The 71456-nt window shown below is 42.4% G+C and overlaps 4 protein-coding genes and 1 long non-coding RNA gene across 13 annotated transcripts; 3 read left to right on the forward strand and 2 right to left on the reverse strand.

Annotated features, from left to right (window-relative positions):
- On the forward strand, positions 13534–31842 carry GABRR1 (gamma-aminobutyric acid type A receptor rho1 subunit). The gene is made up of 8 exons (XM_021393137.1): positions 13534–13698; positions 15036–15103; positions 17347–17570; positions 19923–20005; positions 21188–21328; positions 21812–21964; positions 27843–28039; positions 28723–31842. Exons 1-8 carry the CDS (start codon positions 13680–13682, stop codon positions 29008–29010), a joined length of 1173 nt encoding a protein of 390 aa, XP_021248812.1. The 5' UTR covers positions 13534–13679; the 3' UTR covers positions 29011–31842.
- PM20D2 (peptidase M20 domain containing 2) lies at positions 33228–50240 on the reverse strand. 9 transcript variants are annotated; one of them, XR_002436773.1, is made up of 9 exons: positions 48862–50240; positions 48639–48787; positions 44946–45088; positions 41900–42054; positions 40157–40292; positions 39469–39507; positions 38615–38680; positions 35858–38496; positions 34981–35021 (listed from the first exon to the last, which is right to left on the reverse strand). XR_002436773.1 is itself a non-coding variant. In XM_021391376.1 (7 exons), exons 1-7 carry the CDS (start codon positions 49285–49287, stop codon positions 34819–34821), a joined length of 1320 nt encoding a protein of 439 aa, XP_021247051.1. In that variant the 5' UTR covers positions 49288–49630; the 3' UTR covers positions 33228–34818. The 9 variants fall into 9 exon arrangements, 1 of the variants encoding a protein (XP_021247051.1); XR_002436774.1 differs by lacking the exon at positions 38615–38680; XR_002436772.1 differs by having other exon boundaries at positions 35858–38680.
- On the forward strand, positions 59639–62367 carry LOC110396602. The gene is made up of 2 exons (XR_002437097.1): positions 59639–60218; positions 62112–62367. It is a non-coding gene; the product is annotated as an uncharacterized LOC110396602 (long non-coding RNA).
- Positions 67521–69849, reverse strand: PNRC1 (proline rich nuclear receptor coactivator 1). Its single transcript, XM_021391988.1, has 2 exons — positions 69224–69849; positions 67521–68665 (listed from the first exon to the last, which is right to left on the reverse strand). The coding sequence occupies exons 1-2, from the start codon at positions 69650–69652 to the stop codon at positions 68225–68227; spliced, it is 870 nt and encodes a 289-aa protein (XP_021247663.1). The 5' UTR covers positions 69653–69849; the 3' UTR covers positions 67521–68224.
- On the forward strand, positions 69730–71400 carry BORCS6 (BLOC-1 related complex subunit 6). The gene is given in 3 exon segments (XM_021391987.1): positions 69730–69828; positions 69830–70231; positions 70233–71400. Coding segments are annotated over 3 exon segments (1122 nt in total). The 5' UTR covers positions 69730–69759; the 3' UTR covers positions 70884–71400.

The following is a 71456-nucleotide window of genomic DNA, read 5'->3' on the forward strand; positions in this document are numbered from 1 at the left end:
TATATTCAGATCAAGCTTCTTAAATTTCTTAGCGTAGGATGTTTCCCACACATTGGCTCTGTCCCTTCACTCCTTTTGCAGGGCTGACAGCAGGACTGGGTGCAGTGTTTGTACGTAGACCTCCCGGCACTGTGTTCATGGTCTCAGTTGCAGCCCCGCAGTGGAGATCACGTACACTTGACATGACTGGGCACCCAGTTGTAGCAGGACACAAGCCCTTGCCTAGAGGTACAGCCAGTCCTGTTTGCTGTCACATGGAAGGATCCTGTATGTTAAAATGCTGATCAAATGTGACTGTTCTGAAGTAGGCATTGTTCCTTTGCATTTCAAAGTCAATGCCTTTTCCCATCGCAGAGTTAGAGCCTGGGAGAAAATCAGAGTGCAGAAGAATCCTGTATAACATCAGAAGAACTTTGTAGTGAAGATAGATCCTGAACATTTAGATGATTTACATTTGGTCAATGACCCTGCTTCCCCTTCCTCCAAGACCCAGCCCTGAAGCTGATACAGCAATTTATTTCATTGCTCCTTTTCCAGCACTGTTATTTCTTGCTACGCAAGGCTTGAGGCACCAAGATGGAAATCTACCACAGCTTTTGCCTTCTGAAGAGGCTCACTGCAGTCTGATGGAGCAAATCAATCTAAAGCGGAAAAGGCAGGCTCCACATGACCACAGAATGCTCAGACTGGCTTAGTTTGCACCCATGGCCTTTCCAGCCACAAGTCGTTCGGAGATATGAGGCTTTCTACTTGCCCACCTGCCAGGCTCAGCACCAGCCACTGGCGCTGGGAGGCAGAGTGGGCACCCACTGTAGAGACCTGCCACCTTGAGTGTGCTGCCAGTTTCCTGCTGTCCTTGAGAGACATGTCTAGTTCTGCTCCAGATTCTCATGTGCTGATGGAGGAAATACTCACTTTTGGCTTGTCTCTTTGGATGGTTATGTTCTGCAAGTGTTAACTTCTTCCAAGGAGACTCTCTTGCTCTGAACTCTGATTTTAAATAAAAACTCACAATTTTAACAACAGTTGTTATCCCCAGGTCTTGTCCTTTCATCTGCCCAAATCCACCTGATCCCACAGCCTCTGCTCTCCTGCTGATAGGGTGAATGGGATGGATTTGGGCTGCAGTGTCAGATACCACCTTTGTCAATTTTATCACTGCAGGACCCCAAAGCAGCCACTCCAGCATGAGGTAGGACAGCCTTGAAGAAGGATGAGCAGAGAGTCACGGCCCTTTTGGGATCATGGTTGCAAGAGAGGAATTCTTCAGAAAGTTCAAAATGATGATTCTTGGGGACACAAGACAGAGTATGACAACTGAATAAATAAGCATATGTTGAAGTATGTATACACAGTGAAAGAAACAATCTAGAGAGCTTTATTGTATGAAACATTCCACAGAGCCTCTCAACATTTTAATTCATTGTCAGAACATCTGTATGCAAGTCAAAGACTAAACTAGTGACTTTTATTTATGTATAGGGTAAATCACCTCAAAGGAATTTCTCTTTAAAGAGTAGCAATATAAAAATAAATCCTTTCGCATCTTGCAGACCTGCTCACAGTTTGCAGTCAACCATGTGCAAATCCTGTAGAGTTTGCAACGCTAAATTCACTCTTGCAAGATTTGCAGTGCCAAAACTCCTACAGATCCAAGCTGTGACCCTGAGTGCCGGCACAGGGGCTGTTTACCATGTTCCCAACTGCTCAGGCTCTTGGAGAGCCACCAGGTTGTGTGGGGTCACCGGAACAATCATCTAAAGGTCACAAAATCATTATGCCAACAAAATGGCCAAAGCCTGCATAGCTAATTAGACTTGCAGAATCTGCCTGAGAGGATGAGCAAAAGGAAAAGAACTGGCCTGGAGCTGAGCCCAGGTTGCTCTGCCAGAGCTAACAGTTGGGGGAAAAAAAAGAAATCTCTTTTAACATTAAAATCTCCCTGGACAGCATTATAGCCACCTTTTAGACAAGAAACCTTCAGCAGAAGAGATTTCACTGTATAAGATTTACAGCTTGTGTTTGTTGAATCTTAGCTGAGAGATGTGCTTCATGTTTTCAGTCTTGCCCCTACTTTACCTTGTCTATGCTATAATCATTCTGCCTCGATGCAGTCTCCAAATAGTAACTTATGTGATGGGAGCCACCCTGCATCATTATGGCCGTGGTTCCTTCCCAGTCCTTTCTCAAAGCATCCTTCTGAACATTTGCTAAGTTACATTGCCTTGGGTTTTTTTGGACAGGGATTCTGTGTTACCAGCTCCTGCCTTTATGGCCTCCAGAGGTTTTATTTGGCCTTATAAATTCATCCATGAGCCCTAACAGAATTTCTTTACTTCCCAGCAGTCCTTTAGCTGTTCTCTTGTCCTAGAGCGTTGCTGTTGCATCTTATCTTCAGGATTCATTCTGAAAGCATTTATTTGTATGAACAAATCTTACTAATGCAAGCTGTCTTTAGATCAGATCTTTGGAGTGCGCAATAAGCCTGTGAAATGCCCATGAAAGTAATGTCTATGTGAGCACATTACCAGGAGCAATCCAGATGCAGTGGGGTGCTGAGCGCCCGCAGCTCCCAAAGCACTGTGTGTTCAGGTCAGCAGTCCGTGCTGTGCCTGGCACCAAAGGCACTTCAGTGCCTTGAGAGCAACAAGAGACCCAGCATGGGCTTCAGGCCAGTGCAATGGAAATCTCTCCATCTCCCCTGCTGGAAACCTGCCTTTTTCTTTCCTCTTTTCAGCTTCAATTCCTTAACTCTCCATGCATGCTTCCTCCTCTTCTCCAGCTTGCTCTTTCGGGTTTTTTTATCCCTGACTTCCTCAGCCTCCTCTTCACCTACTTCATCTATTTACCCCAAGGCATATCAACTTTCCCTGTAACACAGCTCTGCCAAGTTTTCTTCTGCTGCTTTTATCCAGTATTATTCTGTAACTTCCTTTTCTCCTTTGCAGTTGTTGCCTGTTTTTCCTCTTCTTCCACTTGCCAGAAATCGCTTTCCTCTGTCCAACAGCACTCATTTTCTTTATTATATGTTTTCTTTTTCTTTGGTTTTTTTTCTTTGCTATTTCTCTAATTCTTCCTTTCCGTCCTTGTTGCTCTTTCAAGTAACTTCAATTCCGCAGGGCATTTTTTCTTGGAAGCCTTGTGTGTTTTTCTCAAAACCTGGTTGAAAGAGTCCTCTCTCTGCTGATCATTGCAAACGATGCTTCTCTGAAAAATGGTATTTTCTACTTTCATCTTTGTCAATCACCTCCTTTCATCCTTTCTAGAGCTTATTTGTGTCTACACTCCACATAGCTCTCTGTCTATTCAGGTGATTTGTGTTTGTTAGAAAATTTTCTCTACTGATATTTCTGTCGCTACATTCATAGACATGTAATGTGCCACCTTACTAAGCCAATGATGACAAAATCTCCAGTCACTGTTACCATCATGTAATGTGCTCAGGATCAGCAGCTTCGTACTGTCTTCTAGCCCACATTACCCCAGTGCGTTTTATAAGCTGGTGTGAGGAGACATAGTGGGCTCTAAAAACATATTTGCATCCAAGCATAAGACAAAAGAAAACCACCAAATGAACCCAGAGATACTGCAAGGCAGTTTCCTCCCCCTACATATAAATTGTTTGATTTTCTGATTCAAGGGTTAGATTCACACCTGAAATGATCCTTCTGGTCCTTTTTCTATAAATACCCAGCCACCTTTCAAGCTCACTTGTATTTTTAGCACCTTCAGCTTTCAGTGAGAGTGAATTTCGCAGTGACATGCTGTGTTTCTGTGCTTCCTTTCAAATTTCCTCTTGTTACGTGTTGTATAAAGCTTTGAGCAACAAATTCCTGTTCACCTTCACCATGTCACCCCTGATGTTATAAAGTTTGCTTGTCTGTTGCATCCCTCCCCATTTGAAGAGCCCTGTTCAGGCTGCCTGAAAGCCCTCCCCACTAATTTATTCAATTTATTCAATTTTATTCAATTTATTGAATAACACAGATCTGACTGTAGATTCCCAGGAGACTGTAACGACAACCTTTCTTCATAGTAAAACCTCTCCATCATTCCTTTTGTTTTTTCTTTTGTAGTCATTCACATGCCAGTCTCTGGAAAAAGAGCTCCAAGTGGAATCTGAGAAGTTACAGATTTCTCAGTGGACAGATTAGTTACAAATATAATAAAAATCAGCAGTAATAGACAGGTAAACATAGTATATGCTGAAGAAGGGTGAGGGACAGTTTACTTTTCTTGAAGGATGTTATGCCCTATAAATATATTAGAGTTCTCAAAAAGTTAATGAACTTGTAGATAAAGGTGATCGAGATGACACTGTACACCTGAATTTCCAGAAGCCCATTGACAGGTCCTTTCCAGAGGCTGGCTCCACTTGGAGATCTTTTTCCAAAGAAGAGTTAAGTTGTCACATTTTCTCCTATGATATCAAGGATAATTTTAACACTGGTTCAGCATATTCTTACCTTTCTTCTGGATGAAAGTCCATGATCTTTTTACTGTCCTGTCCATGAGATCTGTGCAAATATAAATATTTCTTAACATTGACACAACAGTGGAATTATTACAATTTTGTATGTTGGGGAGGTGCAAACAAATCCCTTAACTGTTGATGTTTTATTGTCCTAACAAAGACAAAATCTTCTCATTGTTGTAAATAAGGAATTAAGGCATGTGTAGTAGTGCTAATTAGTTAGTTGTTCCCTGATCTGCATTTGTACAATTATTTTTCTGTATTTCACAATTCTTTATATTCTCTTTTACTGACATTCATCTTACAAATACCAGATAATTCCTGGAATGTGCTGGGGCTGCTCTGAATTCTGGTCGTAAATCCCAAAGTGTCTGTATTCCTTTCAAGCATGCTGTCGTGCACAAGACTTATAGTTCTGTCATCTGCATTATTATTGAAAGTATTGACTAGTACTTCCCCGGATGAAATATATGAGATGTCATTTAAAATGTCTCTGCAGCTTGACAACGAAGTAACAGCAGTTGCCCTAACCACGGCCTTCCAGCCATGCTCAGTCACACTTTCATCTAAACCTTATACTCTAGTTTAGTAACGAAATTTTAAAAACCTCACTCAAATCTACTTTTCCTCTTGCTTACACTAAGGCATCCAGTTATACTGTCAGAGAGACATTAGAGCAGTTTGACGTCAATTATTGTAAAGATTCACATTGAATGATCTTTATAGTCTCGTTATCCCCGCAGGGACATACAAACAGATCATGAGTTTGTCCCAGTTTCTTTCCAAATGTCAAAACTTCAACATCCTTATTTTCCTCCCTGATTAAAGTCATGTTTGGTGTTTGCCTTCCTCCCTCTCTCAGAGGAATCTGTGTGGAGTCCTTGGTGGTATTTGGTAATGACTCGGAGACTGTACTGTCTGGTGCTCATGGTACTCCTGGGGATGTGCTATCAGCCTCAGTTGATTTAAATACCTCTATCTTACCTACAAGTTCTTTAACATGTCATTCCCTGATCTAAACTGTGCTGCCAGTTGCTCACAAGTCAGCATTTCTTCAAAAACCCAACAAATGCACACTCACTGGGTGCAGTTTTTGCCGCATAGCGGAAATGTTATTTTTGTCACTTCAGACACAGTGCCAAGACCTCAGGTGACGTGACACTTTTCTGAATAATCAGTAAGTTTCTTTACTATTTTTTACTTTTGCCAACATTCATGACCAGCCTAAGAACAAAGGAAGCACAGAAATTAAAGGGTGTTTATGCATCTTCTGCCTTAGGATATTTTAAATTCTACAGTTTATCTATTCCAGAAATACTGGATTAAAATGTCACTCTCACTGAATTTTCTGTATCACTCAAGGTGGCTCTGAGTCCCACTGTTTCTCAGACTTCATGATGTGAATACAAAAACAGCTCTCCCTATTTCTTTTCAAAGATATAACCACCTACAATAGCAAGAGGTGATATTTCTACACCATCTTTATACCTACTAACCAGGACACATGACCCAACATAATTACAAGCAAACAAGAGCTTGCCAAATGCCAAGATAAAATACATTTTGTGATTAATTTCCCTCAGTTTTTAGTCGCTTGTCTACAGCTCACAACTGGAAACTCTCCCAGTTTAAGTACAAATTAGTGTGCTTCCATTCACATTATCCCTGGAAATCGATATTTTATTCAGCATATCCCATCTCTTGCAGTGTATGCCACTGGATTTTTATTCCGTCCATATTTTATTCACCTACCTCCTGTTGCAAGTTTGCCTTTTCCTCCCCAAAGGTACTGGTTGTGTTTTCTCCTGGTTTAGCTGCATCGCTTTTCTTCCTTTCCCAGAGCACTTCTTTGGGCTCTGAACTGCCTCCCGGTCTTCCCCCAGGCCTGCTGTACCACCTGCCTACCAGCAGCTCCTGCTTGCTGTAAAGGTCTTAGGAATTCATTTGCAAGTCAAACGCATATTACGGAAGAACTTTGTGTGATAGTCCTTCCTCCTAAACTACTTTCATTCCTTTGGGACACAGCAGCACCCAGGAGATTGATTAACCCTGAGAGGACCATGCTGGGCTGTGCAACTCCAGGGCCAGGCAGTACCTCCACCCAGCACCAGTCCATGGTGAGGGGACACTTCTACTCACACAGGAGTAAATGCCACAGTAAACCAAATGCCAGAGCCACTTGACAGCTCCTATGATTATTCAAGGCACATGGAGGTTTCCAAGGTTTCTCTTGATTTTGTAACAGAAGTGGAAATTACTCCCACACCTTGGGCTAGCGGCTAGGTCACTGGTAGCCTTTCCCTCTGCATCTCCATAATACATTTTGTCAATTTACCTTCACTTTTTCCTTGCTTTTTCCTGAAGAAAAACTGTGTTTTGATTTAATTCCTCAAGGAAGAAATATTCTCAGATCCTAATAAGATTATCCAAAAAGTGTAAAATTGATCATTATCTACTAGAGGAAGATCTCTACTACTTCCTCCTGTAGAGAAAATACGATATGATTTAAAGGCAGGAAATTTTAATAAAATAATTATAATAATATAATAATAATTTTGCAATGTTTTAATTATACTTATTTTCAAGTAGTAACTTTGTTTTCCCTTGTGTATATGAAAAACTATACAGCTCTTTTGATGTTTTCTTCTCTAGAAGTCCTAAGGTTTATTCACCTACTGGGGGTACCTGCTGGGACAGTAATGACTTTGGAGGGGCTGCATCACCCATGTGCAACCAAGGGCCTGAGAGCTGCTCATGCAATGCAAAAAGCCAGTGGGAACTGTGAATGAAACCAGTCTGATCCAGTGAGGAGTACTGTTTTTCCATAAAGTGTCTGTGAGCTTCAAGAGAGCCATGAAATACTTTTTGGAACTATAGCTGTTAGTAGTTAATATTGGCAGTGAAACTCAAAAAAAAAAAAGTAGATTTAGGTTAGATGTTAGGAAGAAATTTTTTGCTCATAGGGTGGTGAGGTGCTGGAACAGTCTGCCCAGAGAAGTTGTGGGTGCCCCATCACTGGAGGCTCCCAAGGCCAGGTTAGAAGGGGTCCTGGGCAGCCTGATCCAAAAGCTGGCAACCCTGCCCATGGTAGGGGAATTGGAACTAGGTGATCTTTAAGGTCTCCTCCAACCTAAGACATCCTATGATTTTATGATTATTCAGTATATCTTAACTCCACAGCTATTGATTAGTTTTAAAGACAGCTTGTCATCCAAATGAAAGCAGGAGCATTATAGTCATGCTGTGTAGCCATGTTGGCAGAGTTGCACTGAGCAATCTGTGAGCAATGCCTGGACCAAAACTCCCAACTGCAGCTATGTGGTGCAAAAGCTCAGGGACAACAAATGCTCTGGGGAGGGCATAGCACCTTTCAACTAATTCACAGCCCAAGCAGGCAGGCTAATGGGGTTCCATAATGTAGCTGCTGCTGATCACTAAGGTGGCAGAGCATTTCCAAAAAGCAGAACAGAAAAGCTATGCATTGAGAAGAAAGAGGTAGGGCTTCAAATCACGGTAACTGGGGAATGGATGGCAATAGATACAAATGTTTTTCTGCCACAGAAGGAGGCAGAAAAGTGAAGCAAGCTTGTTAACCTCAGGGCTGTGACAGGGAAAATGGAATGAGGTCGGTGTTAAGAAGTGAAGGAACTGAACCAAACCACAAATGAATACAGTGTCCTGCAGTGTCTGGGGCACGGTGAGCTTTTTATGCTGGTTTGTAGTATAGAAATAAAGCTTAGAATAGGGTCAGTGGAAAATCACGTAGAAGACTTCTACACTCATGTAGAAGAGGAACTACATGAGTTTGCCAGGTGCAGAGAATAGGGAGGATTTGACCACGAATTCTTGATGGCCACTCCTTGAAGGCTTCCTCAGCAGCCAGGATAGGGTCAGAGCCAATGTGAAGCATTAGATCAACTCAACAACAGGGAATGAAGAAAAAGGAGGAAGATGACTTTCTTTATCCGTTTGAATGCCAGCATTACAACCAACTAGCCAAGGGTTTACTAGGGCACTTTAAACTCATGTAAGCTGGTCAGCTTGTCACCAGCTTATGTCCAAAACAAGTGAAATTACTTCCTTGTGGCCAGCAAACAAGAAGCGTGCAGCAGTAAGACACATCAGCAGCAGCCCAAGGGCAAATCAAGAAGGCAGAAGTCTCCAGAAAGTGCATTTTGCATTTTCAAGTGCATTTTGCTCCATTATATCTGGGTTCAAGCACCAAAGAAGCTGCTTCTTGCAATAGCAATGATGCTGTATGGCCCAAAACTCCCCAAAAGAAGAGTCTGCATGTGGATTTATTTCCAGCCCTCTTCTACAAAACACAACAGATTACATCAAGAAACCAATCTCATTTGGCAAATGCGTTATTTCAGGGTGAATCAGGGTCCTGTGCCCTCCGCCATCCTGGGCAATATGGAGACTGTCTACAACTCTGTAACAGCAGCAATATGAATTTCCCCACAATGTCATTGATTTTCAGAGAGTTCCCAGCCTAGGATAAAATCAGCCCATGAAGCCTGACGCTTGGCCACCATTCACCCCAGGGGTGATGACACCCTCAGATAGTGACAGTGATTGCAAATGAAGTTTTTCCTCTGTCAGTCTCAACAGCAACTCTTGAAATTTATATTAATGGCAAAAAGTCTCATCAGTAGAGTTGAGTAGAGCTAGTGTTTATTTCAGAGATAAGCTAATTTTTTAAACTTTTAATTAAAAATGTGCTGAAAGAGTTAAATGTTTAAAATATTATTTTTACTCAAGCTAGCACTTATACTGCTAAAAGTAACATTCTTTGCTTTAATGATAAAATAAAACATTGTCCCAGCACCAGAGAGGAACAGAAACTCTCTTGAGAGAGCTAGGAGACAATATGAAAACATATTCCCATTTTTTTGCCAGCATTTGTACATCTTAAAGGACTTTCCCCACAAAAGAAAAAAACCCAAGACTTCCAAATGAATCTGTTAACATGATGCCCTGTTATGTTAGTTGACAAGCCAGGATTTGCATCTTTAAAGGGCTTATTGTTGTTTTGTCCCATCAGGACCACTAACACAGCATGTCCCCTTGCAGTGGATGCCACTGGGTAACCTGCATAGGAGATGACATGGTGGGATGGAACCAGGGCCTCCACAGCTTCCTGAGTGTAGGTCTGCCTTCTGGTCACAGACCTGGGTTGATGGTTGGACTGGATGATCCTATTAGTCTTTCTAGCCATAACGATTCTATGATTCCTCAGACAGCAAAAGGGCTGTGAGGAGGGCAGCCCTCTTTATCAACCTTTGATAAAAAGGTAAAAACAGATAAGAGCCGTTCTCCAGTGCTACAAAAGGCAACGGCGCAGGATTTCCGTATTTTTCTCTCCCAAGCATATTTTCCTCCCAACGTTGTTAAACTGTGTGGTGGGAGCTGTGGCTTCTTGTGACAGGTTGTTTCAGCTCTCCCTTTTCTTGTTTTTTCCTTGCAGCCGACCCCAGCGGCAGAGGCGAGAAGCCCACGGCGAGGTGCACAAGCAGGGCAGGTAGGTGAAGACTCAGCCGCCGCCTCAGGCCTCCATGACAGGGCCAGTGGAGCAGGGGGAGCAAAGTTGTCCAAAGCCTTTAACAACAGTCTAGCACAAACATCCTAAATAGTATTCATGCCATTAACAGGGTTGAGTGAGGCTTGAAGGAAGCCAAATTCCCCTTGAAGAGCCATGGTTAGATACCATGGCCATTTTGCATGGCCACTTGGCTTTGCACAGCAGTGCTGCGTGATTTGTGTCAGGTGCAGGGCAGTATTTAGGTCAGGTATAATCCCCTCCACACAAGGTCACTACTGTGGCCACGGGCACCTGCCCAGCACAGCATGGAGCACAGTGTAGTCAGATATCTGACAGTTTGGAGCTGCTCAGCCAGGCCCAGTTTGTGCAGATGAGCAGCATGCCCTGAAAATCTCCTGCTCCCAGAGCTGCAAGGCTCAGACCCCAGGGGACTTCCACTGTTGCCTCTGGGGCAAAAATTTGTAAAAAAGTTGTGAAGTGCATCACTTCATGCAAAAAAAATTCCTCCAATTTTCCCCATCTTAGTTTAAAACTGATCTAGCAGAATCACGACAAATCCAACTGTAGAAATCCAACCAAGTTGAAAATAGAAAATTTGAAGGGAAAATAGAAATTGAAGGAAAAAAAACCAATAACAAATAAAATTAAATCCTCATTCTTTCACCTAGAAGAAAATAAAAACTTTTGGTTTAATAACTTTATCTAAAATAAATAACACCATATCTTCTCACATTTTTCTGAAAAAAATCACAACTCAATACTAAAATATTTTTTCCACTTCATACTTATGTTTCATACTTTTCTGGCTTCATACTTACATTAGAGTTTTCAAGTTTTTAAAATGAGCAACAGTAATAAGGACAAGGCCAAAAAACTATGATGAGCAAAAGTGATTCCCAATATCACAGGCATAGTTAGAAATGGACAATTGAATTCATTGGCAGGAAAAATAAAACCCCCTACAGCCATAAAAAATGGGAATAAAAATTGAGAATTCAAAAAGCCCCCCAGTAATGCCATTTCTACAAATATGAAAGGAAACTTAAAAAATATCTCAATTAAGTTTAGAAATGTAGTTCTAAAAAATATCTTCCCTGTATTTCAAATGAAACTGTTTTAGGAAGCTGGCAAATGTGACAAAGGCCAGAATGACCATATGATGGAGTCAGGCATCCATGAAGTATTTGATGTATACTCAGGAGATACAACTAAAACTCAGAGGTAGACAGTAGTATCAAGCAAATGAATTACATTTCCATTATAAACAGATTAAAAACTGGGGAGCTGGTATATCAGAACCTCGTTTTATATGGAAGACTATTTCTGAGCAAATTGCTTAAAATAGAAATGTGTAGAAATTTATTATCATCTGCTGTTATTCAGTATTTTGAGTAACAGGATGATAAAACCTGTGAAAAAATTGCTAGTGAAGCTTACAAAGAATATAAAGCTTAGTAGAGAGGCAAGTAATTGTAGGATTGGTCAATCATCCCAAAAAACATAGGCCATAGCCTACTTGGGCAACATGCCAAATGCATGTGAGTAAAGGTATGGTCATCAGGAATGAGGTCCCAAGGCATGAGGTGACCAGATCTCACCCCTAGTAACTGCAAGGACCATCTCCCTGCCACAAAGGAGACAAACATCCTCTCCAGCCCTGCCTTTAGGGAAGCAGAGCCTTCCCACTCTGTGGTTAGAGACATTAACTGTGTCCCTAATTTGATCCTAACCATTCTGTGCCATTTGTTCTTAGCTGACGTTGCAGTATTGCTTGGCCCTTTCACCCTCTGCTGACTCACCCACAGAGCCCTGCACCCTCCCTTCCCATGGAGCCTACCTCCACAGCTCTCCATCACTCTGCTCACCCTTCCCTCTGCCTATATCAGGGAGAAAGTGCTGTTCTGAGTATCGGCGACCAAGACTGCTCACAAATGTCTGAGGCTTTGCTAGTGACCTGGTAGTAACACTCTCCTGTCTCAGCTGGGTATAAACCTTCCCTAATGCATGTTTGCAATCCCATGGGTCTTTCCACTGCTTAGTATTATGACCTCTGTCTGATATCCAACTAATTCCCTTTCTCCTATGTCATTGCCTGACAACTGATGTTCCTAGGCAAACCTTTTGTTAAAGACTTCTGTGTTATTTTCTTGTATGCAATGCCTGCTACTTTAGTCCTTTTGTTCACCTACTTCTTTCTGGACAAATAGGAAGAGCTATAGGAACATCCAATATTTGGGAAATGATTTTTTCACAAAGATAGGAAAAATGCAGTATAATCACTGTTAACAGAAAGATTAGAAATTATTTTGGCTTTTAGGCTTCTCATTCATGCAGTCACTTTTATTATAGTAGCAGAGTGCCATGGGAAGAGGTTGAATTAAACAAATTTAAAGCAGAAGCAAGGGCCACATTTCAAAATGCCTTTATGGATAAGTAATGACTTGAAGAATTCACCAGTGGATGTAGGTGATTCGTCACCCCTAGAAATTATTAAATTGAGACTGAGTATCTTTCAAAATACTCTATAGTCCAAACACTATTAGGAGATTGTTGTGTTGATTTCTTGTGGTATGACTGTGGGGCTCTGAGAAGTACAGCACGGTTAAGCAATCTCATTTAGGAAGAGTTTTATCACAGGAAAATATTCCCTGTCAAGTTTCTTTGTTGTTCTGTGTCTCTTTGATCTATTGCAGACTTGTCTTCTACACGGCCAGATAAATGCCTCTTGGAGCATATCATCTTTTTTCAGACGAAGAAACAGCAAAATCTTTCCTCGTGTTTTTGAGCTCTCCTGCTGCCCTAGCAGCTGTCATATGGCTGCTCAGAGTGCAGCAAGGCTTCACTGGCATGGTGTAGCTGAGAAGAGCTGCTGCAGCTCCCATCCCAGCCAAGGTGCTGGGCAGTCAAATAGCGCTTTCACCCTGAGGTGGATTTGGAAGAGGAGCAGAGCATCCTCTGCTCAGTGCTCAGTGCAGCTCCAACAGCTTCTGCAAGGACCACCCCAGACTCTCTAGTCTTTAATGCTCCTTTTTATCTTTGTTAGAAAACTGGAGCAGGAGCTAATCAGTTTATCCTCAGTTACGGGATGGCCTGCCTCCTGGCTTGGTTCCCAGACAGTCTCCATTTTGTTCCTGGGCAACAGCCAGTAGCTTATTTTATATATTGTTTCCCTAATTCCTGGCCTCACGTCCTGTCAGAAATCAATGTCAGAAAACTTGCCCCTTATTTCCGTTTCCTCACTTACCCACACCTGCAATTTCTCTAGGACATACATTTGAATGACTATATCCAAACTGTGTTATAAGCACAGGTAATTTTACAAAGACAAAAACTCATAAAACAAATGTTTTCTCAGTGTGTCAGAATCATCACAGATGCCTAAGTGCTCCATATTGAGCATGGAGGTCATTTTGTAATGACATGCTGCCAAGCATTGTAAACATTCGCAAGGCTGTGGCTTAATGGGAAAATGAACATGAGCTGGTTCCGGTTTTTTGACTGGAGTGAAGTGAGTCTGTATCTCTCACAGGCACTGTGCAGGACTCACAGCTATGTTTCTCTCTTCCTAGTAGTCCAATCCTAAAGCGAAGCCCTGACATCACCAAATCTCCACTGACAAAGTCAGAACAGCTGCTGCGAATAGATGACCATGACTTCAGCATGAGACCAGGTTTTGGAGGTACACAATCTACACATTTGAGACTGTTCCTGTTTTGCACCATCACTTCATTATGCTACAGCATTTAGTCAGGCCAACAAGCAGATTGACAAGCAGAGTCTTTCCTTTCTCTAGTGTGTGTTTTTGTTGTAAATTCACGGCATGCTTGGGGGGATAGTGGTGTGGTGAAACGGCCTTCTTCTTTGGAAAAACAAACAGCTTAGTTGAAGTCATGGAGATACGATTAGAGGCAGTGTAATATTCCTGATATTCGGTGACACTTTCTTCTGATAAAATCTCTGAATACACTTTGCGTGTATTCCTGGATGATGGGGAAATTCTACAGGTCTGGCTTACTATGGCAATTTGTGTGCATAATCAAATCACGTACCATGCTTGCTGACCTGGCTGTTTCATTTTTAACGCCAAGGAAAATATTTAGACTGCTGTGCTCTAATGCTTGCTCACAGTTTTGTGGCTGTGCTGTACAGCAACCAGAGCTTTAAGGGAACAGGATGAAGGGGAACATACTTCCTTTCAGCCTGTGGATTAGAGAATGATGAAATTTATCTACCCTTTCTGGCTGACAGATGGTCATTCAAATCCAGGATACCATTATATACTCTCATGAAAGTAGGTTTTATTTCTAAATGCTCAATATACCAAATACGAGCATGTTCAATTAATTTAAAAAGGTTTCAGTTTCATAGCAGCCCACTAATGTGAGCATTATTTATCTTGACAGATCTCCTGCACTGTAATTGCCAGAGGTATGTGATGGGCTAGTCAAAGCCTGGAGGAAAGAAAAAAAATCAAAATCCCAATTATGGGATGTGACAGCCAGACCTCAGGAGCCCTCAGTTCCATGGCACACACCTGTGTCCTGTAGCATAGTCCTACCCAACACCTTCCCCTTTCCACAGCCAAGCAGTGAGTGGTGTGAAAGCCAAATACACAGAGCAATTGTCAGGTATTAGCCTGCGAGGTGAGCAGAGAAAGTGAGGGAAAATTCGGAGCAAATTTCTCATGTCCCCTGCTGTACCATTGCTGCTCTCTGTGCATGTAGGAGCTCTGCGGGCAACTGTCTGAAAAGTGTTAGCCTTGAGCACTAGAGGCTTTACTATTAAATTTTGAAAGGATGTAGAATGTAACAATAAAAGGAGAAAGTTAGTAATAGCTCAGTCTCATTGCAGATTTTGATTGTTATTAAGGAGGTTTTTGTTATGAATTCCAATTGCTTCTACTTTCAATTATTTTACCATTGCTTCTATTTTACACTGAACATTTGATTTAATTTCTAAGATGAGAAAACTTTATTCCACCAGGCTTATACTTTCTCAACTTTTGTTCTTTTCTAGGTCCTGCAATTCCTGTAGGGGTGGATGTCCAAGTTGAAAGTCTGGACAGCATTTCCGAGGTGGATATGGTAAGTGTCACAGAAGGGCTGAGGCTGGACTGGACTGCTGGAAACCACTAGTCCAAACCCCTGCTGAGAGCAGAGTGAGATAGAGCAGGCTGCGTGGGGCTCTTGCTATTGGGTTTGAATTCCTCCTTGGATGGAGACTCCAGTCTCCTGGGCACTTTGAAGTGCATTTGCTGGCAATTACTTCTACTGACCTCAGGCTATCATTTCATCTCTCTAAACATCTGGAAGCAAAAGGAATAAAAGTTAGTCTGACATATTCTTTTCTCTAACACAAATTGATAGAACACTGCCAAAACTGCCCCAAAGGATTTGGGTTTTTTCATTTTCTTAAGAAGTGATAGCACTTAAAAGCTCTGAGGAGACCAATTACTGTGTTAGGTTTAGGCTGTTTTGATACACTGCTGACAAGGTTTCACTTTGGTCATGCTCTGAAGTGGTCAGGGGGCAAGTTGGTCCCCGCTAGAATTCGTCCTGAGAACTTGCCATGTGGCAGCAGTGCCATGAGAACAGAAATACCCAACATTTCAGTGTCCCTCTTACTTCAGAGGAAAGGTTAACCCTTTCAGCAAGTTACCCAGCTCACTGGGAAGTGTGTAGTCATAAGAAGGCAAGAGTTTTCAGAGGACAGAAGTTTCTACAGAGCCCATTTTTGGCTCAGCACCAGTTGTGTCACTCCTACTGTGTGCTGGGCACCTGTGTAAGGCTTTGTTGTAAGGCTTTTCAGACCATCCTGAACCTTCATGCATCCTGAACATCAGCACAGGCTGATTTCATTACTGAGTCTCTGTCCTTCTAATCCTACCATACAACTGATAAGGTGAAAACAGGTTTCAAATGCTCTGTAAGTGGTCTGGATTCTGCTGGAGGGGCTTTCATCATCACGAAGTGCTGCTGAAAGTAAGGCGTGATCTCTGCAAGAGATTTTCCATGGGAATATTTTACATGCATGCGTGACACAACAGCAGCCCATGCAGGAGAGCAGGAGCACAGAAGGAGAATGAGAGATAGCCCTGTAATGGACTTGCCCTGTTAAAGCATTCCCAGGATCTCTAAGCAGCTCAGCTTTAGCTTTGGAAGAAAAAAAATCACATTCCAATATGAAATATTTTCCAAAATGTTTTTCTGCTCCAGCAAATGCACTGAACATCTCTGAAGCTTTCACAGGAAGCTCAGACATCTCTGTACTCTTAAGAGCACTCGTCTCACCTCCTCCTTGTCTAAGTGAGGAGCATACTTGTATGGCAGCACAACTGGTGTTGGGCAGCTGCTTTGGGAGCATGTCAGCTGTTCCAGTGCCTCACTACCCTCATGGTAAATAATTTCTTTCTAATATTTAATCTATATCCACCCTCTTTTAGTTTAAAGGCTTTACCCCTTGTCCTATACCACGCTCACAGGTCTCCAACTGGACATCAAGCTGTTGACCGTAACTCTTTGAGTGCCACCATTGGCCAGTTCTTTATCTATCGAGTTATCCATCTGTCTTATCCATGTCTCTTCAATGTACAGATAAGGTTCTTGTATGGGACAGTGTCAAATGCTTTGTACAAGCACAGGTGTTAGACACACTTCCCTTATATTATGGGCAATGTATTATGTTACACTCTAAGATACCATGCTTACAAAAACTTGTGCCTGCGTTTCTCATCGGATACATGAGCAATTTCTTTGGAATAAGTAAAAAGACAAAACCAAGTATATGTCTTACCTGGGTTAGACTCAAAATACAACAGAATGAAAGGAGTATGATCATGCTACTGATCTAGAATGTGCAGTATATGGGGAGAAAGAGCAAAATAAAACATTTCAGTCAAATACTGAGTCAAAAAATATTTCAGTTGCTGTGCTGGAGGAAGAGCTCTCTCTGCAGTGCCCTCTGACTGTCCAGGAGAAGGAAACTGCTATGGCAGCTGCTGGAGTAGTTGTTCTCAGCTCCAGAAATGCAGCATCATAAGGCCGGGCAGTTAAGTGGTTGGTAGTGCTCACTGCCAACAGCTGCCTCAGTGTATCTGCCTTTTGGTCCCTGGAGTGACTTACAGACACCAAAATGCAAATGTTTGTATTTCAGAGGTAAATTTGCCCCTGGATGAATGATCTCTGATTTCTGAACCCATTAACTCATGTCCCCTCCAGCTTAGAGAGCGGATGTGCCCCACCTATGTAAGGTGCAGTTTGTACCAGAGAGAAGAAATCATTGCTATGCTGATAAGGCATAGGTTGTGACTCAAACCTTTATGTTGCAGGACTTCACCATGACACTTTATCTGAGGCACTACTGGAAAGATGAAAGACTGTCCTTTCCCAGCACCAACAATCAAAGCATGACATTTGACGGCAGGCTGGTGAAGAAGATCTGGGTTCCTGACATGTTCTTTGTCCACTCCAAACGTTCCTTTATCCATGACACCACCACTGACAATGTCATGCTGCGGGTCCAGCCAGATGGGAAGGTACTTTATAGCCTCAGGTAAAACTGCATTTGGTCAGCGTGAGCCATTAGTGGTATGAGAAAGAAAGAGGTTTAATTGGTTCCTGTACTTCATTTTTGCATGAATTCACACTAAAAAAAATTAAAAATGTGAAGACGTTGACTAGCCACTGACATCAGGAAGAATAGGCCTCTTCCTGTACCATTAGAAAAATGCTTGTGCGTACAGGGAGGACAGCTGGGGGGGTATTGGGTTAGTGGAGCAAGAAGTAGGATTGAAGCTTTATTCCTAGGAAGTTTGTGTCCCGTCCCCTTTCTTCTTCCCTTTTTTCCATAGCAGTGATCTCAAGTTCCAAACATAAATCTGATGTCTCACTAAGGAGTTGAACGTTACTGACCGTAGGACTGAAGATTATTAAAACAGGATTTTTCTTCTTCCTAGCTGCTACTTTCATGTTTGGAGATGCTAATTGAGGAGCATCTGTCACTCCCCAAAAGAAACTAAAATCAGTGCTGCTTCTTCATGCCTGCAGCTCCATTCAGTTACAAAACAAGTGTTGCCAAATGACCCATAAAAACCTATGAGAGAGGAAACCGCTGTACAATATTCTGATTCAAGAATGTCAGCGTCATCTCCATAGCAATGAAATAGCAAAACACATGATAAGTAGGCCAAATAGCAGATAGATAATGTATTCCGAAGGACAAAAAGAAGGAAAATCTGACTATGGGAGGTCAGTAGCACCAAGATGCATAGATTTAACTTTAACTAATGATAAGGCTGCAGAACATGTCACTTGGGATGGTTGTAGAGGTCTTCAAGGGCACGTTCGTAACCTTCAGGAGTGGCAGAGGTAGGGCTGAGCTGAACTCCTCAGCCTGCCAACGCATCTTTCTTTTTAAAAAAAGAAACAGTACAAAAAAAAGTAAGGCACAAAGTCCTTTGCGGTGTCTGTTTGGCAGGAATTTTCTTGTTTCTCTGATATTATTGTATTATTCATTGGGATTCACAGCCTGGAAAGTGCTTATCTTCTCATTATTAAAGATTTTATCTTCTTCCAGCATATTAAACAGAGTTCAGGTGTTCCTCATGTCTTTGAAAAGTTTGCTTAGATCCTTAGTACAGTAACAAAATGACAATAAAATGACATAAAATTCAACTACAGCTATGTGCTGCATATTATCTACACCACAAGTGTTTTGGCTATCTAACAAAGATGGGGAAACAATATCAAACTACACAGGTGCTGCCATATACAGATTTATGCTTAAACAAGCTACTTCTGGCTGTCCTTCATGAAATGGTAGTGAATAGCAAGATGACAGCGCTTCATTATTTTATTCAGTGGCAACTGCAGGCTGGAGTACTTTATGGTTGGAAGAGAAATATGAATACTTAAGAACAAAGATGTCTTTGCTAACTGACACCCTTTGCTGAATGCCTTTGCCTGCATATTTTATATTTTTTCCTTAGCGTCTGCCTTTTTAAAGCTCTTAGCAGACGCCTTCTCTCTTCTTGGAAAACACTGTAGACCTCACTGGCACCTAAACAGTAAATCTGAGCCAAGTAGCGTCACTCTAAGATAAAATCTGGATAGGAAAGCAACATGAACCCAGACATGCATAAGGAGTATTAACATAAGAGACTGCATCTTGATTTTATCATTATGTGACAGTTGCCTTTCGAGCTTTAATCCTGTTGTAATTCATTAATTCTTTCCCCATTACAATTTATGTTTTTATTTTCATTTACTTCACTAGAGTTCAAGCCAGTTGAGTACAGACTTACAGATGCTTCCAGTGCAAACACAAAATTATGCTATTAAAAATGACATAATCAGACTACAGCAAAACCAGGGTTTTTGATGTATGAGGCAGAGCTTTTCAGTGGTCTTGGTTGTGCACCAGCTCCAGCTCTAACTGGAGGCACGGCCTGAGCCCTCTGCTGGCTGACACCCACGGTCAATCACTGGGCTTTCACTGAGCAGGTGGAAGTCACAGTGCATGGAGAAAACTGCCTGCATCCTGCATGGCACTGGGCTTTGACAAAGCCAAATTACTCTGTTGTGCAAGGCAGCTGTTGAAAGAACAGATCTCTGCAAAGATCTGACAGCAAAAGGGAAAAAATATCCTCTCTCTCTGACCTTTCCCATTTTCTTCTCCATTATTTGTGTCCTCCGGTACCAATTTATTATGGCCAAACTTTCTAGCCACCTTTTCTAACACTGGTTTGCTGGGAAGAAAAAATAGCTTTAACTTCATCAGAATGGCTTTAGCTAAATGGGAGGTGTTTATTTTCAGGGACCAAGTAGTCGTTCAAAAACATCTTGCAGCTTTACAATTTTCCATGTGAAGCCAAGCTTTTAATGAGGTGGTTTTTATTGTTTGTAGAGTTACAGTAACAGCGATGTGCAACATGGATTTTAGTCGCTTTCCCCTGGACACACAGACGTGCTCCCTGGAGATTGAAAGCTGTAAGTAAGCGGAGGTGCAGGGAAGCCGAGTGCTGTGCCCTGTGGGCACCTGAATGGTGTTTAATTATATCAACCAGCGACTGCAAAACCTATGAGAGCTCCAGCTACAGTCAGTGGACTGAGAAAAATTCTCTGCCCGTAATTTTTCACTAGAATTAGATGGTGTTTGCAACAAAGCAGTGTTTGCAAATGCCAGCTGTGAGTGTTGTTTTGCCAGTGCCCCCAAAAGCCAGCTGGGCTGCCCTGCTGCCATCCCATCCTCAGAGAACTCTGGGTTACTTGCCCACAGGTTTGTGGTGCGCAGCAGCACCCACTTCCCCAGGTACCTCCCTGCACCACAGCTCTTAAACACAGAAATAAATGGCTCTGTGCCCTTCCCATGCACATCTGCCCATCTGTGGTGTAGGAACCACAACGGAGCCATCAAGCCAATCGTCTTCCCTTGGCGTTTCTTACATCTGTGAGCCATAAATCCAGCTCACAGGCAGCTCCTTTGTCCCAGGTATGATTTACATAAAATTGTCCTGCATTTTGTACAACTACACTTTAAACTTCTATCTTTATAAGAGTTTATTTCTTCTCCTTAAGTTTGAAATACAGAATGATAATCTTAATTATCTTTTAATAAAGTTATTTGTGATTTTTTTTCCCTCTCTGTCTGGGAAGAGCTATTATTAAAGCCCATCTGAAGGGATCAACATTACTATATTTCCATATGCATTAAAAAAACAAGAGCTGTAGTGTTCACGTGTGCATTACAGACAGAAAGTTTACTCAAGAATTTGTCCTCCTGCATGCCTTGGGCCATTGATAATAGCCTGTTCCTCCTGTTACCCTCTTTCCTCTAAGTCTCTCTTCCTTTGTTTCTGACTTTAGAATGACTATAAGGGACAGTTTTTCAAGTTCTGACGTGGTGGGTAACCTGATACACTGATTATACATGTGAAATGATGGTAAGAGAAACAAGGAGATTTACAAAATGCATCAGGACTGAGCTCTGTGACAATGAGCTTATCCATTCTTTGCTGCAGTCATACCCACCAACGCTGCAGATCCCAGTCAAATGGTGGCACTGTCCCTTTCAGCTGGAAGCTCACATGTATCCTTGAAGGTGTGCGAGCACAACTTGGGCTGTAGTAACTGGCTCACTGCATTGCACTGAGGCTTGCTCTGCTTCCCTAGATGCTTACACTGAAGATGACCTCATGCTGTACTGGAAGAATGGGAATGATTCCCTAAAAACAGATGAGAGGATATCGCTGTCCCAGTTCCTTATCCAGGAGTTTCACACTACCACAAAACTTGCCTTTTACAGCAGCACAGGTGGGTACTAGAATGCCTGGCAGAGGTCAGAGGAAAGGGGTGCAGGCTTTTATCCTTCACCATTAAGGACTGTCTATTGGGAGGTCCTCTTGGGTCTATCTAGACCTGCTCCTCTCCCATGCCATGGCTCCTACAAAATACCAAGTATCCCTCATTCCATCTTTAGATTAGGATTCCATCTTTAGATAAGGTTGTCTGGAAATACAACACCTCTTCAAGATCACACAGAACCTTAATGTGAATTACAGTCCCTGAATGTAAAGGCTGTATTATCTGTATTATCTCTGGAAGATGTGATCCTGAGAGGAGTTTTGACTATGATAGTTGGTTCAGTAAGGAGTCTCTCCTGTAATCTGCAATAATCTGTGACTAACTATTCTTTTCCTAAAAGCAAGTATGGTACTATTCCACTGATATAACACCTTATCTGAAAGTACTTTGGTGGTGGTGTGACTTCTCTTTTTCCTTCTCCCTATCCTGCAGGATGGTACAATCGTCTCTACATCAACTTCACTTTGCGTCGACACATCTTCTTCTTCTTGCTCCAAACCTACTTCCCTGCCACTCTCATGGTTATGCTGTCCTGGGTGTCCTTCTGGATTGACCGTCGAGCAGTTCCTGCCAGAGTCCCTTTAGGTAAAAACAGTCTTGTACTCAGCACACTTAAGGGGCAGTTGTATGCAGTTATGGCTTTGACCATCAAGACAAAATCATCTGTGCTATGCGCTGCCTCTGCATTGTCCCTGCATTGCCTTGTGGTGCAGAAATCAGCTGTGCCATGCATTCCCCCTGCGCTGAGGACTGGCCCTGGTACCTCTCTCCATTTGCCCCGCAGTGCAAGTGCATTACCTTCCCTGCTCTGACAAGAACTAGTTACACATTGTGCAAATCAGGGAGCAAACACCATGCTCTGCCTCTATTGCTGCTAACAGATGTATAGGACACAGAGAGAAGTGCCAGTATCCTTCGGAGACTTCAGTGAGTAAGAAAGTGAAAAACAATACTAGCAGCCATGACAACGTTTCAGTTCATTGAGCTTTTCTAGAAGAGAGAGGGTGGTGGTAAAACAGTTAGCCAAGCTGTGCTGTTCAACTTGTTAAATAAGATTACAGAGTAGTGTGAGGGATATAACATCTGAAACATGTTTCAGACAGATGAAGCCATATGCCAGAGAAATCTCCACAGGAGCACAGCTATGTTGTTGACATAAATATTGTGAAGAAGATTACTTGCCCTTAGCAAAGTGCCACTAGTATATTTGCAGACTTGAAGCCCAAGTTTGCTTCCATTTGTTCCAAGGAACACATCTCAGACTTTTATTTATTGTTAAAATTGTGTTCTCCAGCGGAGAGGAAATATAAATAACAGATATGGCAATGGGCCACATGTCTGGTTAGAATCACCATCCATTGCCATGAAACATCATTCAGAGGGAACTAAAAGGTTTGTGACATGGATTTTTGAGATGGAGGCACTGAGTTTAGGAGAACTTTTCTGAATACTCCTGTGAATTCAGTCCTTTATACGTCATATAAACATAGAAACATATAATTGTAGAATCATGTAATCATAGAATTTAGAATCATAGAATGGCTTGGGTTGGAAGGGACCTTAAATAGCATTAAGCTCCACACCTCTGCCTTTCTGGGCGGGGCTACCACGCACCAGCTCAGGATGCCCAGGGCCCCATCCAGACTGGCCTTGAATACTTCCAGGGATGGCACATCCACAGCTTCTCTGGGCAGCCTGTTCCTGTGCCTCATTTCCCCAGATGGAAATTCTTACACTCGAAGGATTTCATTCTAATATCTAATCGAAATCTACCCTCTTTTAGATTAAAACTATTCCCCCTTGTTCTATCATTATCAGACCACGTAAAAAGTCTGTTCCTACCTTTTCTGTAGGCCCCTTTTAGGTACTGGAAGACCACTTTAAGGTCTCCCTGGAGCTGTCTCTTCTCGAGGCTGAACAACCCCAACTCTCTCAGCCTCTCTTCACAAGAGAGGTGCTCCAGCCCTCTGATCATCCTTGTGGCCCTCCTCTGGACCAGCTCAAACAGCTCCATGTCCTTCTAATGAGGATTGAGGGTCCCAAAGCTGAACGCAGTACTCCTGATAGGGTCTCATGAGAGTGGAGTGGAGAGAACCAACTCCCTTGATCTACTTCCTGCAATTCTTTAGATGCAGCCCGGTAAATGGTCGGCTTTCTGGGTTGCAAACTTCCTGTCATGAATAGATTCTTGCATAGGCTTGATTTAGCAGCAATTTAAGATTTATTAATACCGTTATGTAAATCACAAGTTAGATTGTATGATCCTTAACATCACTTTATCCGTACTTCATCATCCGCTGGTTTAAAACCATCACTCAACAGAATTTGCTACAATCATAAGGCCAACTTGGTTAAAGATTCAAGAATAGCAAGGGTCATGTGAGACTTACTGCAGGGTAGTGTGAGGTTTCTAAACTCATTTGCACACCCAGAGATTTCCCCCTTGGTGAACTACCCACCCTTCTTCCTCACTGCTGTTTGCCAGTGAATGAGCTTTGATCCTGGAGGAGGTCTGTCCTAAGAGGTATCCCAGCTCAGAGGGACATTAGGGATCACAGCCCAGTGCGATCCTGGAGAGCTCAAGGAGCTCTTTGCTTAGTACCTCTGTTTATAGGTCCACAAGGTGATTGTCTTCAGTCAGTGACATTCCATTCTGGATACAATGCAGCTGAGGTAATTCCGGAACATTCCATCAGCCATACAATTCCAGTCCTTCCCAGACCATCCAGTTCTGGTACCTTACAGACAGGACTACAGTCGAGGCAGCAGGCATTCCAGGTCAGGGAGTGCCTGATCATTCCATCTCCCTGCTCTTTCAACAAAGACAGGAGCACGGTGCTGCCTTATCCTGAGATCACAGGCTGGTTGCGCCAACACAGTCCACCCCATGGTCAAAGTCAATCTATCTCTCCACAGAGTGGTCATGTGGTCACCTCTTTAGGTTAATCAGCTGACATAGGATGTGCTCAGGAATGGTGAACAAGTTGCTTTGATTGCAGAGATATTAATGTTCATCAGTTGTTCAGCTTGTTTAAGAGATTGCAATCCATCACGGTCACTTATGGTCCAAGTTCAGAAATTTGTGGACAGAATTTTCTTATCCTTTACAGTAGAAGCAGATGTTGTTGTACTAAACTTAGTAATGCACATTTTTAACATAAATGATAACCTCCCACTACGGTGAGTTCAGAGGCAGTCTACCAAAAAAAAGAGTTTAAGTCTGTTTAAGGCTTCACTCTCATATTCCCATTATACTCAACATGAGCATGGGTTCATGGCCACTCCCAAGTTGTCTGATCACACATTAGGAAAAGTAGCATTGCTCATGTTTGGAACAACAACATGAACACCACACTTTAGTCAACTTGAAGTGTGCTGGAAGAGAAAATAAAGGCTTGCTCGGGTGGGGAGATTCAGAAATGGTTACCTACCCCATTAAAAAGTAAAAAAATATACTTTGCACTAATTGTACATCTTGCTCCACTATCAGCAGCTTCTCATTCCTGGCTGCAGTGATGGTGATTATTTTCGTAACTTATTTGACTATCCAAATAAAGGGTAAAAGTGCTTTTGTCTATACAGAGTATCACTGTTCTCTCTCTTTAAAAGCAGTTAAATTAGTTGTACTGCTGCTGCTGCCCTCACCCTTTGATGTGCTGTTCCTCCAGTTACTGTGTAATACTATGTTGGTGCAATTTCACATCTTCTGGGGGTGAAACTGTTCAAAATTCAGCACGTACAGCACAAATGGTTGTGAGGGAAAGAGGTAGTTTGCTATTTTTCCAAATTCAAGGACTTTAAAAATTCCAGCCTGTGGTGCTACAGAAATTGAGTATTGTACTATGCTAATAATTCTGAATTAGAGTGCTCAGGGGCTGTGAGAAACAAATGCACTGTAACCTCCTTATTTTTTACCAGGGTCAGAGATTGATGTTTGAACCAAAGGACTGGGTGCCAAAGTTGTCCGCTTAAAATACTGAAATCAGAAATATTATTCATGACGGTTTAAAATTGCAAGCAAGTCGTCAACATGTGCTTCTTGTCTGGGAGCCATAAATTGGCCATGACAGTTTGGCAAACAACGCGCACTCCATTCAAACCACTAATTTTAACCCTTTGCCATCCAGATCTCATGCTCAGCTTCTTGGCATCTGGTCCTGTTAATATTAACATTGGTTCTCTGTATTTACTAAAAAGACTTCACAAATTTTTCTTAAGGAACAGCTTAATTAATATAATTAATATATACGTATGCATACACTCATACATGTATAGATACATGTGGAAATAGACTACTATTACTTACTTACTGATAAGCCTTTGCTCCAACAGGCAGGCCCTATGCTTTCTGTGCACCACTTGTTCTTACTTCTGGCCTTGTAACTTCTCCCTAAGCAGGAGGAAGGAGTTTGTTCCTTTCTGGGCCTGGCACAGGAGGAGTTAAAATACACTCCTTTCCTTCACTTCTACCTCGTTTCTGGAATGCTTCCACGAGACTCAAAATAATGCTAGTACGTAGACAGGGCATCACTGCTCTGGGAATGCCTAGGGTTAATGCAGTTTTCCATAGCTCATTTCTTTGTTCCTGTAGTTTTGTTTGCAGGGCTTTAGATTTATTTCCCTTTAACTTGGTTTCTATTCCATGTTTCATGGGTCTCACTTTATAGCCTCCTCCCCAGGGCTTCAGAGCTGACGTGTTACCCCCTCCCATTTCACAGCTGTAGTTAACAATACTGTATATTAATTCTGCTCACGCAGGGAGTTGTCTGAGAGCAGTCAGAGCATTGCTGCCTTGTTTTTTATTATATTGTTTCACTTCTGATTTTATTCTGATTTGCAATTAGGTAGGATAAGAATTCCTGGGACTCCTCTAATCAGTGGTTTTAACATTGTGAAATTTACTGTAGCAAACAATATCCTCACAGTACTCAGCAGAGTGGAGTAAATCATCTTGAGAGTGAGATCACATGGCAAGTGCAGCACAACCAGGGAATCAGGCTCAGCCAGCATGGGTTCATGAAAGGCAGGTCCTGCTTGACCAACATCATTTCCTACAACCAGGTGACCCACCTGGTCACCTGGGGAACGGCTGTGGATATAACCTACCTAGACTCTAGCAAAGCCTTTGACTTTGTCTCCCACAGCATTCTCCTACAGAAGTTGGCAGCCTGTGGCCTGGACAGGTACACCCTTTGCTGGGTAAAGAACTGGCTAGAGAGTGGTGGTGAATTAATTCCAGCTAGTGATTTGTTAAGACTGGTGTTCTCCAGGGGCTGGTATTGGGGCCTGTCCTATTTAATATCTTTATTCTGGATGAGGGCATTGAGTACACCCTCAGTAAGTTTGCAGGTGACACCAAGTTGGGAGGAAGCGTCAATTTGCCTGAGAGAAGGAGGGCCCTTCAGAGGGCTCTGGGCAGACTGGACCAATGGGCTGAGGCCATTAACATGACCTTTAACAAGACTAAGTGCTGGGTCCTGCAATTTCATCACAACAACCCCACGCATCGCCATAGGCTTGCAGCAGGGTGCCTGGAAACTGTGTGGAAGAAAAGAATCTGGGTGTGTTAGCTGACAGTTGGCTTGAACAGGAACCAGATGGCCAAGAAGGCCAACAGCATCTTGGCACATATCAGAAATAGTGCAGCCAGCAGGAGCAGGGAGGTGATTGTCCCTCTGTACTTGGCACTGCTGAGGCAGCATCTTGAGTACTGTGTTCAGTTTGGGGCCTCTCACTACAAGAAAGACATCAAGGTATAGGACAATTTGCAGATATTTCCTTGTTGCTTCCTAAAGCATCTGTGTTCCCTGGCTCTTCTTTGTCAGTCAGAAGTACATCATCTGACATTTGCTCCACTGAAATATGTCATTTCAACTTTTAAGGGGATCATTAACACTCCATAATTAGCCCTGTGATAGAAGGAGCCCAGGCAACACCAAACTATGGGGGGCTCATGTCCTTGCTAGTGGGTTCATTGCATACAACCAGAGTAATGCATGACAGCATTGCCCTGTGGGCTGTATTATCACTGAGAGGAAGACACGCACCAAGTGGGGGAGCTGACTGGTGACTTCCCAAGAAGCAGGATTTCCTGGGGCAGATGGAACATACAAGCCTTGGGAAGCTGGTGGAAGCAGCAGCTGGAGGAGCTGAACTAGAAGCTGTGACATTTGTACTCCCCACAAGACTGTCCTGCATGTGACAACGGATTGCAGGTAGTGCAGGCTCAAAGCTCTGCTGCCTGCCATAGGTTGGAGGCAGTGGTGCGGTAAGAAATCAGAATTAGAGCCATTCCCACAGGAAAGACAAGAAACCTGAGTAAGAAAGACCTTCCTCAGGCAGTGAAATCCATCACACAGACGTGAAAAGGTCAGGTTGGATGTCAGGAAACAGTAGCCTTATTTGTGATGAAGAGTTCAGGTTGCACAAACCTTACAGGATCTCTCTGCTGCTGTGTTCCCAGGGATCACTACCGTGCTGACCATGTCTACGATCATCACTGGGGTGAACGCCTCCATGCCCCGCGTTTCCTACATCAAAGCAGTGGACATTTACCTGTGGGTCAGTTTTGTGTTCGTCTTCCTCTCGGTGCTGGAATACGCAGCAGTGAATTACCTGACCACAGTGCAAGAGCGGAAGGAGAGGAAACTCCGGGATAAGGTGAGTTTTGCAGTCTCAGCTGTAGTTTCTTGCCATTGAGAAGAAGTGTGGCAAATGTCTGGAATTGTTCAGAAGTTTGCACCTACAGTGAGTTGCTCTCAGCTGCCCTGGGAAAACACAGTGTGTGCAAGAAGACACCAGCAGTGAAGCATTTCTGATTATAAAGGTTTGCCACAGACAACAGTTAGCTGTTCTTTCTTCAGGATCTGAAGGCATTATCTCCCTCTGCATATAGCCCTAAACTTATATGCAATGGTCCAATTTCCCCCTTTTGCGTTCATTCCCTTAAATTGTAACTGCCCAAAATGTCAACCTAGGCTCTTCTCTTCAAATGGGGCAAACCTGATACACTTCTCCTTGGAGCTCCCCTCTGCCTTCTTCTCCAACTTTCTCAGCTTCTAAGTACACGTCCCACCTTCATTTATGCCCTGATACCTGTGCTTAAAGCAAAGGAACTTTCCCACAGACAGCCCTGTGATTACGATCTGTGAGATCTCTCTGTGATTACTCTGTGTCTGATGGACGTGAAAGAACAGAAGCAGAAAGCTGCTGCCCACTCCACCACCTCATTGTCCTGTTTATATCCCAGCCATTAGAATTCCCCAGGCTTTTCTCCTGTAAAGGGACATCCATGTATATCTGGACATGACTCCAAAACGCTCTGCCCTTGCCTGTGTCCACAGCTCCCCTGTGCGTGCAGCCTTCCTCAGCCTCGGCCCATGATGATGGACGGCAGCTACAACGACGGTGATGTGAACGAGCTGGGGCACTACGTGTCCGAGAACGGGGACAAGCAGGACAGAATGATGGTGCAGCTGGCGCTGGGGTCCGAGAGGGGCTCGGGCAGGAGGAAAAACCAGAGATACGTCAGCATGCGGATCGACACCCACGCCATCGACAAGTACTCCAGGATAATATTCCCTGGTGCATACATTCTATTTAATTTGATATACTGGTCCATTTTTTCATAAACACATAACTCCTGTAGTCACAGTGTATTGTGGCAGGGTATCAGAGTACTGTCTCATAGGCTAACGGAATGAAAATAGAGAATTAATTTGAAGATTGATTTTTTTCAGGATTTCAATTTTTTTTTTACTAGATGCAACTCATCTGCGGCAAATATGACTGTGCAAGTTTCACATTTCAAATAAATAAGATATCCAATCTAAAACTTTATACATATTTAAAGCTGTGCTATGTTCCTTCTTGTGCCTCACAGGCCACTGTAAACTACTTTAAGGAGTGACATTAATTGCCAGCTGCTTATATAAGGTGTGACTTCCATTTTGTGCCCCCCAAATCCTAATTCTCTTAGTATTTGAGCACACGCATATATCTCTCAACTCAGCAGACTTACAGCATTTAGCACCGATAAGTACAAAAGATATGCAAACGCTTGCGTGCTTGCAGGATGAGATCAGAAGCAGCTATTGCAAAAACAAAATGTCCAGTACTGGGAAACGCTTCAGCAAGACTATTAATGGCCAAAGGCAACTTTCACTGCTCCGTGCATGCAGTGCTGGAAGCACGGCACTGACAGAGCCAAGCAGCAAAACCTTTCAGACTTGTGCTGCCTCAATTGTACTTAAAAACAATGAAGTATTTCCAAGCTGTATCGATTAACCTTTTAAAATATAACTTGCAGAGTACATTTACCAAGGAATCCATCAGTCTGAACAAAAGTTGGGCTTTCCGTGACGCCAAATCCTCTGGGAAACGCAGGACCTCTCCTTGGAGTTGCTTATTTGGGTCAGTGGGAGTTTTGCTTGAGTTTCCTAGGAGAGGAAAAAGATTTCTCTGCAAAGTGATCCGGTGAAGACAAGTGGGCGTCTACAAAAAGAATACAACCACTGTAGGAGAAGCCACTTCTCACTGAGACAGCCTCGGTGCTACCAGTTGGAACAGGAGAGCTCTCTGCAGCCTGAACGCCAAGAACTGCTGCAGCCTGTAAAGTTCTGCCCCTGCCAAAGCCTTTGGTGAGTGCGGACACTTCCAGAAGAAGCCTGGTCCATCCATTTATAGTGAAAGCCCAGCAGAAAGGTGCTCAGCAGGTGACAGAGCAGATGCCATGACTTTATATCTGCATTGCTAACCTAACCACGTTACAGTTGTAAAGTTACCATGCTGAAAGCTTTGGAACGAAGTGGAAAGGAGCTCCCACCATGAGAGAGACCAAGGTCCATTTGAGCAACTCTGCTTCTCCCCGGCACCTCACAGCCCAGCAGGCCCTTGCAGCAGGCACAGACCCATCCAGGGCAGGGCAAGAGGACAAGGCTGGCACTGGGGGCACGCAGTGCTCACCTCAGTTCCTACTGGACATCACAGCTTCAGAAGAGCAGTCAGCCAGCATAAACGCTGCATCTGTACAATGCAAAATCTGTAGCGTAGAAGTAGTGAAATATTTCAGGCGTAGCTGCTCTGAAAATAAAACTAGAGCAGTGGTGTCTCCAGAAGGAACATGAATCTTCTCACACAAAGCCTGCCCTGGACTCCATGCATTATACTTGTGACACAGGCATTACAGCTGTTTGAACGCTGCTGACTGCTGCTTTAATTTCATGTGTAAATAAATGTCATGTACAAGTACTCAGCATTTCTTATAACTACTGAACTTGTGAAATGCAAGATGTACCTACGCGGCCTCTTGTGCTTACAGCCGACACGCCACTGAAACCACAAAAACTACAATTAGTAAAAGACAAACTGTCACCATGAGATAGCTGTTACAGATTTCTACATGGATTTTTCTTCACATGCACATACCATCTTAACTTCTTCTTACCATATCGTATTTCTATCCACTGAGGTTTCTTTTTCCTACAAAAGATTAAAAATTTGTATTAAAATGTAACATTTTAATTGGATGGAAGTAGAAAGATCACCATGGTAGAAGCACCAGGACTGCCTGCTCTCCTTTGTTCTGATGGCACCTTTCCTCACAGAGAGCTCCAAGACTTCTTGGGAACTGCTCACACAGGAACATATTTAGGTCCTCACTAACCTAAGAACCCATTTGCTCCCACAATTGTAAGAACAGCACGGACAGGAGTGCCAGATACTGCAGTCAGCTATCCAGCTATATAAGAAGCTGACACCATGTAAATTGCTTCAGGATTACATGTTTCTTTATGGGACATTAACCAGAAAATCGAGGAAGATTTTGGAGATACAAATGGGAGTTGGACTTTCAGATTCCTTGGCTTCCAGGGGAAGATTGGTTTCTAACTTCCCATTGATTGTGAAATCCTCCCTTCTGACATGGCCTCCTAAACAGACTCCACAACCTCCATGTCTGGATTCATATTGTTAAATGATTTATGTTTTATTTTGGAAACTAGTGCCTTTTCAGTCTTATGTAAATGTGTATATAGATGTACTGTATAAGAACAGGATACGTCAGATACAGCCAGTGTTTGCTATTAAGGACTGCAGCCATTAAACATACTTCATACACAGTAACTACTTTTCACCTTCCAGTGTACTGGTTTGTATCCAAACACTAATGCTGTGCACTCCTCCTCATTTCCACAATAAATCAGAGCGGTTTCTTTGTTTTGGTTCTTTTCTACAAATGCTCACCATCAAAACCAAAACTCCATACTTGTACAGCTCTGCTTCCCACCTTCAAAAGAACAATCTCCATGAGTTTGTACATGTACAAAGACCTTTCTGCTCTGGATCTAATCAAGTCAAATACCGAATGACTTAAGATTCCACAGCACCAGAAAGCCCCAGGATCTCACAGGCACAGCTCTGATAAGGAGCAAGCATGCATCTCAGAATCAGAGAAGATGGCATTTACATACCCCCCCCCCTCCCTGAGACTGTTTGGATTTAACGGTTCTCACTCATCTCACCTAGGGCATTAATTTGTAATATGATTAAGACCAATTTCTCAGAGGTCAGCCCAAGACCACTCTGGGATGATGCTGTTTTTTGAGGTTGAAGTCTGTTGCAGGTCTGGGTGGGTTCTGCTTAGACAAATTCTGCTTGGGATTGTGTCCACATCAAAAGCTTTGGAGACTGAGGCCTTTAATTGTGTTTCAGAATGTTACTAACTACTGAGAAGGCAAAGGAACAAGAAGGAATATTTCAGTCAGAAACAGAATAATGAAAAGGCATGAAGAAAAGCAACCAGTAAAAGGATATTCTCATAATAATCAAATAATTAAATTTCAGTTTTCTATCTCTCATGCCTGGGCAATTGACTCAGTACAGAACAGAACCCAACTCCCTGCAAGCCCTGAGGGACAAGGAGAGAGCCCCAAGACCACCTTCATGGGCTTCAGAAACTGCTTACAATACTTCACCTATACTGATCCGTTATTTCTGAGGCAGATATCCCTCAGCAAAGGTGATTTTAAAGGGAGCTTTGCCTCCTACCTTCTCTCAAACTCAAAGTCTTGGTTTACATAAGCACTGCTTGCTGTTACATGTATGTAGCACCACTCTACCCTGCAAAACAACCACGCATCAAAACTGGTCTGTCATATATAGTGTCTACACAAAGATTAACTTTCAGAACTGTCTGTTAGCAAAAGTTTAGCATAAAATCTAGACAGCCACACAGCTACATGCCTCCAATTAGAAGATTTGCAATATCTGATTCTTGTAAGAACAGTGCCTCTTACAAACTGGTTTTAGGAGATTTGAAATATGTTTGCTGAAAACAGAACATACATATCATGATAGCAAATTTCTTACCATAAATCCCAAACTGCTTTGGTTCTGAACCTTTAGAACAAGTGTTTTGAGATAAATCAGGATTAATTTGCCTGAGGAAGCCGAAAAGTCTCAATCTTCGGACGCTTTCAGGATTCAGATGAAGCCAAGCTAACTTGATCCAGCAATGACGACTGTCCCACTTCAAGCAGGTGTCTGGACAGAGACTGCCTGAGCTCCTTCTGGAGAGCCCTGCCAATTCTACACATTCTAACAAGCTTTAATAGTTGAAACAGCCTGAGGATGATAAAAACTACTATTAAATACTGCATTTGAAAAGCGCTATACCCCTCAAAAGAACTGTTCGCTGGCAGACCAAAATGGAAACTGAGTGCTCAAAAACCCCTTGCTCTCGTATAATTATATCAAACTAGAAAAAAAATTTTGAGCAGTGTACAAATGAACCCACACAGCATCCCAATATTAATCAGTAGACAAAAGAATTCAGTCACAATCGCAACAGTGATTGATATAAATTCATCTTTAATCAGCACTTTGAGCAGTTTTATTCTCACTCCAGCAATGACTGCAACAACATTAAGATGTGCTTTTATTACTGAGATGTTTAAATGATCTTGGACATGATGCAAAGAGCAGCCAGCTTGCTGGACAAAGAACTGAGAAGGCAGTAACATACATCAGCTCGCACAACAACGTAGCATGTATTCCTATCACTGGGACTCTGCCGCTCCATTCAAAAAACAGCAATGAAAGACCAGAAATGCAGAGGGAGTGAAAAATGTAACCAATTAATCTTTGTTTTTATTATTTTTTTAAATTAGAAAATATAATTTGAAATTAATACAATAAAATTCTGATTAGCCTTCTAGAATTTATCATTTATGGACTCATGCTGTTAAAAAACAATGTTTCCAAAATTGTTTTACATACACAGATTTCCTGATTTTGCAGAAGCTTACTGCTATGCTTAGGAAAACATTAGGCAATAAGCTGCTTTTCACTCAGTCTGTCCATTGGCTCAGTAACTTGCATCTGACCAAAAATTAGTTCCTCTTCTATGTATTCACATGATAGTTTAAAGAATCAATTAAAAAACATAGCAGGTTTTCACACAGACCATCCCTCAAATAAAATCTGTCACATAAATGTCTCTGAAAAGTCAAGTAATAAGGATTACAGAAATTAAACACGCTGCACACAGAAAGGACAACTGGCAACACTGAACAGATCTGACGCTCGGGATACAGGACAAAACAGGTTTGAGAAATCAGTTCCTTCACAAGAAATCTTCAGTGCAAGCTTCTCAGAGCTTACCGCAGCAGCTTGCACAAAACAAGTTTAAAGTTACCTTCAGTTGATGTTCCATGGTATCACACTTTCATTCTCATAAAATACAATTCCACAGCTCTTGCTGCATACATTCATCCAATCAGGCTAATGCAAATGTTTCATGTACGTGGACATTTGTTTTGTCCTAGAGTAGACAACAACACTCAGCTGCTATTGTTTTTTGAGGACCCAATAACACCTCCAAAATTTATCAGAAGGAAGGTCAACGCATTTCAGGACAGTCAACCTTTACAGACCTTCTCTATAAAAACAGTCCTCCACTGCTAGAAGCTACAACCATCAAAAACAGGCCTGCTTCCAAACATATATGCTTCCCTCCAGTGAAACCATCTCAGGTTTTAAGTTTGCCTTGTTCCAAGACAAGGTAACTGGCCAGACAAATGCCTTGTAGGTCAGAATCAGCCTGTGATCAGAGTGAATAATGCTTATTTCAGAAGTTTCCATATAAATGCCATATTTTCCATAAGGGTTATTTCAACAGCAGAGAATCACTTAGGAATCTAAATGCTACCATTTATTCAACTCTGTAACTGGCAGACAACATATCTGAGGTCTCTCTTAAATTCACTACCATACTGAGTACGGCAAACGTTACAGCTACAGGAAAGTGTGCATTTTTAAAAGCAATGTTATTTGATTCTCCTAAAGTCAGTGTTTCTTCAGCTACTTGTTTACCCAGGCCCGACTGACATTCAAATAGTGTCCCCATTGAATCAACTCTATTGAGAGAGGTTTAACAAAGTTTAACGTGATGCACATGCTCCTACACCAGCACCAGGCTTTCTGTCAGTTTCTACTGGATTTAGTTGCCCCTCCTCTTTTAGCTTCATTTGTCTGAAGTCTTCTCTAACTTGTTCTAGAAGATCTGGATTGAAAATGACATCCAACGCTGTCATAGCCAAAGCTTTTGCTGTGCGCAAAGCATAGAACTGGGCATTCTGTGACCCTGTGGGAAGAAGGTAAGAGAAGTTTCAGGTTAGATAACTAATATTAGATTCCAACTACCAGATCACCATGTAAAACATATTATAAAATCAGATCCTAGAGTTTCAATCGCAAAAAGTTTCTCAGAAATCTAACTGCGTGAAGCACGACTGATGCCTTTTGACATGCAAAGTGCTTAACTTCCTACTTCTTACATAAACAAGATGGAAAACGGGAAAACAAATGTTCCCGCTTCCATATTTAGAAAAAGCGGAGTTTTACAATGTCACCTCTATTTGCAGAGCACTGTGGCCTTAGGAGTAAAAATTACTACTGTTATCTCTTGACTCACGTTTAAAAACTCTTCGAACACATCACCAAGGGTGGCTAATACTTCTAACTTCTTAGTACAGTATTCTGAACAGAAGACTGGCTTTTAGTAAAAGGAATGGGTCATCTATTCCATATATATTTAATTTTAAATACAAAAATAGAAATTCTAGACATTTTCAGCTTTTTCTCAGTAGCTCTGCAATTAAGTTGTTTCAAGATCCATATTCAGCTCATACCTCATCATGCTTGAAGAAAGCAACTCCATTTTTATTTTTTATTTTTTATTTATTTATTTTTACAGCCAGTCACATGCAGTCACTTTTAGAACCAGTACTTACACTTCAGTACATTTACACATTGACTATACAGTAGCTCTGAACACCACAGAAGCACTAAAAAGCTTTAATCTTGTGCATTTCAGAATATTTTGTTTCTAAATACACCCTAGTGAAGAGTCAGCAGCCACAACATACAATACTACAGGGTTCGAAATGTAAGTTTCTAACCATTTTCACTTCTACTCACCCGCAGCTTCTGTGTATTGCTCAGTATGATTCAATGCATCAGAGCCAATATAGAAATAAGGATGAAGCCCAGGGACTACAAAGGTAACATTTCCAAAGTCCGTGGAACCTAGAAGTAGCAGGAAAATTCTCAGTCACTGTGTTGAAGAGTTTTAAATGCTGTAGGAAAATCTATGAAAGATATCATCTCCATCCCATCTTTACAACAGAATATCCTTTGTCCCAAATAATAATATGTAAGCATTTCCAGTGAATCATCATCTACACAAAGATCTCCCATCAGAGAATCAAGTTTTTCCTAACTAGCCATCTTCAGATGCTCTCCAGTGTGCTTCTGGTCACTAATCTGTTACTGGACTGCAAGAAAGATGTATCAATCTGTTCCTATCCCATTTGCTGAGATTCTCATCATGCATCTCCTGAGTAAGCCGTTAATTCCAAAAAGAGGAAAGCTCCCATACAGCATAGTCTAGCTATTTCAAATCCCATTCCAGCACCTATGAGCAGGCCCAACAGTTACCTCCTTTCACCACTATGCAAACGTTTCACAAGAGGTAGGAACTCTGAAGTGCAAGCAATCTATTTTTTAAACAAAACCAGACTGAGGACAAGCATGTTTTCTGGCGCTTTTTCATCATTCTCAGTTATGGAAACATTAACAGCACAAAAACTCTTGAAAAAATAAGATCTGAACTCCACGAGACGTTACTGCTTTGTAGATGTAAAGAATTCTTGATAGCAATGCTGAAGATTTTAATGATTCTTCTATACCTGACTAGCTAGCACTACTGGCACATTACCTAGCGACAGCAACCATCTCAAAGACTACATCATCTATTTAAAGATACCATCCCAAAGTGGTAGTTTCTTTGTAATAAATCATCCAAGAGTCCATAACTATGTCCTGAGAGTTTTATTATTATTAATAAAGCCAAATAGGCAATCCACTCAGCTCTTCCCTGTTTGTTAAAAAGATGTTTAGAAGCTGGAGAAATGAACACACCAGTTACTGTGAAATTCAGGTAGCAGAGAAAGCATAAAATGACCTTGTTTCAAAGTAGGGGCGGGTAAGGAGGGATGACCAACTAAGAGATTTTTGCAGCTCTGACCTCAAAAAAGCTGATTAGAGTTTCTTTAGAGTTAGCTTATGAAAGGACTTTTCCAACTATTTTAAATTCTTTCTACCACATCAGGTAGACTCCATATCATTACACTGTTGTTGAGAATACATTAGCAATGCTTTCAGACTTGGTAGTGATACAGATTTCTATGTTGAAACATAGCTAATAAAAGTGAGTCCACAGAGACTACATTCTGTGATAAAAGAGGACAAGACTAGCTTTCTATCTTCTATGCCTGTACATAAACAGAATGAGAAAGACTTTTCCAAAAAATTGTTATTTTCACATAAATACAGTTTGAACTTGAAGAGAATTCAACTCCTGGCACAGCACTAAGTTATTTTCATTTTCAGGACTCTGTACTATCCATACATTCTTTGGTAAATCTGGAAAGACAAGCCAGGAGTCTAGAAGGTCTGCCTCCTCCAGACTAAACCAAGAGTTCTAGACTTGTCCTAACACACAACCAACTGGAAAGATTGTGCTGGCTTTTTTTCCTGCTTTCAATCAGCAAATGAAAGCAATTTCCACTGCATCGTAGTTCATTATCAAGTAATTCACATGAAACCATGTTCATCTCCAATTTACTATCAGTTCTAAATTATTTTTGCTGAATGTAAGGTATTTAAACGAGGCACTGATACTTTAAAAGATGCGAGTTTACCGAATCAAAAATCATTTTTAAAATACAAACATTACAGTCAAATCTTCCCCTCTGCCAGAAAAATGTTAACCCCTTCGTGATAGCCTATCAGTATGTTTAAAGCAACAGCTGCCCCAATAGCTCCCAGACAAACACCTGGAACCGTAAGCTTGCCAGAGAAGCACAGATCAGATTTCCTTCAGGAAGTATGAAGAATAGCAGTTATGAACACAATAAACATTCATGCACCACCTTCAACAGAAACGTATCAGGGCTCCAGCCTCTCAGAAAAATACCCTGAAGCAAATACTGAAGCCTATTAAAGTTACTGAGCACATAATTGAAGTCAGCTATTACCACAAGCACGGGTGGAAGAGAAAAACGCAATCAATTCCAGGAAGCCTTTTTATTCAGCCCCAAAACTTCAGAAGTGGTGTTTTCAAAACCAGCTGGTTCCCTAAGTTCATCTTATACCAATCCTGTGCACAGGGTGCCAGCAAAATCTATGAATCCTAAAGATACCAGCATAAGCTATAAGGGTGGGTGCTTTAAGAGGTCACCAACATCCTGCAGTAAAGCTAACCCATCAGCCGGAGGGGGACAGGTCATGGCACCTCCTCAGTCTAACTCAGCTCTTTCACATAAATCATTCTGTGTGCAAAATGAGTGGAGTGTGCCACATGGCAGTGGGATTTGATAGACTAAAGGAATTCTTTACAATGCTTAGCTGCCTAGAGCAATACCTGTAAGCAGACCGATACTAATAGGCATGTAGAGGCGGCAGGGAGCATGCTCATCTGTTAACGACTTTTCTGCTGCACAGACATGGAGCAGCAACTGAGCTTTCCTTCCCTTTCAACAGAAGAAACTGATATCCTAAAAGAAAACATTGAAAACCATATGAAAACTAAACAGAAGTAGAGGTCTTGAAAAAGATGACACGAAACACTCAACCCTCCCCCAAACAGGGTTGCATACAAACTTTTGCTTCTACCTCTCTGGAGACTGTGCTTTGTTACTACTCCTGCAGCCCCACCACCACAAGAATTCACAGGAGAAACTGTGGAGAGAAAAGTCAGTAAAAGCCTACAGCAGTGTGCAATAACAATGTAACTTCTCAGCCATATTTTGACATCTGACAAGCAGTTCAGGACAGGACAGGCACATGAGGAGTTTCAGTGAGTTAATGTCTAATATTTAAGGTATCACGTAACTTACGTATGAAAGCACTATTACAAGCAGATAGATGTTTATACCAAGTTCATTCAAAACTTCCCAGAACCAGCAGGACCACTAGTTATGAATGACCTTCTGAACTCTCAATACAACACTGAAGGAAGCAACCAGTAGAGCTCCAGAAAATTTTACTACGGTGAACGTTCTAAATAATGTCCCTCCCTGCTTCACCCCTTTCTTAGGCTAACTGGGCAAAGTAGATCTTACTTGTACCACACTGAAGGGAGAAAAAAAGAAACCTGACTTTTGTTATAAACTGATTTTATACTCCAAGAAACTAAACCAATTGGTGGAAAACATGCTAGCATTGTCCCAATTCAGAAGAGGCAAACAGAGGAAAAAAGCAACCAGAATATCATTACATCTGTTATGAACCCCATCCAAAAAAGTTTGAGGAATCTGTCCCCAGACATCAAGACCTCACCTGCCTGAACCTGATCTGCATTTAACATACAGGATTCTAGTAACAAAATTAAACTAATTAGACTAGCTATTTTTACTGAGCAGTCTTTTCCTTCTAACCAAAGAGAAAGGCCTTTAACACGAGTGGACTAAAGAGATTATATATTTAAGTTATGACCATTAAAAGCTATAAGTATTAGCAGCACTTACAAGACATGAGCAGCGCTCCTGGAGGAAGATTCTAAAAAACTGCAAAAGGTAACAAGAAACCCACCTGAGCATTCAGGAATTCAGTCCTACTGCTATATAGGTCAGAAACTAAGAGGAATAAAGTAGCTTTGAGACACAGTCAAGACGATGAAATGAGCACCTACTTGAATGGTACCCTGTGGAAAACTAATCTGCTGAATTTGTGAACCAGAAGCATAGAACTACCTGTTCATGGAATAAGGTTTTAATCAGTTACTGAGATGCTCAAAACTTCACTCTATCTCTTAAAAAAAAAAGTAAACTTAGATGGCCATAAATGTGTTTGTATGTTAGCTTGACAAAATTATAAAACAAGGTTTGTAAAAGGTAATCTCTATGCATAGCACAAAGCAGAATTCTGTATTTCAAAGTAACACAAGGAGCCTCAATCTAAGTGTTTCTTATTTGAAATATTTTCAAAAATTATACCATAAAACAATTATTTTTCATGTGTGCTGGGAAAATTTCTCTGCTTCTAGAGCAAACAAGCACAGGCCAGAGGTATGATCCTTCTGCATTGTTTCAGTTTTCTAATTTGACCTTCTCTTCTGAAGAAACTGTTTTGTTTAACCTACCTCTATCTCATCCTTTTATACACTTAAGACTTGATAAGCTAAGCTTGTCATAACAAAAAATAAGATTGAGTTACCTGACAAACCATTCAAAACACAGTCTTCTGATATAAACTCTATTCCAAGCTTCTTTCCATTCTCCTTGTAAATCTTCTCCAGGCTCTTATTTGGAAGTACATTGTAGTAATCATTTTTACCACCTTTTATTTCCACCTAGTCAAGAGAAACAAGCAATTAAACACCTTTCTCCAACCTAAGGTAGTTTAATGTAAACAAAGACTGAAAAAGTACACATCCATACTTCAGAACCACATCAAAACAGACAAAAGCACATAGTTACTTTCAGAAATATAACATTCAGCCAAACATTAGCTTTATTTTCTGTCAAGCTTCCACTAAACAGCCAAATTCTGTAAGCAAGAATTTTACAGACTGCATCTCCAAAAAGAGCAGGAAAATCTTCCTGCAATAACCTCTTAACGATTTTCACTGCAGTTACTATCAACCTATATCAACATCAATTTAAGTCTTTCACAGAATGCTGTTTTACTATTTTTGTTTAGAGCAGTTCCAGTAAGTACAGCCTCAATAATGTTCATGGAATGAATTCACAAACAAACATTTGAAAGCAAGTATTGAAAAAATCTACCAATTCAAGTCTCAAAATAGACTTTAACTTTTATTCAGAATGAAGCAGGCTTTCTGAAACCCTTCTCTAGCTGTAGAGGAGAAGCCAAAACAGGCAAACAGCACCTAACGCCCAAAACACTCCTCACAATTCACTGGTTCACAATTATATATACAATACCAATTTGTTCTGATGAGCTATATTAGCAACCTGTACCAAGAGAGTAACCAGAACTTTCTACATTATAAATACAAGGCAATCCCATTGTTCGAATCAGCTACAGGAGAGAGGAATGGGAGGCACCCAGGGTGCCCAGTGAGAAAGGGGCACCACTGCAATTCATGAGCTATCACTTTCTAAATGTCACTGAAGTAGAGGGATGTCCAAGTAACTGAAAAAGTGCCATCATATTCATCTTGAAGGGTCAGGAGGACCTTGGAAACTACTATTCTATCCTCAAGCTCCTGGGGAGATTATGGAGTTAATCCTCCCTAAAACCAATGTCCAGGTGTAAGAATCATAAGGTGACACTGAATGTCCAGCACAGATTTACTGAAGACCAGATGGTGCATGACCAAGCTTAGCTTTTCATGATGACATCTGGCTCAGTGGACATGAATGACATTCAGTCTCAAAGGGTTATGAACAGGGGCACAAAAATCCAAGTTGTTGCATGTTACTTGTAGCATCCCTATGGAGTCAACATGGGTGTCATTACTGTTTTGTTATCTTTATTACTGTTACAGATAAACAGGAGCACATTCAAGTTTGCCAACTATACCTAATCAGTGTGGAGTACGCAATAACGTGAAAGTATGTATAGGGAGCAGCTGATAAGCTGAAGGGCTGAGCTATATACTATTCAAAAGGATGTCAACATGACAAGAATAGAAAGAGGCTGGCAGGAACCTCATGAACTTCAACAAACCCAATGTCCTACATCTAGGAAGGAAGAATCCCATGCAGCAGTGCTGTGTGGAAGCCAGCTGGCTAGGAAACACGGTATCTTGAACAGGATTCAGTAGGGTGCCCTTGAGGTAATGGGACCAAATGTAAACCGAGCTGTATTAGTAACCGGCAGGATAAGGAGAAAGATTCTTCCCCTCTCCAAGATCACATTTGGTGTGCTGTGTTTAATTCTGTGCTCCTCAACTCAAGATCGAAACACAAGGCCATGAGAATATAATCATACTTTGCATCCTGTGGCCAGTGCTGCAGCTTTGAAGCAGTTCTCAACCTTCTCTGTCAGAACAGAAAGATCTTTCATTGAAGGGGCACGCACATAAAACTCCAGTTCAGTGTAAGAAGGAATGATATTCGGTTTCACACCACCGTTTTTTATTACACCTGTAGAAAGAGGAAAGTCATGTTAAACTATCAGTGTTAAATCCTATTGCTTTATCTTCATCCTCATCATGAAACTCTTCACTCAAGAACTAAATACATACAAAAACAAAGCATCAGCTGAGTATGAAATACAAAATGCCAGAAAAATAGTGCATAGGCAAAATTTCTTCATTGCATCAGATTAAGTGGGATGCATACATGCTTTCTAGCATGACTTCATTCTATTCTTTGGTTATTCAGCTATTATAAGCCTAAAGACAAACCAAGCTAGCATTTGCAATTAATCCCCTGGAATCCAATGCATTATAGTTGCAAAGTAATCTGGCTGTCATTGACAAAGAAAATAGTCTGTTATAAAGGCTACCTTCATTTCCAACTTTTAAAGGTTTCCTCAACTAGGATGTTTCCAACTTCTTCTACCAGCTTGGAGGAAAAATTTAATGAGCTACATTTCTCTGCAATGGTGATATGATGTGCATGCTGCATTGGACAGTTTACTAGATTTCTCATACTAATTCTTCAGAAATGTTAGTGTCCACTATATATACACAGTTTTATTGGAGAGTTAAGTTTGAATTTCAAGTATTCCCTCAAGGAAACATATGACAGCTACATCCTTTTTGATTATGGCATTGGAGGCATTATCATTAAAAAAACCATAGTACTTAGCTATTTCAACAGTAAAATACTGTAGTCATCAATACTACATGACAGCTAGTTGCTTCCAACAGGTTGTCTTTGTTCCCAGGCCTCCTGCTCTCAATTTATATATGTGGAATATGATTTGCTTCCTATTGAACCTGAGACACCACCTTATCAACTTTAAATGGAAATAGTGCTCAGAGTTACTGATGTATGTAACCGAAGCCTGAAGGGGCAGTGCTGTCAGGATGGAAAGGGGCAACAGATCCTTATCTTTGACGCAGAAAGTCTATAAATACTAGGAACTCCCATGTCAACATTTTCAGTCTGGAATACAGTCAAAGCAAACAAAGTGCTGAATCAAACAACAGTCAGCACTAGTCCACCACAAAGGGTGGACTGTCTGTCTCAGATGAGACAGACAGACATCATAAACAAAGAACCAGAAAGTCAGCAAGCAATCATGCAGATTTGCATGACATACCAAAACATGTCTGCTCAAAACAAGTAGCTTAACGAGCAAACAACTTTCCCTTTTCTCCAATGTAGCACTTTGGAAGCGTAACCAGACAGAGCCTAAGAGTATGCATTCACTTCAATATGGATATACAATAATAAATGGAGAGACCTTAAAAGCAGGCTGTTTTACAGACAGAACCCTGCTTCTAGATTGAACTTCTCTTTAATATAACTTGTTGAACAGGAAGAAAAAGAATACTGTTTTTCAGATTGCAACATTTACTCATAAGTGGGGAAGGAAGAGAAACCTAACAAATACTAGACCAATTCAATATAACGTGATCAGTTACATAAAACTGCTTAGAGATTCTAGACTTAAAACAATGGAAAAGTATTTCAGTGCTTGTTAGTGGATTAAGACTAAGATTTACAGGATCACTTAGGGCAGTTAATGCAAGCCTGCAACACCATACGTAGCTGTAAGCAAAGTATTCCTGGAATTAAATCTCATTCTGGTTGCTTACACCTTCCCAACAGGCATTTTAAATTTTTTCAGCTTGACAACCAAGTATATGACAGTAGTTGTATCTACAGAGTAATTTAGATTTTACTGTAGTTGTGGGAGCGTTACCTCTACAAGGTTTGTTTAGGTCATTTTTGCTAATGAGGCTTGCAGAAACCATGAGAAAACCAGGATTTAAGGTTCCAATCTAATAGAAGAGTTAGGCATCTCCAAGTCCCTTCTTAAACCTGCAGCACGAGTTCCATATACCCAAACTCAAATGCCTTGTCTCCTACAGAGCGATAGGTTAGAGAGGTAAGGCTATGCCCACAGAAACTCATTTGGGTAAGCTGCACAGCAGAACTGCAAACGTATCTTCGCCTACAGTCAAAAGGATTAGGGCTTCAACACTCCATTTAGATATCCTGGAGAGAAATATGCACAGGTGTTAGAGTGTGCAAGCAGCCACCATACATAACAATCACGAGCTCAGGACTTCTCTAAGAGTCATAGCTCACAACAAGTTTTCCAAATAAACAATTCTACACTGGTAAGTCCTTTTAAATTAAGAAACGTGTCCATTGCTAAACTCTGAAAAAGCTGTACTGGGTATACAAAGGGAAACCTGGGTTTACAGTCAATGGGCAGCTTCCAGCTCAACTTCTGCAACTTTGTCATCATGCAAAAAGAAATGCAAGATTTTGAAGGTAAATTAAGCTTAACAGTTAGCATATCTCATTGCAAAAGAAAGGTGTATTTCTACTTCAAGGTCTACTAAATATTAAATAATAGAATCCAGCACATCTGACTGGACAGCTATTCAGAACTACAGACTCCTGCTATCACTTTTCTTAGCACTTCAGAAAATAAATTTAAGTCACTGAAACACTCTACGTAAATGTCAACATAAATGACAATTAATTGTCTACTACAAAAATGATACAGAAAGTAATACTTCATTATTCAGAAGCATTTGATCTTAAGCCTCTGCAAAAACATACATTAATTTTAAGGAATTCTATTGAAGCAAACTTAGCTCCTTCTTTCCGAACTGCAACTTGAGGTGCAAAGACTTAAAATTAAGCTTATTTTCAGCAGTTTATTGTGACATAGAAACGATTGTAAATATTACATACTATTTAAGGGAAACAGCGATATTCCACAATATTTGAAGTGACTACTAATTTAATGCAACAGTGCAATGTCTCAAATAGTGTGATTTTGCAAGTTAGTATTTGAACAGCCTAAAGTCTTACGTGCTGGACATCAGATTTAATGAAGATCTCACCATGAACTCTCCAGGTAGGTTTCATTTGCTGTCTTAAAACAGACAGATTGTTGTATGCAAGAACAGCAGCATCTAATGCATTAACTCCTTCCCAAGGATAAGCAGCAGCATGAGAAGCTTTTCCATAGTATTTCACAGTCACACTAGGAAATAAAAGGCATTGCTTATTTGCTATTCATTCACTTAAAAAAAAAAGCCTCTAAAACAAAAAGTCCCTTTTGTTCACACAGTCCAATTTAAGCCTTGTGCAGCAGAACACCAAACAACAATTTACCTAGCACAACACCATTGCAAAGTTAAACTGCTTTTGACTGCAGGAAGGTGTTGAAAGATTTCTAGAAAACTAACAATATCAGATAATATCAAGAGCCAATCAGGCTAAAGAGTTCCCATAAGTTACAATCTTTCCTGTAGATTAAAGGCTTCCTATATTACTTAAATTTCTCCAGCACTTTTCTATACCTTCCTGATGGTTCTGAAAAACTTACTAATATTCTTCTCAGAGGATAATTGATTCAACATTAGAAGCTGACTGTCCTAATTCTTTCCAAACTTTTAAATTCGCGCTGTAAATTACACATAATTGACAGTAGAAGTATATTAGTAAGACCACACAATCCATGTCTAAATAAAAAAATCAAGTTTTAAGTGTAGTAAAAGCACAGTCTAATATTAAAATGTACATTATATTACAGTAAGGATGTCCTTTCTCTGTTCACCTCAAAGAACACTGGGAGAAAATCTTGCACCAATGTAGAAACCTACTACAAAAGGTGCCCTCCAGCTTCACAGAAGTCATAATACCATACCTCAACATATCTGACAGGATGAAGTCAAGCATGAATTCTTCTGATGAGTGCCATTTATTAGCCTTACAAAGAAATTTAGCATCCTCAACCATAGGAAAATTCTCTACACACAAGGCAGATATTAAATATTAACATCTATATTTATTACCGTTTCTCCAATATGCAAATACCAGCTTTTACCAGTACCAGAGGTTTTAATTAAACTGGTTGGAACTCAAATCCCAGACCTTTACTTATGATGCTCTATCCTAAGGCTCACAGAGCTTCTCAAGACACACACTTGTTGCTCACCCAGCCAGGGAAAGCCTACCACAGTTCTCCTCGTCCTGCACAAATGCCAACTCAGCAACTTGTCCTCAACTGACCCCTCAGGCCCGGAACTATGCCACCGCTGTAAGCCAATACTGGCACTTAAGTACCAGACAGCAAAGAGGGACACAATGGAGTCCCCTGTTGCAGCAGAAAATGCCTCCTTTAGTGTTTGCAATACAAACTAAGCAAGCTTTTGTAATGCCCTTTTTCCTTCCTCTCTCTCGTCCTCCACAAGGGTCATACACTCCACTCTGTAACGTGAGTTTAACATCCCAAGCATTAGACTGCAGCCTTCCAATCACCTCATAAAGACGGCAGGGCAAACCCCTGAATATTCTCCAACAAGGCAGAGAGAAGACAAAGTAAAGATGAAAGTTATGTTGCAATCATTTTTGTCTACAAGAAACATGAGCTGCTTATTAAAGAAGTTCAGCACTCCTTCTCTTGGGCTCTCTACTGCAACATAAACGGCACATACAGAACAAAAACAGATTTTGGTGAATAATGCAACCCCTACGTTTTTGTTTGACCAACAAAAAAATAAACACCAGGCTAATCTGGTGAAAAGTGAATAAGAATCAACACATTAAGGCATGCATTCACAACAGTCATCCCAAGGCATTGATTTTACCTCAGGCATACGTCAGCCTGAGTTTGCAAATAGATGCACTAATAATTTAGTGATTGTTAATTCTTAAATTCTTTAGTAACAACCAAAAGACCAAATGCAAAGCATGAAAGTAGTCTTTGTACATTTGAAATCTCATTATTTCAATCATGGCATAAGCTGAGTATTTCAAGCTTTTGGAGGTAGCAAGCTGTTTCCACTCAGTACTTCAATCCCACATCTCCTCTGCCTTCAAGCTTCAAAGGCTAGCTGGGATTTGTACCCTACAATAGGTTATCACCTCTGAAGGGAGATTCCCAAATCTTACTGCATCAATCTCAAGGGGCTACTACAAAAGATGAAAAAGAACCGTCAATGAAGACAAAAAATACAGTCAAGGGACAGCAACTAGAAGTCTAGCTGAGCTAAGTGTCAAAAGGACATTGAACAGTTTAGATTCTTCATATGATGAAGGAATCTAACAGAGGGCTAGCTATGAAAGGAGGACTAGGTCTTGCCAACCTTGTCAGTTTTAACCGTAAAGCTAAGCAATAACTGAATAAATCATTCACCAGGAACAACACTGAAAAAAAAAAAGGCCAATAAAATCAAGCACACAGGGGCTGGGAGGTAATTCAGCCAAGATGAAAACAGCACTCAGTACTCAAGTCAGATGGCTGGACAATTGTTACAGAATTTAAGAGTGCCAAATTCAGTACTTGTGGAAAAAAAATCACTAGAAGGAGGTTACTAGCAGAGACCCTGCAGGGCAAGTCCATGTGATCAAGCACCATTGGTAAACCACGGCATAACATGTATTAACAAAAAACTGCTGACAGAATATTGCTGAGACACTATGACAACAGATGAGGTTTGTAACACCAAAAGAAGAATGGCACAATCCCAAGGACTAACGCAGCAGGAAGAGAATTCAACTCAAAAATACTTAAAATCATGCAGTCCCACAGTAAGCGTTTCTCTGTAAAAGCTGCCTGCTTGAAAATAACTGAAGAGGAAAGCCCCATAGGTGCTAGCTGCTCACAAAATAAAGTATCAGTTTACCAAAAGCCAAATCACTCTAAGATTGCATCTGTGTTGAAATTTCTGGGAAATGAGACGCTGTGACCCCGGCATTAGCTCAGTAATGCAATTCCACCAGAAGTGCATAGCTCTAGTTAAACATCCAGCAAGGAGCAGATTAAGACAAGTCTCTGCAAGTACAAATACAGAACAAGTGCAGAAAATGAACATGTGAGCTAATCAAGAGATGACAAGGCAGTGTTGCCAAAGAGCTGTACTGCAAACTGACTGAAAAAAGGGGGAGGTGAGGGCATGACTGCTGCCTGTACATACAGCGAAGGTACACATGAGGAAATGCCAGGAAATAATTTGAAGCAAAAGCCAAAGGTGACATTAGAGTTAATAGGTATAGAATAGCCATAATTAAGTTTAGGCTGGAAATTATTCAGGACCCAGGCAGCAATCGGACTCAGCTGGCTGTTAGCTGTTTGCAAAAGCAAGAGATAAAACCAAACACTTTCAAAATTGATTAAAATAAGACGTATAGAGAATTCCACGACCTGGTGCCCACAAAAGCAAGACACTACAATTAATGAGACATCCCCCCCATTGTACATTCTGAAATTCAGAAAACGAGGTGCTTTTTAATTTTTTTTTTTAAGAGAGGAAAGATTATTACATGCACATATTAAAAGAAATTCCTAAAGACACTGGAAGAAAAGAATGGATTCTGAGGACCCACAAGATCCACCTTCTTTAAGGCTAAGGCTGAGCCCTGCCCTTGGAAGAGCAGCCCGGAGCGTGCCGAACAGCCACCTAGTCCTACACTGACTGCAAATTCCTCCCCCGGAGGACACCTGCAAGGTCCCGGCCTCCGCCAAGCAGCAACTCGGGAAGGACAACAGCGAGGCACCCGTTTCCACCTGAGCTCACTCGCTCACTCACTCGTGCTCAGCCACATCGGGCAGGTAAGCCGCGTTTTCCTGCGAGGGGTGAGCCATGAAGACCACATCCAGTCCGTCAAACGCGCCGGCGTTGATCAGGTCGATCTTGCCTCCTCCCTGCTCCTCGGCGGGCGTCCCCAGCACCGTGACCTACGGCACAAACGCACACGCTCAAGGCTCGAGCGGCCAAGGGGCCGGGCCCTCGCCCGGACGAGGGCTCCCACCTGCACGGCGACGGGCGCGGGCTGCGGCAGGCTCTCCAGGGCGGCCTTGAGGCCGAGCGCGGCGGCCGCCCCCACCTCGGCGATGAGGTTGTGGCCGCACGCGTGGCCGATGCCGGGCAGCGCGTCGTACTCGCACAGGAAGGCGACGCGGAGCGGGCGGGCGCCCTGCGGAGGGGCGGCCGTGCCCCACTCGGCGCGGAAGGCCGTGTCCAGCTTGTACCGGGGCCGCACGGCCCAGGCGGCGCCCGGCAGCTCCCCCCCGGAGAAGAAGCCGATCATGGCGTCGTGCGCGTGGTGCTCCTGGTAGGCCAGCTCGGGCCGCCGCCAGATGCTGCGGCTCAGCTCGCCCAGCCGCGCCGCGTTCAGCTCCACGCTCTCACACGCCCGCCGCTTCAGCTCCTCCAGCGCCGGGTCCTGCGGCCTCATGGCGGGGCGGCCCGAGCGTCACCTGCCGACCTGCGCGACAACAGACACCAATTACTACACTACGTGCACCTGACAACCGCTGTGTGCGGCACGCACGGCCGCGACACTGCCTTTTATTGCCTCCGCCGCGCCGCAGGGCGCGCTGGGAATTGTAGTTCTTCGCCCCGGCACGGCCTGCGGGCTGCGCCCCGCCTGATCCAAGCATGTACCTCAGTGCCACATCCACACGGTTCTTGAAGCCCTCCAGGGACGGTGTCTCTACCGCCTTCCTGGGCAGCCTGTGCCAATGCAGCACCACTCATTCAGCGAAGTTCTTCCTGACATGCAATCTGAACCTCCCGTGGTACAACTTCAGGCCATTTCCCCTCATTCCAAAGATCATCTCCACGCTGGGGACTCCATGGCTCCATGGCCTTTGGGCAATCTGTGCCATTGCTTAGTGACCACACAGCACAGAAATGCTTCCTAGCATTCAGGGGGATCCTCCTGTGCTCAGTCTGTGCCCATTGCCTCTGGCCCTGGCAACAGGAACCACTGAAAAGAGCCCTCTTTGCACCCTGCCTTCAGGTATTTATGGACACTGCTGAGATCCCTATGTCCCAGCCTCTCCTTCGCCATGTGGGAGCTGCACACCTGAACCTACAGCAACAGTCAGCATAGAATGGCTTGGGTTGGAAGGGACGTTAAAGACCACCCAATTTCAACCCCCATTTGTTTTCATTTATTTTATCAATACATAGATATTCACTCGCACTTTCCTTGTAAACCCACTGCAGCCCAGGTGTGTGGGTAAAGCATCTGCACAGCCTGAGCACAAAAAGTATGACAATTTCGGGAAGTGTTGTTCTTGCTGGCAGTATGCTGTGCAGCCTGCCTGCACCACGCTGCTGCCTACAACAACCTGTGACAGCCTGTGGCCTTGCTGACTTTTGTAATTAAATCTTGATGATCGGGTGCACGGTGTTTGTTTGTTTGTTTTCTTTTCCTGGAGCTGTTGTGCAACACGGCATTTGTTTAAAATCCCTTATGCATTTACCTCTAACAAGGGGATGGGTGTGAAGTTCTCATCAAGGATTAATATTTGATACAAGCCAGGCAGGAGGGACCTTGCCAATCTAACCAATCTCTGCCTAACAAAGCAGAAGTCAACAGAAACAAAAATTCAGTTTTTTCCCCCTGTATTTATTGAATTACTACATTTTACTTTTCCTTCATTTTAATGAACAAAATTCTTATCCAGGCTGTTTATCAACTGTTTATCAAAAGTACCCTTTCTCCCTTGATGTTTCTGTCACCTGGAGGAGTGCTCTGCCCTGCTGAACCCCAGATTTTCCTTCTCTTTCTCCTGGAGCCACCCTGCATGACCCTCGGTCACCCCAAGCAGAGCTCATGCACCTGTGCCCCTGACACAAATATTTGTCACGAGCTATTTTTACTCTTGTAACACAGTCCAGCAAATACTGTGGTCTGTTCTTTCCCTCAAATACTTCCAGGCAGAACAAATCTCTCCACCCAGAAATATGCGCTGGACTTCCAACTGTGTCATCCACACATGTAGTCAGTAACAGAGGGTGCCCATACACAGCAAAAGGGTCACATAAGTTCTGCTTTCCCAGTGATTTCAAGCACTGGGAACCCTTTGGAGCAGGCAGCCTGTTGCCAGCATGCTTTAGAAACAGCCACTCTGAGAAGCATCTCTTTTCTCTACAAGAAGGAAGCAGATGAAGACTCCAGGCAGAACATGTCTGAGAGAGACATTCCTTGAGAAGGTTTTGTTGGGCTCCATGCCTCCCCGTGCCCAGAAGCCTGCTCCTGCTGCTTCTCTTTCTGTATCTGACAACCTTTGCATCTAATTATGCCAGTGAGAAGCAACTCAGAATATTTTTTTTCAGCTGAGTACAGTTTCACAAGGCACATAATGGCCCTCTGACGTCTGTGGGTCTTCCTGATTTCACCAGCATTTTCCTCTCCTAGTCAAAAACTCCTGCCACATGCCATGTTGTCTTTGGTATTTGCTGAACCTTTACTTGAATTAATGTAAATCACTAAAATGACAGGAAAAAAAATCTTTTTCAAAAATGTATGTAATTTCCTGCTGTTTCTCTGTGTTAAACTGGCTCAAGCAGAGGTCCAAAAAGAGCCAGAGCTGGGAGTGGGGTGGAAAAAGAAAGGATGAGGTGTATTTTTATTTCTAAGCAATGTATGCATGCTAGGTGAGGCCTCTATTCCATTTATACAAAGCCCCTGCCTTCCTAATGTTGTTCCTGTCATGTTTCCTCCTCAGCACTTATTAATTGTTTGTGTAGAAGAACCATTGGATATTTACACCAGAGATGTAATGGTACCTATCAAATCAAGCAATAATGTTCTTGCCCCCTCATAAAAGATAAGTTCAATTCACAGTAGTTACACTATAACCATTTTTTCCCTACTTTTGGAGAAGGCACCAGACTTTTAATGTTTTATGCAAACTTGAAAATTAATTGAATGATAACAGTAGGAAGAAAACTTTTATATTTACTAGTTTAACTTTTTATGGGTTGTACATTGGCTTATGATCATAAGAACGTTGCATTACAGTTGACCTAAATAATAAATCTACAAAATGCAAAACATATACCCCAAACATGTTATGGTTTGCTGGATGTAAATGTATGCATTTTTTAAAAAAACAAGGTCAAAAATATTATGCTGATACTTCAGTTGTGCTAAACAAAATATAATGCAATATTAGACTGCTAAAAATACCATTACTCTACAGGTGAAATACAATCCAGATACCATCACTGTTTGGAAAAAGCAGGAACTGTGTATATATTTATTTTCAAGTAAACAAGAAGAAACTTTGCAGTTGATCAGTCAACTCATATTCCTGGAAGCAAGCTGTAAATAAATGCTTGTATATTTGTTTTAGAGGGTGGGTGGATGAGGTTCTGGACCTTTCCATTGGTCTAAAAGAAGGAACATCTGTTGTGGCCATAAAAAAACTTGACGATCAAGTTTACTTCATCCCACATTAGCAGCATTAGGTATTTAGGTCGAAATCCAGTTCTGACCGAACTCAATGAAAGTGTTGTTATTAAATTCAGGGTGGCCTGGATTTCAAGCCAAAAACCAAAGCTATAAAAACAATAGCACAGTAAGTAGTAAAAGCAAAAGTATGTTGATGCTGAGAGTAGGATCTATATGCTGACTTACCTAAAATAACATTCCACTCTTCTTTACAAATACCTTTATATTAGAAAGTGCTTATCAAGACATACAATGCTATGAAAGTGGACTGTGTGTTTTAAAAGTAAGTGCGATAGAGGAGGGTCTTTGGTCAGATTGTGATACCATTATCACAACAGAGCAGATGTATTGTAAAGATCTGAAAGAGATCTGTAAAGGGAATTTCTTAAGATATTCTTAAGATATTCTTAAAACATTCTTAAGACATTCTTAAGAGAAATGTCTTAAGTCACTGAAGCACAAACTGAAGATTGTTAATGAATCAAAGATGATGCTACATTTTCTACATTGCTTAAGAAGGGAAAATAAATGCAGGATAGGTGGATTCAGAAAAGCAAAGCCCTCTCCCTTTAGAGACCTCATGTCCACCACTTAAGAGGGACCTCTCCATAATGAGGTCAGCATTTCATTAGCCAGAGCAGACTGAGTCAGAAAATACAAACTTAATGTTTCCCTTAATGTTCAGATTTGGTTACATCATGTACTTGGAATGAAATGTGAAATTCCTCACATAGCACTTTAATTCCTCTAGACTTTTTTCATATTCCTTTCCCAGTCCCCTGTGTGTTAGCTATTCAACTTAACAGTTACAACCTCACCAATTGTCCAAATGCCGTGAACCTCTGCCCAAAAGGATAATGCAAAAACTGTACTTGGAGCTTGGATACATTCACTCAGAAGACAGCTGTGGCTATCTGAGCTGTCACTGCCCCCAAGCTCTTTGTAACTGCCAGGGATGCCTGCTCCAGCTGTGGTGGCAGAATGAAAGATGCAAATGTCTGGGAGCAGTTTCAAAGTCCGGGAGCTTAACTCCAGCTATCCCTAGCTCCCTTGGCATTGAATGCTTTAAACACTGGACTTTATCCTGGAGCAGCTTAGAATTATCAGCATTTTTAGTCTGCTGACTCTGCTGTGTGGGTGGTATCCACTGGGACAGAGGCAGTAATATTGTAAACGGACACAGTTATTTTCAAAACAATCGCTTTCATGCGCCATTAACCACAGAGACTGGTATAAGCTTTGCTGGCTTCAGACTGGTATAACAAAACAATGCTCTTGTATCTAGTGAAGATTTTCATCTGCACTCAGAAAGTTGTGTGGTTGCAGACTGGATTTAGCTGTATTCTGTGTTTTTGCTGCTTTTCTTTTCCATCTGGGCTGTGATTTTTTTAACAAGAAAACATTAGCTAACTTAAAGAACAGCTCAAAAACCACCCGAGTTAGGTATTGCCAGCTAGGGAAGGTAGCTGTTTGAAAGATAGGGCTGGGTAAACTTCCATTTCTTTATTTGGTTACATAAAGCTTATCAGCTGCTATGGTTCTCCTTGGAGTCTGTACAGTAGACTATAAACAAAATTAAATCTCTAGATTTCCTGATAGTCAATCCTCATAATGCACAGAACATACTGACTGCTTGTTCTCTCTTCCATATTCAGAGTTCTTTAGTTTTGTAACTGCAAGAAAACTGGCAAATATCAAGGATTTCACCTTGAAGAAAAATGTCTCGAAACCTTCCCATTGCTCCAGTAGAAAATCCTGCCTCCAATATCCCCTTTTATTTCTTACACTGTTAAATTTGCTGATCTATTTTAAGATATAATATGATTACATATTTCACAGAGGTCAGATGTTACTTGTGTACCATTTCTGTAGTAGCAGCAGCATCCCTATGGTCATAATGCTATCAAAACTTGAAAAGATCTGTGATGAAAATGGTCTGATCACATAGACGTTCCATCAAGCAGCTTAATGCTAAAACAGCTCCATTGTTGACTTTGTTTGTTACATTAGGAGCTTCACTATTTGATTGCATCTTGGGTGTCTAATTCCTGTTTACCTCCAAAAGGCAGATTTTGTTCATTTGAAGTTAGATAAATTCAGAGATTGATTGAGTAGCGTGACCTATTCACTGGGCAGTCAAGAGAGGAAGGAAAAAATGGGCAGAAGATGCAAATGGCTTAAGATTCCATTGCTGCAAAAACCTCTCTAAAGTCTGAGAAAAAAGCCATCTTACCCCAACAAAGAGCTTGAACATCAGCCATTACTTGGCAGCGTTCCTACCATCAGTTCATTGACTTATTCAAAGACCACTTATGTTGTGAGAGCACCATAAGCAGCTGCACAGAAAACAGGCAGATGTAGAATGGCCAAAGATTGCATGGATTCATGAGGCCGTGTTTTCCCTCTTAAATCTTCACACAGATAAAAAGAAAGTAATAAATGTTACACCAATCTCCACTATTTAATTGCTTCTCTCCTCTATCAAATTTTAAAATGATTGGTAATGTTATTAATGTTAATGACATTGCAAATGTAAGAGAAAAATGAGATATAGACTGTGCTAAACTTTTCAAAGTAATGCAAAAAATTTTGATCTTTATTGATGTTAAACCACCTAGTTTACTAACATATGTATGCCTCCAATTTTTTGCTGGAGTTAGATTCATTCTGTTAGAAGTAAAGAGTAACTGTGCTATTGATTCAAACACAGCTGCAGGCAGGCCCCAGCACTTTCAGCCCCTTGGAGAAAAAATGTTTTGCATCTCTGACAGATCTTTATTTTTAATCCATTCACTCTTCAAAGTACTACAGCTGTTTGTTCATAGGCAATCTCTTGTCGTGGGTTAAGCAGACAGAAAATGAATAACCCAAACAATTTAATATTCAATTTTCTATTTTTTAATTCCAATTTAAATACAGACTTTTATAACTCATAAAACGCCTCACGTGAAAGCTTTATGGGGTTTTATATTAGCATACTGTTTTGCAGTTAACAAAAATATGATACATTCACAATCCACAGAAATTTTAAATGGATTATCTCTGTTAGGCCTCACAATATTACTACTAAGTACTTTGCTGTGGATTTAGTGATACTGAGAGGTTATTGAGACAGTGAGAAGGCAGCTTACTGTGTCTAATTGCAAATCCCCGCTATCCCTGAAGGTTTGATTTCTTTTGCTATTAGAGTTGTGGTTTTTTTTTAACAGAGGTACAACATATTGATTAAATACAGTTATATTACGTTGACATTTTCCAAGATATCCTGGGAAATTACATTTAAAAGAGTCATTATTTTTGCCCCTGTTACTGAGCAGTTTTGTACCGATCATTCAAATGCAAACAAAACAAGTTTTATGTGTGTTTATGTAACATGAATTATTTGCTTACGTCATTCATTTAAAAATAAATGTTTCCATAATCGTACCTTATCTATGCACAGTGGGAATGAACAAAGCAATAAAACATTGGTAACAGCCATTATAACACACAGTGATCTTTCAGACTTTATTTAATTTATGTGGTATCGCAAAGTTAAAGAACACTTACAGAATATGTTTGTACTCACTATGTGTACTCCTGGGCTTCCAGCTGACAGGAAGAGGTTTACAGATAAAACACATTCATAGATTTGTTCAATTTTACATTGTTTGTATCCAAAAAACAAGCAGGTAAGTAAAAAAGGAAATATATATTTACCTGCAGGGCTCTTTAAAGGAATCATGTTTTCTAATTTTCTATGCTGTGAATTGCTAGGAACTTTGCTGATCTTGTGTACAGGAATAACTCCAGAGAGTGCAGATGGATTTGCTCAGGTCAGTGTAGCAGAACACTGTGAGAGCTTTAGTGCCACTTGAACACGTGCAGCTACGTACATCACAGTGAAATGAAATGTGTATGGTTTTGTATTTTTTAAATCTGGGAAACCTAAGGCATCCAGTATGTTCAGAGGTGTAAAGAAGTATGGAAGATTGTAAGCAATTGTGATCAAACTGTATTACTACAAGCTATGGAGTACCTAGAGCTAAGTATATGGACAAGCTAGTCCAATCCACATTGGTTTCAATTAATGGTTAAAATTATTTTCAGCTGAACTCATGCATTGCTCAGTGACATCTGGCAAATTTCTCTCATGTGTTCTAGTTGTTTCTGATCCAATAGAGCATGATGAACCCTACTCTGTTCATCATTCCCCACAGTGAAGGTATTTCTTCAGTTTTTGAGCACGTCACTGAGACACTGAGTTGCAATTTGCCCAGGTACTTCATCACCATATTACTTTTTCACAATTTGTTATCAATATCTAATCTGGTCTGGGCACTTGTACCAGAAAAGGATGAGGGACTCTCCTACTGTCCCTAATCCTTTCACAAAATGGGGGACAGAGGTGGCTCAATGTCAGCAGGTAGAATACAGGTACACCTCACACAGCATCCAGTTAGTGGCAAGATAGCTAGGGCTGGCTACTATAACAAAAATATTCACCACCTCCTGCATTCTCATGCACAATGTTTGTGCACTGACAGGTATTTGTGTGCTCTGTGGCATGTTTTTGCATGCTTTGTATCCAATGCATGTGATCTCCCCATTCCTTGTTAATGCTGGTTATTGTATTACATACCAAAGCTGTCCACAAGGCACCGGTAATGACTTGTGTGTGGTGCCAGTGATGTGCCCTGTGTTTCACTCATATGGAGAGGAGCCCTTCTAGAGGTCTGCATGGAGATAACAAGCATCTTTTTGGGCCAATGGAAGATGAACTGCATGGGCAACATTTTCCTAGCAACATCGCCATCATAGCAGCTGTGCAACAGTGAGTCACCTCTGTGGTGCAGATATTTACGGGCACAGTATGCAGGCTCCTGTTCATTGCTGGTGAAAATGCACAGCTAATGGTGGTGACTGTGTTGAAAAATAGTGTTCTGTAGCTGAGAAACTGTTTTATCAAATACTGCTATTGTGCTCTTTGTATCTATTGCAGTTTCCATGGAAATAAAGAGGAAGCACTACTTTCAGAGCAACCTACATATTAAATTGCAGAATGAGGTATCTAGAACCTCCAGTGGCTCTTAAGTGTCCACAGATGGCACAAAGTGACCTGATTTGGTATAAATAAATAAATAAAAAAGGCTGAAGTTGCCCTGGCAGCAAGAGCCTGTACCAGTACTGGAAAGCAGCGGTGACAGTGGGTGTGGGGAGCGACAATGGGTGTCAGGTGGCTGCCAGCTGCCCTGCAGCTTGGGCATTGCCACAACATGCCAACTGCTTGGCACCTTGCATGGCAGTACTAATCTGGGCCTCCAGCAGCAGGTGCCTCTAACATTAGGGTGTCTAGCAGCATTGCTTTTCAGGTTGGCAGAAAGTCCAGGGTTTGAGTGAGTCATGGCCTTGTTTATGACATACAGGTTGTTTGTACATTGATGCAGCTGCTAACATTTCTTAAAACATATCTGTCACTTAATGGGCATCTACTCTATGGAATCTACTGCTTTAAATTATCATCCAAGGTAAAATCCAGCAGGCCTGAGTACTGCAATTTATTTCTATTTTTTTTTTTTTTATGAATACCAGAATTAACAAAATTTATTACAAACACAAGAAATAAAGAGTTTGAAGGAGAGAAGAGAAAGCAGCAGATTTTTTAATATTGCTCTCTAGGAGCCTGGAGATTATTTTGGAAGTAAATGACCTGGTAACTATCTCCTCTTTCTCGTGATTAGGTTAGTGAGGTAATGACAGGTACCAGCCTCGATAATCTACTGTGGAATTTTGAGACGCTGTAAAAAATGTTGCCATAATTGAAAGTGTCCCTTTCTGTTGGCTGACTGCTTGAGGATGAGGTTAGACATAGATGTCTACCTTCTAGGCACTTGAGTGATGGCATATACCAGCCAGCATATCCTATGATAAAAATACAGACGTGCAACACAGGATAGAGACAACACACAGTTTTTTGACTAGTTATGGCCATTTTTTCCTAAGTTCATGAGTTCACTGAAGGAAATCTGTTCTTCTATATTTTTGAAACACCAGGGATGCAGTAATTAATATGTCGTAAGTTTGTGTTTTACAAAAACACCATCTGCCAAAAGTGCACCGGATGTTTTCTTTAAGAAATTCCTGCCTAATTCATTTTGCCTTAATCTTCCAGCTGCCTTCTTGGTAAAACATTAGCTGAAGAAAACAAAAAACATTAACTTCCTTTTTGCACACTGTAACTTTTTATTGCTTGCCTTTTTTTTTTTTCAGTGCACTAACAGTCTTCACTGGCCTTCTGAATGATGATTAGACAGTGTATCTATACATGAGATTTATGTACTATAGGCTGTGTTTTTATGCCTGAAAATGCTGCTGCAGGATGACATCACCTGGGGATGTACTAGAGGAGAAGTGCCAGCTGGCACCACAGTGCTATACCTGGGAGATGCACTGCTACAGCCAATGGCAGCAGAACACAGCCCTCACTGCCCACCTGGAACTATACAGTCCCTAGAGGTAATGTTTTTTTGTTTGCCCTTAGAACAAAATTTTGACCAAATAAATCACTGTCTGGTGTCCTCTTAAAATAACTCCAAAACCACCTGAGGACACCCCACAGCATATTCTGGCTTACTGGGGCATCTCTCTAGAACCACAGAATATCCCAAGTTGGAGGGGGAGCCACAAGGATCATTGAGTCCAACTCCCAGCTCCACACAGCACCACCTAAAACTCAAACCCAGTGTCTGAGAGCATTGTCCACATGCACCTCGAACTCTGGCAACTTGGGGCAGTGCCCACTGCCCTGGGCAGCCTGTTCCAGGGCCTGACCACCCTCTGCTGAAGGACCTTTTCCCAATCCCCAACATGACCCTGCCCTGACACCATTCCATGTCATTTCCTCACCTCCTGTCACTGTCACTAGAGAGCAGAACTCAGTGCTGCCCCTCCACTCCCCTCATGAGGGGCTGTAGGCTGCTAGGAGGCCTCCTCTCTGCCTCCTCTGCGCTGGGCTGAACAAATCAAGGGACTTCAGCTGCTCCTCACACATTTTCTCCTCCAGACCCTTCACTACCTAACTTGTAGCAAAGTGGGGGTCGGCTTCTTTTCCCAGGTAACAGCAATAAGACAAGAATTAATGGCCTTAAGATGAGTCAGGGCACGAACCTGGTTGGATATCAGGAACCATTTCTTCTCAGAATGAGTGGTGCTGCATTGGCACAGGCTGCCCAGGAAGGTGATGGAGTCCCCATCCCTGGTGGTGTTCAAGAACCGTGTGGATGTGGCACTAAGGGACATGGTCAAGTGGGCATGGTGGGGGTGGGTCGATGGTTGGACTAGGTGATCTTGGAGCTCTTTTCCAACCTCAATGATCCTGTGATTCTATGACTCTGTGATCACACTGCCCGGTCGCAGAGCACAAGCGTGGGCTCCGGGCACTGCGGTGGTGGGCCCTCATGTCCGCTGCTCTCAGCTGCTCCCTTCCGGGCGCCCCCGCGAAATGTCCCCAGGAGCCACCAGAGGGAGCTCCGCTGCTCCTCACCAGGTCACTCAGCACTCAGCGGCCAGGGCGCGAACCTTTATGCATAAACAATACCTAAAACAATATGCGTATGCTACAAAGACATCTGCCACCGTTTCTCCAACTGTTAAAGTAAAGGCACCAGTACTCTTCCATATCCCTCTTTCTCTCCGTTGCTTTTGTTAATCTCCTATCAGCTTTCTACTCCTTCAGTCCTTACTTTGCCCAGAGGGAAAGCACTCTCCTTTGCCCTCCTCAGGGCTCAGCCCACGTAACCATCTCAGTCGTGTCAGAAGTAAGCAAAGTCCTTCCTAAAGAAACCTGCAACTACGTTGGCACTTGAGTCAACACGGCAAGACAGGATCAAGATGACTTTTACTTTTCCCTACACATATCGTGCCCCCACAGCATTTGAAAGGTAGGACATGTCTGTATTAAAAATTCTATTCAAATGCAGCAGCTTGGAGGAGTGCAAGTAATCGGTAACGGTATTGGTATAGGTTGGCTCTTCAGTGTTGCTAGAGAGGGAAGAAACGAAACCAGGCTCTCTCTTCCATACAGAAGTTTTGATTTCGTTTCAGGAGTATGACAGCAGGGTGTCCTGCCAGGAGGTGCCTCTGAGGGACCTTCCTTTTAGCTCTGTGGGAGGGGAAAACCCCTTTGTGCAGGAAGGCTGCCTTCTCCAAGCACTCTAAAACACTGACGTTGCCAAACAATTGGGAATGATTCACAGGATTACAGAGCATGGTGACTAAGTGATCCAGAACTGAACCCTCCCTGCACCCCAGCACTTCCTTAGGGTGGAAATCTCAGTGATCAAGCTGCTTGTTCATTCCTGTGTATCCAGCTGTGTCCCTCCAAAGCTTTGACCTTTGTCCCAGGCAGCACAGTAGTCACCAGATACACCTTTGAAAAACAGTGAAAATAAGAAGTCATGAAACTAGTAATTTAGTTCTGCACAGGCAAAGCTAGTTGATCACACTTAACTGTGCAGGCAGAGCAAGGCGTTGCCATTTACTCTTTGTGGAAGTTCACTTATATATAGCAAAAAAATCATATAACAGCTATTGAATTTGATCTCCATTACTATCAATTTCAAATTCTACCCTGGGCTAAACCAGGGAAAAAATTCTGCAGGTTCCATATTAAAGCCTTTGGGATATTTATTCTCATTTATGCAGACAAAATATAGTTTCAGTACAGCAGTTAAAAGGATGTTAGAAATATTTTTGAAATGAATTAAATGCATATGGATAGATATGCGGTAGAAAAGCAGAACACACTACGAGAGAATGATTTCCTTCAGCAAGGGAAGAAGGGCCATTACATGGCATGAATGAGGACTATGGATGGGGACTATGGGAAATGATACAAATGGTACAGAGCAGTACTGCAGGAGTGAACAGACATTGCAGGCTGTTGGATCTGTAGATGCTGAAGAGTGTAAAAGGTATTCCTGGTGCACATGTATAAAACTGCATAAAACTTTTTTTTCCCCCAAGTAGATGATTTTCCCCTTGGGGAAGGCACCGAGCTACCTGGGGGAAAGCAGGGCCTGTAGGTGCAGAACAAGCCTAAGAATTTTGGGCACAGGCAGGAAGTAGGCTGTGCTTGACAGGCGCTCAAACAGCAGACTTGGCCTGGCAAATTAGAGAAAAAGCCTCAGTTCATGTGTCTCAGGGCTGCAGGCTGCCATTTATCTTCCTGGGATGACCTTCCATGAGCACACAGGCCATGCCAGGCCCCTCAGACTTCCTGATCTCTGAGAAAATAATCCTTAAACTATAATTTTTTTTTTGGGGGGGGGGGAGTTCTGCAGTATCTGTGTGGACTGGCTCGTTAGAATGTTTCTAGCCCTCCAGAGTATCAAGTGGGCCATGTTACCGTTACTGAGACTGTGCTACATTCTTGCCTGGTCAAGTAAGGCTACTTTGATAGGACAAACGCCAAGAGGATTACCACACCTTGTAAAAATCTGTTTTTTCTTTAGAAATATACATTCTTCCTTGAAGGAAATGTGGCCTGAACATAACAGGTAAATGTGGCACTCTCTCAAATTGATTTTTCAAGCAAATAAATTACACATACAAACATCTGTGGTAAAGTGAGGGAAACAGAAGGAAATACAAAGAAAGAGAAACTACCAGCTGCAGTGAAGACCAAAGAAAACCATCAGGGAATGTAACGGGGAGGCTGAAGGTCTTTAGAAGGACTAACTGGTGTTAGAGACTTGGTGCCTCAGTCTTAATCCTGTCTTCCTTTATTAAGATCCTCTCTGTTGGGAAAGTATGGGCCTCTTTGTGTCTTCCAGGACCAACTGAGAGTCTAAAGCTGGCTCAGATGAAAACTCAAGAAATGATGAGGATGTTGTGCATGTAAAGGCAATGGAAAGGCAGCAGCCAACATGTAGAAACTTCTGACTTGATATCAGTCTTCCACTGGTGGCTGTGGGAAGAGAACAGAGAAGATAAGCCGGAAATGACAGTGGTGTGTATGGATTAGATATTGTATCAAAGTGTCAAAAATAGGAGTGGAGAAAATAAAAGTAATCTTCCATGTGCACATTACTAAAACTGTCGTGTAATATAACGCTCCACCACACAAACCATAAACACAGCCCATTTTATCTCACCAGCCCTATCAATGACTACATGTCAAACATTTCAAAGCAGAGTATGATATTCATTGCATTGTAACATACTACACTGTGGGGTAAGAGAGACTTGCAAATCACACAGCAACCAGGCATCCTAGCAAAGGAAAACCCCGAGTTGAGCCACAGACACTGTGCTTCTACTCCTGGCTTAGTGAACTGAGTGATCTTCAGCAAAACGACTGTTTTTCCATCTGTAAAACACAAAGGCTGCTGTCACCCACACATTTACTTCAACTGTAAACTCACATGATAGTGCAGAAATCTAAATATCTGTCTCATCTCTTTCTGTTAAAATAACTAGAAAATCAAAACAGCAATATAAACCAAAAAAGCCACACTCTTTCCCTTAAACCATCACAAATAGAGAGTAAAATTTGTATGTGAAGTCTTGCACTGTTCTAGGCTGATGTAGTCAAGTGATCCTACACTGAATAGTAGAGTCTTTGTCTCTTGAAGCCATGAGCCAAAATATCACAAACACGTGCTGCTTTTCCAGGTAGCATGCCTTCTCTTACAAAGAATGTGGCTTGAGATGGCTGCCAAAGAACACAGCATCTGAAGTCAACGGCTTCTCTGACCGCTTCTAAAATTAGTCTAAAAAACCATGGAAACCTGGGAGCAGCACATATTTATTGCAGAGCATCCTGTGCTACTTAAAATGGTGCTAGCCATTAGGAACACCGCACTTAGATGCAGTTACTAGTGATGAATAAGAGGTACTGATCAGACAGTCAGTCACAAGACCTGTCAGCTGATGTTGCCTTCCACAGAACTGGTAGCAAATTGCATTCCACTTCAGTCAAATGCCCTAGACCTGCAATAACATAAGATACTTCTGGAGGTAATTTTTTCTTACTATACCTTTCCTTCCCCGCAATTCAATGGCAACATCTTAGTAGCTTCTTTCTTATCTCTTGGTTGACCTTGTTTTTCAGGGTGTTTTTTTACTTCTCATCAGTTATTTTTTTCCTTATCACTTCCAGCGCAGGGGAAAAAAAGTATCAGCACTTTCCATACTGCTTACATCAAAAGAATGTCTAGAGTTTGGACACAGACTATCGATTTACTACTGCATCAATTCCTAAAATAATCAGTCGATATTCTTAATATGCTAACATGCAATTTCTGAATAATCCGATGCTAGAAACGCAACTTATATAAGCACCATTACACTAATGTTAGAAATGTACACAGCCATATACTGAACTACAGCCTTGAAAGTACTTAGGAAAGTCCTTCCAATACAAGAGAAACCCTTGAATCCAAAATACCATCTCTTTCTCGTATAAACTACAGAATTCACACAAGCTGTACTTACACGACCTATTGTGTAAGTACACATAACCAGTGTAATTCTCAAATGGAAGACAAGTGCTTATGAACCACTCAAAATAAAAGACTGCTCCTGACGCACTTAAGCCTAAATATGTGTAATGTGTAGCTAACTTTAAACAAAAGTATCCATGCAGTTTTTCTAGTACAGATAGAGCTTAGCAAAATCTAAAGACCTGTTTTCTGGGAGTTAAATAAATGAGATTTTATCATCCCACGGGAAAAGCAGATACAGAAGAATGCTGACTTCAGAAATGCTACCTCTGCCAGGATGAGTTCATTCTGCACATTAATACTTGAGATGTTTTTTCTCTTTTTTTCAAATTCAGCTGAATTTTTGACCTTCCTGTCCTAGCTCTGATAACATTCTTCTGCACTCTAAATGCAAAACAAAAAGTTCACAGCCTTGACACAGCTGCTAACTTCAGTTAAGGCCCTTTAATTAGGTAATGTATTTCTTCTTAATTGATACATGTGCCTTTCATTAATATTTTCTATCAAATCAGCAACTAAACACTTCCTCTTACTAAAAATAGAGTACAATTCCTATTCAACAAAGTAGTATCAATTTTTTTCCACAGGGAACGTTAACATTTTACAGCATTCACCCTTTATTTGCTGAACTCCTTGACCCTTTAGGAAAATGATCATCCTACTCATAACATAAAACCTTAAGAGATCACAAAAGAAAATAATTCCCCTTAAATACTTGTAAGATATGATGAGAATAAAATTAAAGAATGCTTTGCGAAATCAAAATTCTAAGAGAACAAGAGGTTGCAGAAAAAAATAAGAGGAATGATGTTGTAAATGAAAATAAGAAAACTGCTTGCTGGAAGAGCGCCAAGACTCTCTGTGCAGAAATAAACCCAAACTTATCTCCAAAATTACAAAGAAAATCAATCTATAATGTAGGCTCTACGTATGATCTGAGAACTGGGTAAAGCAGAAAAAAAAACGTGAAGTGTTGCATGTATCAAGTGCTTTGTAATGCAAAAACTCTGACAATACTTACAAGAACTGCTGCAAATGACAGTACATAGAGAAAGCATTAATAGCTGGAATAGAAGATGATTTGTGGAAACAGTTGCAGTCTCATATATAGGTTACATAAGGATTTAGCAGCCTCTTTGAAGAGATACTAGTGCAAGGGAGCCATAGTTACAGGGGATTTCTTGCTCCTGTTGCATCAGGAGACAGAAACATTTTAGCTTTAGTAGAGCACCAAGTCAGCTATTATTAATGAAGCTGTGTCTGCTGGTTTGAAACTTAGCCATGCATGAAAGCGCCGCAACAAATACATTCCATGAAAGCTAATTTTCAGGACCACTACCACATGGCAAGTATTCAACTTGTAGTTGATTCTCCTACGGTTTTGCACAGCATTGCACAAAAGATTTTAAACAGAAAAGATTTTTATTTATCTATTTAAAATGCAGTAAGTTCAGATTCCCTACTCTGTCTGAACTCAGAAGATTTAATAAACGTTTTCTTTAGCTTCCACACAGCAGCCACATGACTAGCTGATCACAACACACATGCTGAGCCTGATCACTTTCTTCTTTAAAAACTGTTCACTTCAAAAACACTTCCGGCTATGTTACTATGGAGTCCTCCAAAAACCAAAGTCATGTTTTTCTTCATAAAGTCTTAAGTCAAATAATAGTATGTTCATCTCATACAATGCCCGCTTTCGGGGAATCAGGATGATAAATCCATCAAATTTGAGGGAACATTTGAAATTGAAAATCCCCATTAAAGAAAAGAATGTGACGAAGTGAGGAATACAGAATACAGTCCTATGAGATAACTACGACCTGATTTCCCAGGGAATCTTGTGGGAAGTGCCATACTGTATGTAGGCCTGGTTTTATATTTCAGTCCATTGACCAGGATTCAATCCAAAGCCCCAAAGAACAAGATTTAAACATTAAGGGACAGATCATAACAGGACCATCAATAATGGTGCAGTAGTCAGCTCAGGAAGTTTTGCACTGTGTAATGAGCAAACGATGAGGTAAAAGAGGAGTAAAAGAGTAAAGGATAACACAATGTTATCTTACCCTTGTAATCTTTATGACCCAACAAAGTACGAAAAATTTTCTAAAGCTCAGAAGTCTCTTTCAACAGCTCTAAAGAAGTGGCCAAGGAGCTGAGAACTAATGTCACTTGTTTTTAAATGAATTCTGTAATCCCCACAGGTACGTCAGCAAATCGAGGCAGAAACAGACGTGCATTATGGTGGCAAGTTTTACATAGGATCAGTTATCATTTAGACTAAATAATTTGATGTCAGCTCCAATGGGCAGGGAGGAAAAGAGGCTGATAGTAGCAAAGGTAATAAGCTGGGAAAAAAGGTTGCTGTATTTTAATGAATGCCAACCTACACATCTTAAGGAACTGGATCTTGTCAAGCTAGTTATCGAGATTCAGTAAGATCACGAGTTCAGCTGACAAAATTAAGCACTAGCAAAAACTAAGTTAAGTTCTTAAAGGCATTTTCCTTTGTACTCGGTAGCATTTAGGCAAAAAAAACCAAAAAACAAAAAACCAAACAAACAAAAAAAACCACAAACCAAACCAGAAATAAAAAAACCCATCGTGTACCAGAAGTAGTAAGCTTTGGAGTTAACATCTACTAGATTCATCTTCAGTGAGATTCTACTGGTATTTCTCTTTGTCTTAGCGCTGTTCAATGATAATTAAAATGGGAAGATTTTTATTGTCAGAAGACTTGCTAAATTACCGAGTCCATACATCTTCCTCAAGTATGTATCACTGTTAATCAATTAATGCAGGTACATTTTAAAAGTTGTGAAGAAGTATTTGGGGGTGCTCCTGAACTTCTGTATGAACTTCTGGTTCAGAGCACACGTACTTCTACAGCTTAATAGCACTATAAAGAATTTTTTTGCAAATATATAATTAATGCCTATAATCAAAGCGAAGAAGTTCTCCATTACTTTTTGAGCAATTCAGTTTGGAACTGGTGGCTAATTAATACCACCAGTTCACAAGAACTCTACAAGGTGAGTGCGTGCATCAGAACTAGCAGCACACTTGACACAAATATAGTCAACACTGGCCACTAAATCTCCATTGAGCATGCTAAGAAAGGAAACACTACCTAGGACTCCACTGGTTGTTTTCTTCTTACATAACCTTCCTCAAACTAATGCCCAGAGATTCCTTTTTTTCAGTGGATCCGAAAATTCAAAAGTGTTTTTTCATCTCACGCTTTATTCATCTAATTTAAATACTGATTATTAAAGTAGGCACAAATCTTAATTATGTCAACATCCTTGTCAGACTAATCCTCAGCCCAATTCCTTAAGAATTTTAGATCAGAGGAATGCAATTTCCAGCACAGCCACCAGCAGGAGACAGAATCAGTGCAGAACCCGAAGCTTCATTTGTCCTCTTACAGTCACTGCTGCCTTTCAGTATCAACTAATTTAATGACCACTTACTATGAAAATTGTTAAGGAGCAGTGCAGCATGAATTTGAACGTAATTCTCCAACTGTCTCAAAATCTGAATTTTAAAGGAACAAAAGGATACGGAAACATTTTCCAAGCTATTGGATCTCTTTGTTATTTGGATAACTAAAGGCTGACAAGGACAAAAAAAAAAAAAAAAAAGCAGTCATGCACAAAGAGAAAAGCAATGCAGCAATTTAAGTTCAAATGCTTGAAGACAAACACACACAGGAAAAAAAAACAGAGACATGACTTAGGGGAGGCCAAATTGTTTTATTTAATTTTTTAGTGACCAATTAAATTTATGGCAGAAAGCTCTGCTCTTTTCTTTTTTGTTCTCTCAAAAGAAATCAGCAGTGCTCAACTTGATGGGTTGGAATTCTACTCAAATTCCAGTTAATTTTGTTACAAACAGATGAACAGGAATTCCAGATACTGTTTCCAGAGCAGAAATTCACATTTGTATGAAAATTCCATGTTTGTACTCGATTGGGACACAGAACGTAGAACTACTGTCAGCAGTGCATGAATAAACCATTCACATTTGATCTGGAACCTTAACATCAGAAAGCTGTACTCTCCGTTCAGAATTTTCATTTACCTTGTGCAAATCAAGTCAAGTCTTCATGTGTCAAGAGCACACTTAAAACTGTCCATGTTGTATATACAAGACATCTACCATTCAGGCAGTGCAAAATACATCCTTTCATAACAAAACTAAAATGTACCTCTCAAAGTATGAACAAGAATATACACATAATACATGATGTACACTATTTACACATCCATAAAAAATATAATACAAGGAATTTTGTATGTGATTATAAGACTTGACAGTCTTTCGTTTGTTTTTTTTTTTTTAATTTTTTTTTTTTTTTAAATTCTTTTGTTTGCAACAAGGCATGTGTAAGTTTCCTGGATGGAGTTTGCTTCGCAACTATTCCGAGAGCTTGGAAACTACACCTGAACTTTGAGGAGAGTTTTCAAATGGACTGCCATCAACTCCCTGTTTTGGTCAGAAAGCTCAGCTGTGCCCCCCACCCAGTGGCTGGGGGGCTTTGGAAGGACACTAGGAGATGGCGGGTCGCTGAATTTTGCCCCAGCATAGTTTTCTTTTTGGTTCGCGTCTGTGAGGGTGATGGGTTTCTTGGACTTGGCATTTCTGAAGTTTTCTGTGTTTTTAAGTGGCTTTTTCTCCTGCTTCTGAATGATTTCTGGCGGTACCGAATCTTGCCAAAAGTTCTCTATCTTTTTTGCCGAGGCGATCTTTGTCAGTGGCACGTTACATTTACTCTTCTGCCTGTTAATCTTTGGTTGTTCACACAGATGTAAACCGTGAACGGGTTGGCCGTGGGGAGTGGCAGCCTTCTCAGTCTTTCCCATCTTGTTCTTTAAAAACTGAAGAGACAAAGAATTCGCGTCAGCACACGAACCCTCTCAGGATTCCAGAGGCGCCTGTGGCAACGGACGCCGCGGCAACGAGCCGTCCCCCTTCAGGCTACCCTACGTCTTCACAACTCCTCTGTTACTAAGCGCGCGGCCGGCAGGCGCACCCGGCTGGGACGCGGACCACCACAGCCCCCGAGGACTCCCTCACCGTTAGCGCGCGGCCGCCATGGGGCGCTGCGCCCCCCGCACGTCCCGCCTGCGCGCGCAGGGGCAGCTGGCGCGCGGCCAGCAGGCTAAATCCGGCTGTTGCTGGGCGCAACTGCGGCCGCCCATTGGTGGAGGCCGGCAGCCAATCGCCGACAGCGATTTCACTCGCTTCCTCCCCCCCCCCCCAACAATGAACGTAACGGAAACTCTCCTCCCCCCGCTCCTAACACGCACACACAGGGCGAGGGGAGGGGGTAAGCCGCCCGCTGCCTCCCCCAACCCCCCCCCCCCCCCCAATCCGAGGGGGTAACAGAGCGCCGTGAAAGGGAGAAAAGTCAAAGTTTCGGCGCCCCTTCTTACCTCCTTCCTGAGGGGTCTGCTGGGCGCGGGTCTGGAGGGGGCGGGTGCGAGGGACTCTTCGGCGGGGGTCGCCACCAAGCCGGGAGCGGCAGAGACAGCTGAGGCGATGGGAGTGCCAAGTTCGGCCGGGCCGTGCGCTCCCAGCGGCGTCCTTCTGCCCAGGCCGGCGCGGTGCTGCTGGAACTGCTGGTAACGGCTCGGCAGGAGCCCTGCGGGGCCCGGCCGGATCTTGCCCTTCCTCCGCCTCACTCTCTTCAGCGCGGGCCGCGCGCTGCCCCCCAGACCTGCCAGGCAGCAGCTGGGCTGGTTCTCACAGTTGTTGTCCCCTCGCCTGAGGTGCTGGAGGAGCGTCGAGGGCAGCCGCCGGGGGTCTTCGGTGCCCGCCGAGATTCGAGTCAGGAAGGGCGGCGGCGCCGTGGTGGTGACCATGGTGGGACGTGGGTACCCAGAGCTGTAAAGGGGAGAAGGGTCGAGCCCAGGCAGGGGTGAGCGGCTCGGGTCGCTGAGGGCTATCTGCCTGAGCTTTGTAGGCTGAGATGGTAGCACGGTCGGATCGGCTGCTAGGAGAACATGGCGGGGGAGTGAGAAGAGCAACCAGCAGCGCCCCTGTGTTGTTACACGGGCTGGGCACGCCTCCTTCCGCCCTCCCGCCAATCGCCGTGCGAGGATGGCGGGAGCGGCGTGCCTCTCCGCCGGGCACCACCAATCTCAGCGAACCGGCGGCCGCTTTGGCCCCGCCCCGACCAATCGGAAGCGACACAAACACTTGTGGCTCCGCCCGCTTCCGCAGGCCGCCCAATCCGGGAAGACACAAACAACGGGCACGCCCCAGTTTCCTAGTCACGGGCTCGAAGTGCGAAGCGAACGGATGGGACGGGTGCTTCCCCTGCTGAGCACCGCCGGCCAATCCCGCGCAGCGCAAGCAGCATCGGCCACGCCCCCTCGAGACGCGCAGCCAATCGGAGGGGACGTAAACAGGCGGCGAAGCGCCTCCCCGGAGGTGGTGGCTGCGTTCCCTCCCGGGCCTGCTATGGAGCTGCCGGTGCCGCGGCCTGAGGCCGCTGCCGCTCCCCTGGCCGGGGAAGGAGCGAGCCGGGACGAGCGCAGCTTGGAGGCGCTGAGCCTGGCCGCCGGCGGTGGAGCGGTGGCAGGGCGGTCGCTGCCGGAGGGGCGGCAGCTGCCGGAGGGGCGGCGGGCGACGCTGGCGAGCGCCCTGGAGCTGGAGGGGACGGTGCTGCGCGAGGGCCGGCTCACGCAATTCGTGGCCAACAACCTGGAGCGGCGGATCCGGCTGAGCGGCGTGCCGCGGGGCGAGCCGGCGGCGGCGGCCGGGGGCAGCTCCATCCCCGCCATCGACCCCGGGGCGCTGCAGGACGTGGTGGCGCTGGCCGGGCAGGTGGCGGCGCAGGTGGACGAGCTGCTACGCAACGTGCACTGCGGGCTGCAGGCGCTGACGGCGCTCAGCGTCGGCTGCATCCAGACCTACCGCGACGGCGTGGAGAGCCTGGGGGAGGCGGCCGACCTCAGCATCCGCGCCATGTACGCGCTGGTGGCGCGCTGCGAGGAGCTGGACCGCGCCATGCAGCCCGTGCCCGCCCTGGCTAAGCGCATCCGCGACATGAAGGGCACGCTGGAGCGCCTCGAGGGGCTCTGCAAGTAGCTCTCGGCGCGAAATGGCGGCCGACGTGCGCCCCTGGGCGATGCGGAGCTGCGCGCCGGGTCGGGCCGGGCCGGGCGGCCCAAGCTGCAGTTGGAGGGAGAGTGCTCAGTTGAAGCGCGACGCATCGCTCGCGGCGCTTCCCGGCTTAACTCCATTAAAGAATTTGGATTCCTCCTGCCTTACGCTTTCTATTTATTGAGGGCTAGGAAAACTGACCGAGCTCAATTAAAACCGACTGTTGGTGTTTCTGCCTGACCGATTTTGAAGTCGTTGTGAATAGTTTCTTGATGTTTACGGGCATAGGTGCTGCTTTGCAGCTGACTCGGTGCCTGATAGGAGGAACCCTGTCTTACCGCTCGCACTCTGTCGCAGCACACAGCTGTAAGATGATATAAATGAGAGAATTCAAGTAAGTAGCCAAAAACTCGTGTTCTATCAAACCCACGGAACAGAACTGAGATTCAGCTAAGAAAAACCAAATGCAAAGTTCTAAATAAAGGCCTTCAGATAAAACATGCTTTGCGTGTGTTAGCATCTATGGTTTACACAGCGTGGAAGTTCAAAGCATCACTG

This window comes from Numida meleagris, chromosome 3 (genome assembly GCF_002078875.1).
Source record: "Numida meleagris isolate 19003 breed g44 Domestic line chromosome 3, NumMel1.0, whole genome shotgun sequence".
Classification (NCBI taxonomy): domain Eukaryota; kingdom Metazoa; phylum Chordata; class Aves; order Galliformes; family Numididae; genus Numida; species Numida meleagris.

Bases quoted from the DNA above. Each gene is read 5' to 3' on its own strand.
- PNRC1 (XM_021391988.1), bottom strand. From the start codon at position 69,652: ATGGTCACCACCACGGCGCCGCCGCCCTTCCTGACTCGAATCTCGGCG. The intron at 68,666-69,223 runs GTAAGAAGGGGC...TTGTCTCTTCAG, and splicing joins GCAGACCCCTCAGGAAGGAG to TTTTTAAAGAACAAGATGGG.
- GABRR1 (XM_021393137.1), top strand. The intron at 17,571-19,922 runs GTAAAACTGCAT...TATTGTTTGTAG, and splicing joins AAGGTACTTTATAGCCTCAG to AGTTACAGTAACAGCGATGT. The intron at 21,965-27,842 runs GTAAAAACAGTC...CTGTGTTCCCAG, and splicing joins TCCTGCCAGAGTCCCTTTAG to GGATCACTACCGTGCTGACC.
- PM20D2 (XM_021391376.1), bottom strand. From the start codon at position 49,287: ATGAGGCCGCAGGACCCGGCGCTGGAGGAGCTGAAGCGGCGGGCGTGT. The intron at 45,089-48,638 runs GTGAGTGAGCGA...TTTATTTCCTAG, and splicing joins CCCGATGTGGCTGAGCACGA to TGTGACTGTGAAATACTATG. The intron at 40,293-41,899 runs GTATGATTATAT...TCTCTTGACTAG, and splicing joins CACTGGCCACAGGATGCAAA to GTGGAAATAAAAGGTGGTAA.